The following is a 63,192-nucleotide window of genomic DNA, read 5'->3' as shown; positions in this document are numbered from 1 at the left end:
TTGTACATTAGCAAGGAGATGTTCCGCACTTAGATTACTTTGTATTTTTATTTGACTTTTCAGATTTGCACTTTACATTCACATGGGAGGATTGGCAGTCACTTTATGAAATATTAAAAGAAGCAGCCATAATCAGGGCTGGAATAATTTTAGTGATCTGCAAGTCCCTATTTCAACAGCTGGAAGAAACAAGAAGTCTTTATTTTGCAGCCTTGGGCTATTTTCTGGTAAGTTCTCATTTGTAGCCACTTCAGAGAGGCAACAGGTTACAACATTTACTAATCCTGTTAGCAGACCCTAGCACTTTCCAGCGTTGTGGTGCTCTTCTGAGTCCCACCGTCTGGACTTTTCATTTGAAGCAAGACGGTTCTTGTCACTGAAAGAGGCAGCTCCTGTGTCTAGTTGCACTGTTTGGAAAGCAGCCAGCGCAGCAGAGCCTTCAGGAGCTGTTGGAGACACACACACAGTGAAGTGAGGAGTGAGGCTGGAGCACACAGATGAACAGCTCTGGTTCTCCAAGGGTAGACCCTAACAGTTTGGAGGATTTGGACCCTTCAAAAGAATTTGGAATGTGGCAGTGATTTGTGCCTTAATGTTTGTTTCTAAAATTTTGGATCTATTTTCTTTCAGACTGGGTGCAGTCTAGTTGAAAACCTGTTGAAATAATATCTGGTTCCAAAACTGCCTGCTACAGCCCAACTCCAACATGTCCTGCTCGACTGCTGGCATCTTCTCCAGAGCCATGCCACCTGTGTTTGGCTTGGCAGGTAGCTCTCCTTCTTCCCCCTCTCACAGGCCCAAGCTTAGACCAGGAGACTGCAAACCCTGCCTGTTCCCTCATTCTTGTCCCAGAACTCACAGTTCTAAGGTCTTGAAGGACAGGCTATGCATCGCTTGTGCCACAAGGCATGGTGACCTCTCTAGGTGAGTACGCAGAACCTGGTGTTCTTACCAAATTCAGTTCACATGCGTCATCTTAGATCTGGATCAATGATCCAGACTGGTCCAGCAAGTACGTAGCCCTGGAGATTGGCTGAACGGTGACCTGGAAAGGCTGAGAATGATACACAGCGTGTCGGTGTAGTTTTTAAAGAATACATACATGCTGCACATTAAGTGCTAATGTATTAAAGTATGAACTAAAGGTAATGTTACACAGTCTGTGTTCAAGGCATTTCGGATACCAAAACCAGAGGTCCCAAATCCCTGGAAAACATCAGGTCAGGAGTGCTTTGCAATGGTGCTTTTTCTCCCGAACACCTACCTTTCCTCTCCCTGCTTGAGCTGCACTCTCCTCTGCAGGGGCTGCCAAGTAGTGTGTTGGTAGGAGAGCAGGCTGCCACCAAACAGTGCACATATACCTGCGAAGAAGAAAAAGCACCACTTGGTCCATACCAAATCCCGCTTTGCATCGTTTTGCCTTTTGTCTGCCTTTTGCAGAAGTCACAGCTGATTAGACTTAGGCTTGTCTGAACACTTGCGTGTTCAGGCACCTTCTAGCTGAACCTGCCTTGAATTTCACATTTGGTGTCAAAGAAGCCCTCAGGCAGTTTGGTAACTGAGAGGCTGAGGTAGGAGAAGTTAAAACCTCCCGAGCTGCAGTGAAGCTATGTATCAAAGCTAGACAGAAACTCAATCTAGTGCTAGATGCAGCTGCGCACTTAGGAAGCAGCACAAGCCAGAATTGCATCATGTTCATTTCTAGCAAGTTCGTGAGTTGAACTGCTTATGAAAGGCCAAGTCAAAAGAATAATGTGGTTACTTGAGCTGCCCAGGCAAGGGTACTGCCACGGCTCGTATCAGGCTCGTATGTGCTAGAGTCCACTCAATTGGGTGCACTAGGAGAAAAGCACCCTCAGGTGACTGTCCTGGGGTTTTCTTTGCTCTTCTTAGACCTGTTAGAGGAGGATAGAACCTCAAAAGTGTAAGATCAAACCCACACGCCTCTACTTCCCCGCCCATTGGGCTGGCATCTGAGGAGACGGTTGACTCACTGGGACTGATGGGAGGTAATTGAAGCTGAACTTCATGTGGATGTTATGGCATGTAAGTTGACTTTTCTGCTACAGACATTTTGGGCTGAAGTGCTATGACTTTTTATGATCCTATAAAAAGTCAGAAACACCATATAAAAATCATATTTACATACCAAACTCTTTTGTTTACCCCAGCCAGTGCAATCTCAAGTCACTGAAACTGTGTTGCAGAGCAGATTTGAGAAGAGAACTAAATTAAAGCTGCGCACAGGTCAAGGTACTTGGGTAGAATGCTGGCTAGGTCTTAAGTCTGTGAGGTGTTTAAATTGGCTATTTTTTGTATAGTGGTAAGAAGTTCAGAGGATAGTGTGCATGAGTGGGAGGTGAGCCTTTCACTTAACCTTACCTGTTCCAGTCGATGTGCCAGGGTCCTTACTGCCAGCCTTTTAAAATGAGAAGGATGTCTCACCCTGGGGCTAACAGCTACTGGACGGAACTCTGCAACATACTCACTGCCATTAATCTCACACCTATTTGAGAGAACAGAGCAACAGATCTAGAAGAAATTAGGGCTTTACTGATGAGCGCATTGGTCATTCAATAACTACTTGCCCATCCACAGTGATGTTCCATCTTGGGGTGCTGTTGAAGTCTAGAGACCTGGTTACCCAGCAGTTTTCCAGGTATAACTCAGTGTCGGGGCTCTCATCTTTCAGCTCCACCTCAAGAAACACAGGCTCCACAGGTCGCTTGAGTATTGCCATGTTGGGCTCATAGAATTCCATGAAAGATTCGTCTTGAGAAAATGTCAGGGGATTTTGCTGTTGTTTAATTTTATTGAAATGGAAATGTTTGGAAATTTTCTGGTTTTCTTAAGGGGAGACTTACCTTTGGACACTCTTGAAACTACATTCAGGGCTTGTCTTATCCTTCTGTGTACTGCAGAAAAGGAAATGTTAGTGAGGTTCTTTAGTAGGAAGCAGGGCATGTCTTAACAAGGGAACTTACAACAGAAAGACTCACAGAAGTTTAAAAATGGAGGAAAAGAATTGCCTACCTGCAATATTTGGTCTCGGTACCATCGTACCGGAGCCAAAGGGAGGTGATGTGGATGGATCACTAGTGAAGGCACCTAGCACTAGGGTCTCTTTTGCCCGATAGTAGCATAAGACTGTTAGTCTATAATAGAAGAAAGAGTAATTTTTGTGTTCACTCTCACTTTCCAGCAGCTGTGCCAAAGTGAGCAGTGTCAGTGAGCAGTAGCTCCTACCTGTAGTCTGGATCTCTTGTGATTGTCGGTATGCTCTGTCCTGGAAGAGTCTCTTTCTCATAAGAGATTTCATTTTCATAAATAATGTGATCACCTTCAAACTGTGCATAGGGGAAGCTCATTAAAAATTGAATCTTTTCAGGAACTGGTACAGGGGAACAAAAGAGAAAATGCAGGAGAGACAGAGACTTCCAGCAGATATATCTGCTCTGGCCATGGGCTTACCCTTACTGAAGTGCCACAGGTAGTGACATGGAACTTGAAGAAGGCATGTCCTTCATTATACTCTCTAGGCTTGCAAGAGCTATCCCTTAGTTTGGTTTTACTCATATCAATGGCAGGAACTGTCTTCATTTGGGCAGATATCATTATGGTACCATCTGGGTGGCATACTGAGAAAATCAGAGAGTTGGTTATAAATTCAAGGAAAGAATCACAGATCTTTTTATTGATTGATCAGTTGTGTAACTTACTTATAAATGCTGGAGAATTAAAACTGCAGCTAACGGAGAACATCTGTAAGGTCTCCATAGTTCTCACTTTCCTCAGGGCAACATCAAACCTTGCTTTAATTTTCTGAAAGGACACTTCCTGTGAAGGAGGTGATGGAAGAGGTCTCCTGTTAAGGCATGTGATCCACATGTACAAAGTTCTGCTCTTTAGCTTGTGCCACTTGAATACTAACAAGACACAAGAGTTGAGTCAGTCTGAAGACTCGAGCCTGATGCAACATGGGGGCAGAAGTTTTCTTGCACGAATTAATTGGTCACTGTCACAGAGATAAATTTTTGCTGATTATTGTAGAATAGTTCAGATGTTTATTACAGCATCAATTTTCCCCGGCCATGTCTTAACATTTCTACAAAATGTTCCTTTAAAAGAGCTTCTTTCATAAAAGCTATATTGAAATATTGTTTCTGGCTCAGTGCAGATGGGACATTTTGCTTCATCTTACTAAAAATACTGAGGAGTTTGTTTTTGAAGACTTGGTGCATATCTTTTAGTGACAATTTAGCACTGCAGGTTACATAATACATGGCATTACCAGAAGGGTCCATGTCCGATACCTCTTGTCCTACTTGCACTGGCTTAGAGCTGTTCCCTCTGGAGGTTTCCCAATACGTGTAATACTGCGGCACAACAAACTGTGACTGTAGGACTGCGGCTGTATGAGCAAACAGTCCCGTGTGCTTTAAAGAAGGAATTGCTATACAGTTGACATACCTCATAGACAACTCCCATAGCAAACAGAGGTATTTGCAAGATCAGGTGGGTAGAGTTGGTAGCTGCAAGATACCCACTGATAAGCGCAACGTGTCGGTTTAGGAGCTTGTCACCAAGATACAGGTTCCAATACTGGTGCAAGCCAAGAAGAGGGATGGCTAGATACAGGTTTTCTTCATCACAGTAACCAACTGCTTCTGGTAGTTCTGTAAGAAGAAGGTTGGGTTAAGAGTTAGCAATGAAGGAAGGTTTTAGCAATGATGTTTGGCCCAGGCAGGGATTTCCTTCGTGGGTAAATTTTGCACTTACACTGCAGTAGCCCTGTTACGTGCATACTGGCATCGTCTGCAGGGCTTTGGCTGTGTTGTGGATGTAACAGCTCACAATTAGTGGGACTGGGAATCCTCATGCTTTAGCGGTGGCCTGCCAGCTTGCTTCCAGGACTACTCCCTGTTTCAGTAAGGCAAGCTGAGCTATGTATGCAAATATATTTTTTTGGTCAGTCTTCTCTGGATTGAAGCCAGAGCTATTTCAAAGATAAAATAGGACAGTGAGGAGACACTGTCACCTTTGTGGCATCCAAAATCTAAGAAGTTTGAGAAAAATACCAACCAGACCTCCTGACTGGTTCAATAACCTGCTAAGTACAGCTTTTAGTGGATGATTGTCTCCTTACAGAAATGCTGTCTTTGGAGTTCACAGCAATTTATTTGAGTCAGTTGAGTTCTGCCCTGGATGCAGAGGCAGAATTGCATTTGAGGACAAACTGAAACTCACAGCAATGTCTGAAAGTTTTGCCAGCAGATGTATGTTCAAGTTATGAGGCATCTTGTTCACTGAGTTTGCAAGCCAACTTCTTTTACACACTAGTTTTTATTGCTCTCAGTGTCTCGAGGGCAGACTGTCTTGCCAGTATGCAGAAGAGCTGCCATCAGAAAAGCAGCAAGTTGGCTATGTTACCAATAATGAGCTATTGAAGGGTGGGGTTTTCCCAAAAGCTCTCATCCTCAGCCTAAAGCTGTTCTCACTGAATTCGATGAAAATCTGATCCATGCTGTTGATGCAAACCGGTTAATATCAGGGGAAAGCTTACCGATATCAGCAACCACACACTCCACCTCTGCAGAATGATAATAGAGTGTCATCTCCGGACCCACGCTTATAGTGTAGTTAACAAGGAGGGTATATTTTGTTTCATTTCTATTCACATACTGAAAGAGAGAGAATTGTAAAGCTGCAGTAGCAATGGCTTCCAGCACAGACAGGAATGTATATCCTGAGCAGCACTAAATAATTATTCCAACACCCTCTTCTCCCCTGCAAATAGCTCAGTCTCCAAAAACATCGCTTCAGTTGGCCTAAAACTGTTCAGAAATCTGGACTGGATTCAACAGCTTTTTCGGCCAAACATAAATGTGGAGAATGTAGTGCCTGTTCAGAAAATGGAGGCAGAAGTGAACACAGTGGTGTTTCCTCTGTAGCCCACTGGTGAAAGAGCTCGTAGAGGGAGATCTGGGTCCAAATCCTTATTCTTCTTTACCCAGAATGTGGGCTGGACCCAGGAGAGTGAGTAATTGGTAAGACAGAAGGTGTGAGGAGGTGCTGTGAGAGATCCCTCTCAGTATCCTCATTTACCTCACTAAAAGTGCCCCCAAAGTAAAACCTGCCGTTCAACCTGAAAGACATACTTCTAAAAATTTTTGGCTTGCTTTGATCCTTAATGCAATTTAACTGTGGTTTGACTGCAGCCTGAAAATTAGTCCTGATCCTGTGCCCTCACAATGTTGTTCCTTGTAACAGAAAGTAGTGTTGCAACTCCGCATGGTTTGGTTGAAACAGTGGTAGAGGACTTGCACTTACGCATCTTGCCGCTGAAGTGAGAGGTTGAATTCCCTCTGTGAGTTTATACTTTTAACAAATATTTAGATTAGAAATGGTCTGAAGCTTAACCAAATTACATTTAGAATAACCCAAATCTGCCTGTACGTGTTCGCATGGTGCATGGCCTGTGCCAGCGGTCAAATGGCTGTGCATAAACAGTAGGTTCAGGACTTACTGGATGTTGGTAACTGGTGTTTGCAGGATTGCAGTAATTGATTTATTTTTCCAAGGCACTTCTGTATCAAGGGATAGCATTTAATAGAGATTTGACAAACCTCTTCCTGCTGGGCGTGTGCTTGGACATTAGCCATGCTGACAGACACTAAATGAAGTCATATTCCATATCTCCTAATCACACTTGATGCAGCATGTCTCCCAGAGACCGAGGGAGAGCAAGGTGGGGCCATGCAAGCCTCTAGTCTTAATTCAGGTGAGCTCAGACTCATTGACACCTTTATGACTGAGCAACAGTTGTTGGTTAATAAAAGCCAGGCTATGTTCTGAAAAGGCACTGCCCTACCTCCTCCACTCAGCTGCTGGAGTGACCTGCTGTATCTTACCTCCTTTAGAACATATAGATCATCAAAAGAGACTTCCAGGATAAATTCTTTCATTCCATTAGAAAAGGGAGTTTCATAAATCTTAAACCCATGGTGCTGTGCTTCTCTCAGGGTAAATGGCACATTTCCTATTGCAATTGCCACCAGAGAGACATCGGGAAGAAAGTGTCCAAATGCAACATTAAATAGCCTTTCCTCTGGCAGGGTATCTGTAGGGAGAGAACATCAAATTACTGCTGATGTGGATAAGTAACGAAGACTGTTGGGGTGGCCTCTCATTCAAGTTCCAGGAAACTTAGCCAACAGCCATCTCTTTAATGGCTCTGATTAATGAGTGTTTGTGTTCTAGTCAGATCTGAAATACTCTGTGTACATGAGAATTGCTTCAAGCTGCAGGAGATTAACAACAAATACATACAACTTTATAGAAAGTGGGTTCAGTAACTTTCTAGAGGTGCACTAAGATGTGCAATGACTTTTCTATAAAGAAATCTAGAATCTAGTTCAGCCACATAAAATATGGAAAAACTATCATAATGTATGCTAAGAGGCTCCTTTTTCTTTCTACATCAGTTATCCAGGCAGATCCAATGACATTTAGTGTCGTAATGCATTGGAAAATACAATTAAAAAAATATTACTGCACCACTGGTTGGCACAATGATTTCAGTATGCTCCCAAGATAACAAATGAAGGCAATTTTGGGGAGAAAATGCCATCAGTGAACACTGTCCTCAGACAGTTCTCCGCAGTGTGATAATTGCACAACACAACATCTTTGTTCTAGGGTCCCAGTGCTCACTGGAAAAATCTGGATGTTAGTGTGAAAGAAATGTTCACGTTCTTATCAGCAACCGATAATTTTCACTTCATCCCATAATGACGGGTGATAAATGATACATCCATTAAGGCTAAAGGTTTGGGGTTTTTTATAATACCTTGAATCTTGACTTTGGCTAGCAAATTGGAAGTGGGAGTTGAGGCAGTTCTGGTGAATGTACGTGTGTGGCAGAGGTCAAATGGAGCAGTGTATAACATGTCAAAAGCAAGAGATCAGTAAAATTCCTTGAGAGGAATGACTTACTGTTGATAACAGTTGGTATCTGTGGCATGAAAGGTGTGGTGATGGATTTGACGACAGTGTACTTCGTGGTTTGCCAATCTGCATCTGTCCATGTGTGCTCCAAGAACAAGTCAATACTGTAAATGACTCCATATACACCACCAGATATGGAGCTCTAGGAGGTAAAATTTGTGATTAAGTCTTAATTCTCAATAGCTCAATAGAGGAATGACTGAATATAGTTAAAATCCTTACATTAGAAAGAGAAAACGGTATTATAGTACAGTTGGGGATGGATTTTGCTAGGGGAGCTTGTTTGTTTGTTTGTTTGGCCCATTTGTCTGGTCCGTGTTTGGCTTAGATACTGCTGAGATTCTCAACAAGGAGGTATCAGGGCTGGCGGGGGTGTGTGTCCTCATTAAGTTTAGTAAGTAACCATATTTGCATTTATTTTTTTGCAATCCCCGGACTACCAGCCACATTTCTCGTTCTGTCCCAATGCACTCCGAAAGTTTGTTTGTGCTTTCAACAGTTCTTCATACCAACTCTGTCTGGTGTTACATACACATAGTGATGTAAGTGTCCACTGATACACCAAACAGTGAACTTCTGAACAGGGTAAGTCAAAGTCACACCAATGTCATCTTTGCAAAGGTAACTGGTAAAGAGCCTTGTGAGAATATTGCCAACTGCTTTATACTGAACATTTCTTTGGACACTGCCTCTACACCTGTAAATTATAGATTGACATAGATTATACTATATCCAAAGCAGTTGGCTGCACCCAAACTACATGCTGGGAGCCTGTCCCACACTAACTCATGCTGTCTCTATGGAAATTGTCTAGGGAATTGCTCATTGACCCAGGTCAGAAGTGTGCCAGGACTAGTTTCATAATGTAACAACACAGATAATTGAATGCCAGTGCCCAGGAATCCCTTCACTCTTAATTTATTAGTATACTTCATAGATTATTAAGAAAAGACAGCCGCTTGCTTCTCTCATGCTTTGTAATCAGAGATGATACTTAGTTTCTGAGTAGGTGCTTTCAAAACACAGAGAAGGAGCACCTAGGTCTTCAAATATTTCTTGTAAGAATTTTAAGCAGCAATCAATCACTATTTGGAAAAATTATGCTTTAGAAACATCTTCCATGGTGCAGGCCCTCAAATGTGTTAGTATGTGACAGGTTTGTACTAACCTTCAGCTTGCCTCCTTCTGCTCCAATAGGGATAGTTATTTCGATGTGTGTCTTGTTGTGCTCCAGTAAGTAGTTCTTCTCCTCTGGGTTTACTACAACTCGGCCATTGACTCCCATTAAGATGTTTTTAGACAGAAAGGTGGATTCTTGAACCACTAAGGTGGGGATAATGCTTGGCACAGTCCATGTTAGCGTGGTATCAGTGAAACTGATGCCATCTGTTGAGTTAGATAGACAGTCCCAGAAGGCCGGGCAATTGGAGTTACCAGTGAGTCTTCACTATGCGATGGCTGACTTTCCCTGACTCCTTTTCACCAGGGTACCTTTACAGCTTTCACTAATGACACACGCTGTAAGATACTAGCCAACTGATGGCTATTCTGTCACAGAAACCCTGGTGCTTAATGTAGACTTGAATCACCACTTGCAGATGACTAATTAATTTATTCAGAAGAACCAACAGCCATGCTCCCAGTTACCTACTCTGTTCTCCTTCTGGTCCCAGGAGTTTTGCCTTAGTGGCAAAAGGAATGAGACACAGAGCCACCTGTTTGGGCATTCTCCTTGAAATAGTGGCTTCAAGATCATGACAACTTAAAACCTCCTGCTTCCTCATCAGTTGTTCAAATTAATACTGTTCTGTGAGAGACAGAAGGTGTAGCCACCAACGTTCTGCAAAAAGCCAGGCTCGTTCTGCCTTTCCAAAGACCAGGTGAGTCCCAAGGGTGCAGGGCTGCATCCCCCACGTGGAGTTACATGACAGCGGAGAGCCAAGGGCGAGGGGTTAGTCCAGGGGAGGCTCCCTGGCCCTTCTGCAGCAGTTTTACTTGTCTCCAGTTTCCTGCATCTAATGTGGGGGTTTGAGACGGCAGAGACAAGGTACAACACTGCACTGGGAACACAAGTAATGTAGCATCACAGCACGTTTGTCCCGGACTAAAGCCACAGACTCTTAGCTCATGCTGCTTGGAGGGTGGCTTGCAAACCTCGTCTCTTACAGAGTAGATTGCAGGGAAATGGGGAGACTGTGTTTCCTACTCGCTCCTTAGGCAGTTATTTTTGGTGAACAAGGGAGAAATCCTTACCAACAGGACAGGAGACAGTTGTGTCAATCAGCAAAAGCAGCCACCGCTGCCTGTACATGGAAGTGGAAGTGACCATGTTCATATTTACACCACTGACCTGTTGGGATGCAGGAAAAAAGGAGAACTGATGTCCTAGAGAGGCAGCGGGAACGGCGCAGTTTTGCGTCCAACTGAGAGCAACAACTCACCACGCTGAAGTCAGACTCGTTGCTGTGGTAGGGTGCACGCAGGTACACTCGGGACAGGGTATTATTGAAGCTGTAGCCTAGTTTTGCTGCATCGCTTACCGTTATTCTCTTTCTCCCTGATGGAGAAACAAACATCAGTTGCCATAGCTGGTATGCAACATTGTGAGTCTGCAAGAGAGAGATGAGCTGCATCAGATCTAGGTCTACAAAAGTCTCTTAAAAAACTATGATATTGTAGCATCTGTTTTCCTATTAGGAGATGGAGTAACTGGAGTGGCACTAGACACTGCTAGTCCACTCCAGGCAAGAAACACCCTTGATATATATAATGGTAAGGAATTCTATAGCTCTTTAAGGCATCTTTAGTGATAGTCTTATAGCAGCCCTAAGCAGAAACTTAGATTGGTGGCCTTGAACAATCCCCTTGGACAAAAGGCCTGTGCTGTTAATAAAACGATTGCCTTCATATCTGTCAATTGCTGGAGCAGTCCAGAGGCCAAATGACAGACTACCTTTTGTAATACATAGCCATACTGTGTCAAAGAATGTCTGTACTGGTCTAGAACAGAGTCTTCTGAAATGATTACCATATGGGAGGATAGTCAAAAGGAAAAATGGGCATAAGGAGCAAGTAAGACATGAGAAAAATAGGAAAAGCGTATATATTTCCCCCTAATACTTTCCAGCCTCAATTTTCAGCTCAGGAACTCCTGAGCTATCTGTAGCTTCTTTGTATTTTGTATGTCTTATTGGATTTCTCTTCGGTCAATTTTTCCAGACTCTCCTTGAGATCAAGCAAGCTTTTAGCAGCCACTTACATCTTTTGGCAAGGAGTTTGACAGATTCACTACCCATTGTGTGAAGAACCACCTACCTTTGTTTGTGTTGAACTCAGTTTCCACTAATGTAACAAGCATATGGCTCTATTCTCCCACCTAAATGTCTTTTTTGCAGTCTAGAGCTCTAAGAAAACTTGAGAGGTTTTTCAGTACTTCATGGCAATTTTGCCCTCTCCTTTTTTTTGACAGAGATGGAGCTATGCCCCGAGAATGACTCATGAGAATAGCAAGATGAGGCAGGCTAGGAGCTGTTAGGAAAGACTCCCCTTCATACCTCTGGCAGCGCTGACATCCACGCTACAGTGTAGTCATTTGAAACTGCAGGGACATCGGTCTTCACTGACACCTGGGGACAGATGAGATATTGTTCGAGAACAAACAAATCTTCAGCATTATTACAGGCATGGGGAGCAGAGAAGGGGCTTTCAGATTTCTTCCCCAGTAGCTGTTGGGATTTAGCAAGTTACATTCACTGGAGGTAGTTTCTTGACTGCGTTAACTTCTGTGGCCCTAAAATGAAAGTTAAAGCCATGGCATCTATGGTGGTGCATGTACAGTAGAGGGAATACTTTTTGTATAACGAGGTGAATCAAAAGTTCTGTTTCATATCTGGTAAGGTGTAAACTAGATCACACTCTGGAGACTTTCAGGGACATCTGGGTCTCTACACTGGAGGGAAGCAAGCTATTGGATTTAACGGAACTGGTTCCCTCTTCCCATGCAGGCTGAACACCTGAAAATGCAGGATCCCCAATACCTAAGGTAGATGCTGTGGTGTAATTCTTACCAGCATGTCCTGCAGAGTGAGGCAAGTTCTGGACAATGAGTTGGGGGTCAGTGTTTGCTCCAGACATCTGTACCATGGTTTAAGTGTGTTGGGACACCCAGATGTGACTGCACAGCTTTAACTCCTAGTAGGAGAAATATGCTTGCTTTGTCCTGCCTCTAGTAGGTGCATATAAAAGGCGGTAGAGTTTGTTTTGTTCAGTGCCTTTTTTCTTGTTTGGCAGAAATAGGTGCGGGTAGCAGGCTGAACAGCCAAATCGTACCACCCAGCAGGAGGCAGGATCTGTCTCACAATGATGTCCTGTGAGTTGTGTGACACAGCAGGGCTGCAGCTCTGCAAACTCTAGGTTTTATTATTTCAAATGTAAGGGTGACATCCTCACAGATGCTGCAGCACTTTATAACATAAAGGTACTCTTGTGACCTAAACAGGTTGGCATACCCGGCTGCTGATTTGCTTGCAGCCAGCGGCTTGACTTACATCATCTGTACGGTTAACTGAATTTTACCGCATGCAAAATACCTATGACATGTAAAAGTGTTACTAGTAAGCATCTACAGTGCTTACATCTACATGAATATCAGCAGGTCACTATTACACCTGGTACATAGTGTAAAATCAAATTCTGACAGGAGTTTGTGGAGGTTGTTGTGCCTGGCAGGGAGCTTGAACGTAGCTTTGCCTTCAGTGGGAAACTTTTACCTCCATGTAGTTTTCTTCACACACAATTTCTCTTGAAGCCCAGGAAGAGTAGGAGCAGTACATAGGGTAGGTGTAGGTCACAGCTGCCCTCATGCTTGAAAATGAGGAGACTTTGATGTTCACAGTCAGTGAAAACAACTCATCTGCCTGGGAAGAAAAACAGGCACTTCAACAGATGGTGTGGAAGGTCCCAGGGGCGGCTGCAGGAGACCGTCCAGCCCAGTGTCCTGTTTCCAAGAGTGGTTTAGAAGGATGAGAACAGGTTGAGAGCTGTAGTGACGGTTCCTCTGGTGTACCACCCTAAGCGGTTTGTGCTCAGGGGCTTTCTGAGCCAGAGACGTTGCCTCAGTACTTACAGCCTTTGCCTCAGGTCATATCTCAGCACTGTTCTTGCCACAGTATTAAGCAGCTAGTCAGGGGAAGATCTGGCCTTCCTCACCATGTGGTTCACATTCCTCCCCTTCATGACTGCTACGTGCCTCCTCATGGAGAGACAGTACCGGAGCTTTTAGTTTGATGTAGGTAGTTCAGATCTGTCTTACAAATGCTGTTTAGTGTCTGTCTATCTTGACTAGCTTCACTAAGAGCTCCTCTTGGTCCTTCAGCTCTCCAGGAGCAACACATGAAGCTGTGGACTGTGCTTCTATCTGACATGGATGTGTATTTTTCTACAGAGAAAGCCAAAACCTTTCCAGAGAAAATTCCAGTCTGGAAATCCCGGTTGTTGCACAGAACACTGTACACCCCCATTCTTGTTAGCATAACCTCTGCCCATAAAGTTTTACCTTATTTTTATTGAGGGCTTCCAGGATCAACCACACTAAACGTGGTCAAGCAATGAAGTTTCTACCTGATATGTTCTGTTTCTAGGTACATTGCACCTCAACTAACATTTAGAAAATAGAAGTCTGGCCTAAATTTTTACATATATTTTAGGAAGGGGTGAATCACCTTCTGAGATGCCTGTTTCTCTCCATTGACTATTGTGGAAGCGTAAACAACTAGTTTAGACTAGACATTATCTTTTAGATGGCTAAAGTTACGTGAGACAAATCTGGGTCTAATAGATGTGTGTGACCTACGCTCCTAGGCATGTGTTAACAGGCACATTACCACACAAATTAAGCCAGGAAATGATCTGCCAGAATCACACTGCAAATGTTGCTTTTTCAAGCAGATGCCTACTTCTTTCCAGAGAGGCTTTCAAGAAACTCTCTGGCAAATCAGCAGCTACAAGGATATGCTTGAGAACTGGCAGCTAGTCAGCAGCATTAGGCTAAGTGTCATTTCACGGAGAGAGGAAATCCCATGTCAGTCACTGAACAAACCTCGTACTGGAGAGCCATTGCCTATTCATTTCTACACACCATCAGCGCTAGCTCTTCGAGCTCGCTATTTCTCGAGTTCTCAAAACGTGCCATTGGAACGCCATATAATATCCAAATTTTGTCTTTTTGGAGGGCGTGTACCGTCTGAAGTTGTTTTCAGCCCGTCTCCGGGTCTTACCTCGTTGGTCACGTGGCAGCCAAGTGCCGACGCACGGAAGACGGGGTTGCCCCACGCATCTTCTGACAGGACGTAGCCACAGCGAGATGCTAGTTTCTCGTCCAGCAGAAGGGGGCCAGCATAAGGATCTGTAGAAAAAGGGAATGACGTGTGGGATGGAAAGCTCAGGGCGAGTCGCAGGTCAGTGGCGCGGCCTCCTCAGGCAGGTCTCCTCTGAACAGAGGTCCAGCTGGGCTGGGTGCTCTCCAACGACACGTGTGCTGCTAGGGAGCTGGTGAAGCTGTGCTGGTACATGTTAGAGTGCAGGAGACATTCTGGCATGTCTCAAGCCTACCCACAGTACATTTACTTTAGTGCCCATTTCTTTGTGTCCAGGAGCTTGTGCCATAGCCACCTTGAAGTAACTATTATGGAGAGTTTCTCTGAGGCATCACGTACGTTTCTACCTCCCTGATTTTACTCTCTAGAAAAGAGTTATGGGCAATTAAGCCTATCCATTTCTAAAAATCCTCGAGTCACGATAATCTGCTTCTCACTCTGATCAAAGGATGTAGCCGTGGACCTAGTTTGGATGGGCACTTCTACAAATTGGTCAGGTTTGCTGCTCATCTCTGCTTGGCAAGGTGCTGCGTGCTGTTGAACCGATGGGGGAGCCAAGTAATGGGCATGATGGGAGCTGGCTGCAATCATTTCTTGATGCTGGTAGAGCTAGTAACATTGTATTCTGTTAATTATCTGCTCCTCTGATTAAGGAGCTATTTTAGTCTTGGGTTAGACACAAAAATCTGTACAAATAGATAGGGTTTAACCAGCTGCCGTTGCAATTTCTAGATTTGTCTGTCATCTTTATATGTTGAACAGTACTAATAACTGCTGTTTCAGTAGATGTATTCTTGCAGCCAGGATAGACTAAGGAGATAAGCGTGAAGAATTTTGGAAGAAGAGGAAATAGCTTTTATGAGACCAACTGATAGAGCTGGAAGAAACAAACAACCTTTTTGTGCCTGAAGGCTGGTCTGTTTTTTCCAGTGATATCAGTTGCTCTCATAAATGCTATCACTTCTCCCCACACCCTTGTTGTACTTGACTTTTTCAGTTCTGCCTCCAAATCAATTGAAAAAACCCAAAACCCAGAAAAAAGCGGACTGATCTCAACAGAAAGAAATCTGGTTTGGGGTGAAATCACATACTTTGTTCAGTCTAATGTGAACATTTTCTGGTTTTCATTTTGGTTAAGTAGATTTTTGTTTTCCTCAGCAAAATGGAAACCCTTTGTTCAATCTGAAAGAGGGTATTTCACTGCCATTGTGGTGTTAAACAAAAAGGAAAGAAAAAAAAAAATCCTTTAATTGCTGCAGCACTCACTCAGCACTCATTGAGAGTGTGTTTTCTGGGTATTACCCAGCCTACAGTGCTGTCATCATTTCTGCTGTCTAGGACATATCCAAGCTGCAATGTCACCTTTGTTTTCCTTGCTAGACATTTGTAAGGCTTCAGACAAAAGAATGAAAGCCAAACGTCAGTCGTTCCTCCTCGGACCATCCTTCTTTCCCCAGCATGTTAGACATAAGATGCAAAGGGGACTGTGGCTGTACATACAAGCTTTACTCACCTGTAGGGATATTGGCCAAATTGAGGTGTGAGAGGCCAGGTCTAGGTGGCAAGGATGTTCTGTGAGTTCTTTGAGGCCAGTTACCAGTTATCACGTAGATGGCAGCAGCATCCAGATCACAGGCACTGTGATCATTTAGGTGTTTCCCCAAACTTCATGGTACTCAGGGCAGCCACTTGTGACTCACCATTGATTTCCAGCTGGAAGAACTTTCCCTGGAGCAAGAGTTTATTCAGTTTCATCCAAAAAATCCTGGAGCGGCAACTGCTCTCTGCAAAACCTGGTGGGAGCACATATAGAGAGTATGAGCCAGTGGGACTGCAGAGCAGAGAAGAGGCATATCTTGTGAGTAAAATAACCAAGTTCTCATCCTTGCCTCTCCCACTATCCTTTTATCATGTTTCACCAACCTGGGGGAGCCATCTGCCTCCCTTGTCCCAGACAGAACAGCAAGAAAAGCAGCCAGATCCTACAGTATAAACACATGAACAAATGATGGGGTGAACAGGGGAAAAAAAGATCAAGACAGAAAATAAACAAGACAGCAACTGAAGTCTCATTACCTGCACAGTGAGTAACCCACAGCCTCCATCTGTCCCCAGAGACCCATGCATAGGCAGCAAAGTCCTCCTCCCTTTGAAGTAAAGGTGACCCAGCTGTGGAGAGGGAACTTGGTCAGACCCAGGAGGAAAGGTATAGCTGACCTTTTACAACAGAGAGATTGTGCTGTCTTCTCCAAACCTCGCGTGTGGATCGGGAGAGGACAGTGGCTTCTTGTTGCAGAGGGAAGCCTGGGCTGAATCCTGCAGTGCCCTCCAACGTTATCTGAGCTCCTGGCAGTGGGAGGCAGCCTTCGTCTTGCTGGGAGGGCACAGCACCCTTCTGCCTGGTATTTACAAGGTCAGGTGCTGCTACTGAGCCTCATTTTAATGAGTGCAGCAGAGGGTGCTCAGTGCTTTCCATCAACCCCTGGGAAGTAATCTCATTCCGTACAAGCCAGTTGGGTAGCTTTGGCTTCAGGTCTTAAGAGCGCATGAAACATTTTCCAGCAGATATTTTAATTGGGTCTACACAGGAAATACATTTTTGTTTCTGTGGAATGTCCCAGTGACCCAGCCATGCCAGAGATAACAGCAGTTCTTTGGCAGCTACACGTTTTGCTTTTGTGGATCCAGTTAGGTCGCCCTTTGATTTGTTTGATTATCGGAGAGAGTTTTGGTGAAAACATCTTGTTTTCAGAAGGGCTCCGATATCTCTGGATCAGTCAGACCATGTGCAGGTCTGTAAATGGCCAAACATATGGCCCGGGAAAAGAAAGTCATTGCGCCTGGTGGGAGCTGTGGCCCTGGGACTGCAAGTGCCCCGGGAAGCAGAAAGGCCGAGAGGTTTGGTGAGCTAAAAATACAGCTTGTGTGGCATGGATGAGCTACGGTGGGGTGAGATGTACAGGGCATTTAGGTTGACATTTTAGCCATTGAAGCTCCAGGCTCAATCTCCTGTTGGTCCCCATTTGGGGGTATTACCCAACCATTCTTAACTTACTTTGGTTTACATGCATGAGCAGAGCTGTGCTGTAGCAATGAGATTGTTTTTACAGTATACTTCACACCACTTTGGGATAAACAAAAGCCAGTGGGCACGTCCACTCACAGGACACAGTGCAATCGGCGTAATTTCCTCCTCTGTCCCCGTTTCTCAGAGGACCCCTGCAGTAACAACAGAACCCACACCACCGCCCTGCCAGGCACGCTCACTTTATACAGCACGGACCCGGTGGCAGGCTTGTGTGAGTGCTCTGGAGCAGAGCCCTGGGGCTTTAGCAATCTCCTAATTAATGTCCTTTGGCCACAAGACCCTTTCTCACTCAGCGGGAGCCGAAGTCCAACTTCTGCAAAAAAACTTCTCATGAGCCCACGCAGGACTCACCGCATGATCCTGGCCTGCGTTAACTCTGCGTCCCCGGACTCCGAGTGACTCTTCATTGAATCCAGCTGGGGCTGGAATTCAGCTGGAAATGGCGGTACTCAGATACCACAGTGATGAGTGTGGTGTAGCAATGAGATCTTGAATTTTGAGTGAAAACTTCAGTATATTTGGATAGCAAACGGTTCCAATTTTGATAAGCCATTTCCAAGAGCCATGTAGCATCTCTCCGAGATACTGAGAGTCAAGGTCTGAGGGAGCCATGTTTGAGAGAGCGTGACTGCAATTTATTAATGAACAGCCAACCATCAGGATAGGTACACGACTGCAATTAGCTGCCTTCTTTGCACAAGCAGCGAGGAGATGAATTTCCGGACCTTTGGACAACTCAGAGCATCGCGATTACTCTGTTTCTGGCATTAATCGTGGTTCTAAATGTGGCAGAAACGACTTTGGATGTGACATAGCAGCTGTGGTCAGTGTGCGATAGCCAGCTCTTGGCCTTGCTGTCAACCAAGCAAAGCAAAGCAAGTCCAGGTCAAATGCTTTTGGCTTCCAAGGATCGCTTAAGTGCTGCAGAAAGCAATGTTAGCATTGGGCGGCTGGAAGCATCGGCTGCTTGTGGTCCCTAAAGTCCCTCTGGTACTCATTATAAAGGTAGGGAGGATAAGCTTGTGCATTCCAGGTTATGATATTTGTCTACTTGGTTTTCCTTGCTGTTTTGGCTGCATAAGAGCACCCATCTTAATGTTCTTGTAGAGTAATAAACAGCTGCTGTGTTTCGACGTTGAAGTGATGGCATTCTATGGTGGATAAGATGATTCATGGCTTGGGTTCTTTCAAGCTGAAAGGTACCGTATGAATGTAATGTTTTGGTTTCTCTTTTTTTCCTGCATGGGTCTGGATCTGGGTTTTGTATTATATAATGTTATTGAGAGTTTAAAACCGGCCACTTGGAGCAGCACGCATATAGCAGCTCTCCCAGTTGAGGCTTGCTTTTAGTGGTGGAAAAAGGCTCCAGCCCTTTGAGTCATGCTGTTTGTCTTTCTGTTGTTCTGCGGCACTGAAATCCCCAGGTTTCCTGAATGCTATGGAAAAAGACTTCTTCATTTTTCTGTCCCAAGTCTTATAATTAAAACTTTATTTTTCCAACTGGTTAAAATGCAAGGAAGTTTTTTTTTTTTTCTTTTTTTCCCCCACTAGGTCCTATGCGATGATCTTAAGTAAGCCTTATAGTTTGATACGTAGTCTGAGTGTGGGATACAGTAAAATGGCACACATTATTGGACAAAAAAATGATGAGTGAACAGTGGGAAAAGAATTGGGGTGAAGTCTGGTTTTAATGTACCAAAAGCAGAATCTTTGCTTATATAGAGTTGGGAGAAGCCAAGATAAGGGATCCCTGCCCTCCTTGCCCTCTTGCAGCTGCAGGACTGGCAGATCCGAAAGAGAGAGAAATATCGGTATGTCAGTATTTCTAAACCTAGAAATAGCTGCCCCAGAAGGTGACCTAAGATGTGACAACCAACTAGAGAGATCCACTAGGAAATCTTCAAGAAGGAGATGCTAGAGGAGATGCTTCTCCATGGGAAGAGCTGTGCCTTGGAGTGAGCTGAGAATTAGGTATCCAGGTTGTGTGTCCAGCGGGTAAGAAATGAGAATGATGCTAAGCTTTATGTCTGAGAAAAGTTGCCTCAGGATGCGTGTCTGTCAGACACAGAGAGGTGCAAGCAACCTCCACCTGCAGGGTAGCACTCCTGTTCTGGCAAGGGCTTGATCACCTTGGCATGGATGTGTGCCAGAGCTCTGCTCCCACATGCATGCACCAGGAGGTTGGGAGTGCATGCAAAGGGCTTTTAAATCCCCAGGGAAAAATAGCATCTAAGGATAGTTCTGGTTTAACCATACCACAAGATAACCTCACTGATGCAACTAAATGCTCTGTTCGTTTTCATATGCACACATTGTGTTTCAGAGGGCTGAGGCCTCGCTGTTGTGTGCAGGTGCTGCAGAGGAAAAGACACCCTGTAAGGAACGACAATAGAATAATCAGCTCAAAGAGGCAATTTCTTCCTATCCCCATGAGCTAGTAGTTGGCTTATGCCGTGGACTGTGAGGGTTTACGTTCCTTGTTTGTTATTGTAAAACTATTGTCGTTATTGTTATTATTATTGCCTGTATAATGTGTTTAGAAAGTGTTTTTGTGTTTATGCCATTTTTATCTTTAAAATATGCCACACTCAAATTCATATGAACTCCACAAAGCAACACTTGCTATCATTGCATGCCACTAAATCGTTAAAGTGGTGAAAAAAGTACAAATAAGCAGACCTGTATAATGATGGGCTTTTAATTTTTTTTTTTAACGTGCTATTGGTGTTAATTTCTGTGTGCCTGTAATGTTTGTGTTCACTGTAACTGAACAATAGAACTTTGTTTTTGTTCTTTGTGTAAATTAAAAACATCTGTTCTCTTTATACGAAAAGTTGTTTTTTAAAAGAAGCTGGTCTGATCTAACTAAATACCAATGCTGTGTCCACAATGAGTTACTATTAATATTTGGGAAAGGCAACCATCCAAAGCAAGTGTAATGTCAAATAACTGGCGGGAGTGCATATTTATTGCTCGAAGTGACAGATAAAAATGCAGAGGTTACAAAAACAAAATTCTTGCGGATGACTAATGATGCGTATATATGCCCCCAATGCCCCATCACCACATTTGCAATTGGCAGGGTGCTCTCCACCGCCTCCTGCTCCCCAGGATTAATCGGCAAGAGACTGGTAGCTTGGCACCCTCCCTGGAGGACCGACACTGCTCCCACCTTCCCTCCGGCAGACCCTGCATGGAGTGACCTTTGGGGCATGCTGGAATCTGATCCATCTATTTAATTTGTCTGACCTCCCCCACCTCGCTCTGGTATTTGACTGCATGGGTTTATTTTCCACTGAAGACACGTGACTTTTTTTCTGCACAGGTGGAGGACACGGAGCATCCGCTGCGCATTTCTCTAGTGCCTGTGGTGCCGGCATGATGGTGGTTTTCAGAGTTGTCTGTAAAGTCCTGGTATGAAGGAGTTGGCAGCCCGAGATGGGAGTCTGTCATCTTTCTCATGAGGAGCAGCCCTGCATTCAGCAGCAGTCTTGCTGACGTAGCTGGAGGTTACTTCAGAGAAAAAAAATATACTATAATTGCCATGAGCACTGGTGGCAGAACTGCGGTCTGAGAGGTTCAGCGCTCTCCTTGCCCGGGTGGCTATCTAGCTTTGTCACTTGAGCACCTCAGAGATGATGAAATTGTCCTCACAGGCATATGTCTTGGGAAGGAAATACATCTAATTAGAATTTCTTGATGAAGGGCCTGATTCAAGAAAACATCTCTACTGAGTGCAGCAATTAGGCCTTTGCTTAAATCTCATTTATTTCAGTAAGATTTAAACACAAGTCAACCCTTCCCAAGCCCTGGACAAGCAAAGCCCAGACCCGCTTCTTCCCTTCCTTCTACCTCTGGTGTCCTGTGCCAGGGGTGCCCAGCCTTTCACTGGCAAGAACCAAGAAAAAAAGCTTGGCTGTGTTAATGAATTAGATATTTTGTTGGTATGCTTATTGCGGCCAGTGCCACAACAGATATGGACCTATTATCAGGGTAGTTTCCCTACTCCCTCTTAAGATGCCCTGTCCTAATGTGTCCTTCTCCTTTTCTCCTGCAGGAGAGCCCTGTGCTCCTTCCTTTCCAGTACCCTTTTCCTCGACTACCCCTAATACCCGTATTATTAATCTCCATCTCTTTCCACAGCATCTCCACTCTCTCCCTGCTTCGTACCGCAGCGTTCCCCCGTTCCGCTCCCAACAGGTACCCGCGCCGGCGCTGGCTGCAGCCCGGGCGGGTGGGCGGCTGGCTGCCTCCCACCGAGGCCAGCTATCATCAGCCGGTTGGTGGTATTTCGTCTCCGTCTCAGACTCCAACGGCTGCCTCCAAGATCCAGCTGAGTGCAGAACTTGCTGAGTCACATTTTCACCACAAAAACGCTCCTGTGCTTCCCGAGAGTCGCACAGTTATAGGCACGGCTTGGCCGGAGAGGAGCAGACAGCTCTCACCCTGAAGCTCATCCAGGAATGCTGGCAAGAAGTCACTTTTTATTTCCTATCTCGGGTTACCGCAACACGGGTTAGGACTACAAAAGCTTGAAATCCCTGGCAAGCTAATGTTGTACATCTGTCTAAGATGACGGCCAGCGTGGACAACCGTGGGCTTCGGCCCATGACCAGTATGAAGCACTTTGTTCCTTGCTGAGCAGCTGTCATTAACAGTGATCTGTGAGGTTTCTTCCCAATTTCACTCGGTGGTTTGCATGGCTGCTCTCTTCTCTGGTGAGATCTCCACGCTTGCCTGTTTGGCTGCGGAGGTCACCTACCACTCGGCCTCACCGGTTAATCGTTCTCGTCGTTTCGCTGTCACAGGGGTGCGTGCTGTTTCCATCAGCCTGATGAGCTGCAGCCCCCTGCATCCCCTCAGGGGGTGTAAAATCTGTAAAATGGGAACAGCGCTTGCTCCCCAAGATGGTTACGAGGGATTAGCAGGGAAAGTTTGCAGGGTGGCTCGAGAGGAGCTGTAACCCACCGGGGTCGGTCTCCCTGTGAGCAGAGGTCTGTTTGGGAAGACGATCTGTGGAGTCACCGCCTCACGTCACTGGCAGCTTCTGCGCCCTTTCTACGGGCAGAAACTGGTGAATTAAATTGGTGCCGCACTAAAGGAAATGGGTCTTTGTCTGTGTTTCATGGGACCTGTCAGGCTTCCTTTCCTCCCAGTAGGACCTGGCCCTGGTGGTCCACGGCGAGGGGGAAAGCAAGGTTCAGCGTCCTCTTTTGTTCCCTTGAGAGTTTGGTTGCTGCCAGAAACAATTTTGATGCCGACTGTCCCCAGTTAACCAGGTCGATCTTACGCACGATACTGCTGTCACTTGCAGCCATGACTTTTTTTGGCGAAGGGGTCGGATACCAGCTGCCTCGGCTGGCCGTATTTCAAAGAGTAGCGTTAAGACCACTAGTTGCCCACGGCTTTGAGGGTCCTTTGGGCCCTCTTGGCTCTCCCGGCAGCGCAACCATGGTGCGGCTGGCAACCTTGAGCGGAGCGGCAGTGCCGCAGCAGCAGCGCGGCCCCTCCGCTGGCCGGGGTGGCCACCCACGCCGTGGGCTCCCACCCACGCCGTGGGCTCCCACTGCCTGTGAGCCCCTGCCCATGTCCCCCGGGCCGATCTCCAGAGCAGCCCCACGGAGGTGGGTGCAGGAAGGGTCTCACGCAGAGCTGGGCTCCCTGCGTGCAGCCGGCGAGGGGCAGAATCGGCATCTGAGCTGCCCACGGCTATGAGCCCCCCCAGCCCGGCTGGAAGAGGCAGCGTGGGCCCTGCTGGCATGGGAGCCTGTAGCAGACGCTGCTCTCCACCCCCCAAAATGCCTTTACACCTCCCCGGGCCGCCGCAGACAAAGCTGCAGGACTTCGCCCGTCACCCGCGGCTGTCCCCGGCCGTGCCGTGGGTGCTCTTCCCGCCCGTTCCCGTTAGGTGTCGCCCTCTCCCGCCGTACGGACACGCCGGGTTTCGGCCGTGGGCACCCCCCCACGCCCTGCTCTCAGCTGGGGGCGGGGGGGGGTGGGGGGCACCGGGGTCCCCCTTTTCCCTCCGGGGACTGCGTTTCTGGCTTCAAGCCACGTTGCCGGATTTTGCTCCGGGGTCTTCCCACGGGGAATTTCCTTGGCGGGGCGAAGAAGCGGAACGGTGTGGCCAAGCCCCCCCGCCACGCCACGTTTTCCCACCTCGCAGGCCACTGCCCCACGCTCCTCGGGGCTCTTGGGGGTTCGGGGCAGACAGCATCCCTGCCCGATTTGGCACGTATGTTTTGCAGGCAGCGCCAAACCACGGAGCGTCCGTACAACTTACTTGGCGGCTCCATCAGACCCACCTCCACGGAGTTTCGGGCTGAGCCCAGATTTCCTGGTGGCAGGAAAGCAAGCCAGTAACACGCAAGAAGGGCTTAGGGAAGGGCTGTTGCCTTGTCGCAGGTTCTATATGCTATCCCTGTTTGGGTCCTAGGATGTTCCCCCGTGTTACAGACGCATGAAGAAAACACGTGCAAAGAGGGATGCCTGATGGCAAGCTCTGCACAAAGGTGCCTGCCCCACTCCCCGAATCCTAACGTGAAATGATGGCAATGATATTCCTGAGCCTTTATGTGGGGAGAAAAAGGCCCTTTTGGCACTGGGATGGCTGCGAGGATTTAGCCTCTCTTTCCGCAGCTGTTTTCTGATCCTACGTCTACTCTAAGCAGTTTGGCCCCTGTGTAGCCCCTGTGACATCCCATGGAGCTATCTAAAATTATTCAAATTTTGCGCATCTTAACACGGGATACAAGTTTCTGCTGATCCAGTATTATCTGATGCTCAAAACGCAGCAGGTTGTGAAGGCAATAGGAATGCAGCACCCTGCGTGCTGCATCATTCACAGAGATCATCCATGGCTTGTTCCTCATCTGCAAATCACCTTGCATGGGGATTTTTGTGGCACTAGAAGTTTTATAGCGGATTGCATTATTCTATTCTTAATTCACATGCAGTGCTGAAGTGGCACCACTGGCGCTCCTGCAGCATACAAATGTAGGTAATCTTGTCCACATTTTGTAGAGAGGAGGACTTAAGCTTGAGACTAAGACATTATCCTAAGCTTCAGGTGCTGGGCATCTTTACAGAAGTCTTTTTTAAAGTTTTATTTTGATTTTTATTTATTTATTAATTCTGGGCATGGGCTCCTGTTGTTGGCAGTGCTGTTAGTTCAGCTGCCACACAAACAGAGTTTTGCCGCAGCTGCAGCTGCATCTATAATCTTTGGGATAAGTTGACTTATTTAAACGACGTGTAGCATCTGGTCTCTGTGGCTCAGGTGACTTACTGGACGTCACACAGCAGAGACTGGGTAAAAGCCCAGCTCTTCTGCCTCTGATCTCTGTGCTCAAATTTTTGCAACTGCTTCCTCCACCACAGAGCAACATTAATGTCCGCAGGGAAGAGAGGTAACACAGCTGTAGCTGATCCCGGGAGATGCGGAACGCAAGGTAGCTGAAAAGCTGGCTCGACTGCTGCGCTTGGAGGCAAGTGGTTAAGGAGCTGAATCCTGGCTGGTGGTCAGTGCTGAGTGGCATTCCTCAGCTGGCGGTACTGGAATGGATAGCGTTCAACACCCTCACCAGTGCCCCAGACGATGGGATGGCAGGCACCTCAGTGGATGATGCCAAGCTGAGGGGAGCATTGAGTGCTTTGGAGATTTGACTGCTATTCAGAGAGACATGACAAGCTGAAGAAATGGGCCTAGGGCAACCTTAGGAAGCTCAACAAAAAGGAATGCCGAGTCCTGCACCTGGGATGGAGTAACCCCATGCACCAGCACTGGCTGGGGACTGACTGTTAGGAAGCAGCTTTGCAGAAAAGAACCTGGGGTCCTGGTGGACACCAGATGGGACAGAAGTCCACAGGGTGCCCCTGGGGCAATGAGGCTACTGTGCACTAGGCTGTATCAGCCAAAGCGTAGCCAGCAGGTTGAGGGAAATGATTATTCCTTTCTGTTTGTTGCTTGCTGGAGTACTGTGTCCAGTTTTGGCCCCTTGGTACAGGAATGACGCGGACAAACTCAAATGAGTTCAGCCAAGGCCACCGAGCTGGTTGGGGGCTGGAGCACATGATGAGGTGGGAGGAGAGGCTGAGGTCTGGGTTTGCTCAGCCTGAGGAACAGGGGCGGAGGGCATATCTCACTGTTGTGTCCAGCTGCCTGAAGGAGGGTTGCAGAGAAGATAGAACCGGACTCTTCTCAGAAGTTCTTAGCAAAAGGACAGGAGCAATAGTCACAAGCTGCAGCGAGGGAAATCCTGACTGAATATAAGGAAAAAAAAAAAAATCACAATCAGTGGTTAACCACTGGCATAATTGCCCAGAGAGGCTATGCAATCTTCATCCCTGAAGATTTTCAAAACATGACTGAACAAAGCCCCGAGCAACCTGATCTAACTTTGAAGCTCTGAGCACAAGTTTTGACCAGATGACTTCCAGAGGTCTCTTCCAACCTAATTTATTCCATGTCTCTACAATAGCTGGATATCTTTGGTATAATTCCTGCTGTATTCCCCAGCGAACTGAACTGAATCCTTTGTCAGTATTGTTTTCACAGGCACACCTTTCATAATCACCACATATATCACAGAAGAGAAAAAAAAAAGTCCAACACCAAGAGGAAAAATTGAAGCAAAATAATGTGCAAGAGCTACACAAAAACTCCACTGTCTCAAAGCTGCTGGTTGCTGCTAGTGTTGGCATGAGAGGAAGCCTAAAGTGGATTAAGTGCAAGGACAAACAATCTGAGGCATTCTGCTAGCAGAGTCTCCTGTCATCCTCCCGCTTCCCAACATGACAGTGATCCAAGCTGTGCAGAGTCTTGGATGAGGCTCCAAGCGCTGAATCACTTTGACTCCCCTCCCTCCCCTGCAATGATCACACATAGAAAACAGACATGACTGAGAGAGACTCGGGCCAGTTTATAAAAGGAAAGTCACTTTTCAACACAACCCTCCATGAAAAAGGATTGTTTGATTTTGTCACTTAACAAACACCCTGATAGCCTGATGAGAAACACACTTGTCAAGCTGAGTTTCCTTCCTCAGGCTTGAGGAAGGTGGGTTTAGGAAACTTGTTGCTGCAAAAAAGGTGGTGGTTGCCTTGAGATGGGATCTGTCCCGCGATGTCCTTCGTCCCCCATGGTCCCCAGTCATATTTCAGTACCAAGGTGCTGCAAACAAATGACAAACATCTTCCCTGCTGCCAGAGAAGTGCATTGACAAGGTAATTTCTATATGGCATGACACCTTTTGTTTTAGAAGAATATTAAGCCTGCAAAGTGAAACTCTCACAATGATGTAATATTAACTCTCTTCTCTCATTAATATGAATGAGGATATGCCGAACTGGCATTGGCCCCTGTGTACATGGGAAATGGACCCTGGGCTACATCAATCTGGTAACACAGCACATGGTTAGTGAATGGGTGCTTGGGTGAAGAGTCTCTGGGCACATCTATATTGGTATTTTAAACTGTGCCAGGGCACAGGCACAGGTCACTTGCACAGTTCCGCCATGGGCAAATTTGTGCACTTCATATTTCCCAGGTAGAGTCTGAGAGTACAGGCAGGTAGGAGATCTGCAGGGAGAGCTAAGAGTGTTTAGTGGTGTGGGTACAACCAAAGGAAGATTAAGTTCACTAGTGTAAATGAATTTCCGTGCTTGGCTCCTAGCCCTACTTGTCCCTGTGCCTTAGACCTCATCCTCAGCCTTGACCACATCTTCCTTGATCTCTGCCTTCTCACCAGCTCGTTTCACCCCTGTGCGCTCCCATCCCGCAGTGTGTCCCTGCCCAATGCATCGATCCCACTTTCCCTCCGATCCCTAGCTTTGCCCCGTCCTGTCTCTTGGATGTGGTTTAGATCATCTCGACTTACAGGCTTTCCCTGTATTCTTCAGTCGTGATCTTGCTTCACCTCTTAACACAATCATTACTCCTGTGGTGTCTGACCTCGTTTTGCCTTCATTTTTACCGCTGATTCCAGACTGACCAAACTAGCAGGCAGATCCGTGTTGTTACAGTAAAGCTGTTTTCCTCAGGCTGCAAATCAGAAACGCTTCAGTATGTCCTTAAGTCTATCCCCCTTGGTGTGCTTAAGCACGTTCTCCTGTTGCCCCGAGCAAGGAGGATGCCTGCTGCTGAGCGAGGCGGGATTGCCTAGTGAGTTGATTTAGGCTCCTGAGCAATGTGGAACAGTTCAGAGCCTGGCCAAGACTGATGTTAAATCACAGATGAAAACAGCAATCTGTCAGCAGTGTTTTTCCTGTTGTTGTTGTGGCCCAGACAGTTGTGCTGCTGAAAGGCCAGAAGTGACATATATGAAGAAAAGAGACCAATAAGTAGAGGTCAAGGGGAATATTCAGTATACTGTAATCTAAGTAGTAAAACACAGGAAAAAAAAAAAGGGGGGGCAGGCTTTACTAGGATGAGCCTCGTCTATGCTCAGGGCTAACTCACCCTAGAAATTGGTGATGTGGCACAACCTGGGGAAAACGGGTTTGGAAGCAGCCGTACCTAAAGCTGGAATTAACACTAGCTCAGTCAAGGTTGCCCTTACTTGCACTTAGTATAATGCCGAATCCAAGATCTGCATCAAAACTGTTTCAGCTCTGTGGCCAGACTTTGAGACCTTGATAATCATTGTTTCCCTCTTCGCACCTCTGGAGCTGGCCTTTTGTTGTTGAGGTTGTTTTTCCTTGCTCTTGCAAGATTTGCGTGCTGACCCCCCCCCCCCCCCCCTCCTCCCCCGCCTTCCCCCAGCATAAACCAAACTTTCAAAGCAATTTTTTTAGATGTTTGAGAATATTCTCGCTTCTGGAGTGAGCCCACATGAAGCTGCAGCAGCTCAGTTCCCTTGGCAGGGGAGAAATCACTGCAATTACTGGCCATGGCCACCCTTACCTCTGGGATTTGGGCAGGCTCGGGCAACGACAAGTAGTTAGCAGCTCCATGGTTAGCAAGCAGTTGCGAGCAGTAATTACAACCATTTCTCACTCCTCTCACCTAGAGGAACCAAACTGCTACTGCCTCCTGCCTTTCAAAGCCTTTGACCTTTGCTTGGGCATCTCCATTTTGAAGTTCTGCTCGTTACACACATGCCACGTAATCCCACTTTAACAAGCCAAGCCCATTGACTCCAGAAGGACTGCTGGTGTGCTTCAACTTATGTGTGTTTACATGCAGTGCTTGACCGAGGCTCACCTTGAGTTACCACCACAGAGATTAATGGGAAATCTGTTCAGAGGGTGAAAAAAATAACGAAGCATATGTCTAGCAGGATTTGATTCCAGGCTTAAATTATATAAACACTCCTATAATAAGCATCTTTGGCAAGATCCACGACCCAGCTGTGCCACCTTTCTTGCAGTACTTCTATTCCTGGATCCATTCTGCCGAGCTGTAGGGCATTTCTTGACGCGCCTAAGCCAGCACCTCCTCAGGTCACCCTCCTGCAGCAGTCAACAGAGAGAGGTCAGGTCCTCCAGCCACCACGTCCGATCTTAGCTCAGCTCTGCTCTGGCAGTGGAGACGAAGACTGTCTTTCTTCTGGGACTGTACTGGGGATTTACGGCGACTGGGCTCCAAAACCAGCCATGGTTAAGTCCCCACAAGCTGGGGGCAGAAGGGGATCCCCTCAGGTCCTAATTCTAAGAACCACCTACCAGGTTATCGCTAAAGCCCTTGCACCCAAGACTCGCCCTGACCTTGAGCTGGTTGTTCAAGGTTACTGAACTGGTCCTACTCCTGGTGCAGCTCGTTGCGTGGGTCCTGAACCAGAGCCACGGGCTCGAGCGGGGCTGCGGGTGACTGCAGCCGTCTGTCCTCTGTGCCCAGAGCTGTGAGATCAGAGTCTGAGCATCCACATTCTCCACGCGGATGGTTTTGCACTACACGTACGAACCAGATTATTTTCAGGGAAGACTCATGTATCACGCAGCGAGTTAAAAAGGCAGAAATCTTGCCCTTCAGGAATTAATTTCTAGCTGTGGAAAATAACAGATAGCATGTATCCACAACAAAAAAGTAGAAAATAACCTCAAGAGTTAAATCTGATGAATACAAAATACTGCATGAACTATAACTCGAGATATCCACTACGGTCGCTGAAATGTCTCTCACGCAGCATTTTAAAAGACTAACATTTTTTAAAGTAATCTTTTCCCAGCTATTCTGTATTAATAACTGTTTACATAATAAGTTACTGTAAAAGATATATACATAACATACTTCTTTGAAGATATGCACTGGATAACTTGGAATAAATCCTACCTCATTTAATACAGATTTTCTGAGACGTGTAGAAAAATGAGAGTTCTGAAAAACCTGGAAAGGATTCAAATCTGATGAAAAACAAAAATATTGTATATGATTAAATTTTCCAACCAGCTTTAATAAATACACCAATATTTAAAACAGAGCAAAACAGAATAGTGAGGTTTGTCAACAGTTTTCAAAGTTCTAATCATTTTTCAGAGCGTGAATACTGCAAATTTATATCCAATTATCATTGTTGCTTTTTCTTCTAAAAATGGCTGTGAAGTAATTGAAAAGGTAAAACAGTATTGGAACATGCTGTTAAAAGGTACTAGAACACCTAAATCCTCTTAGCTGCAAACAAAATAAAATGGAGATCGCTATAATGATTAAGTGATTTAAAAACTAAACACAACAAGAAAAAGATTTTTTTTTTTATAGCAGGGAAGTGAAAAAGCTAAGATTAACATTTTCTATATGAGATTGAGGTTGTTAATAAGATCAATAATATTTTTGCCTTTTAAGTCCATATCATATGTAAAGTATTCTAAAATCCCCATTTTTTAAAATACTGATTTTTTTGGCAGTTCAACATTTGAACATATTTTCTCCACGTAGAATTCAGCCCTTCATTCGGTGAATGCAAGTTTTCAAGACACAGTACCTGAGGTTCTGGAAATATTTCATTGTCTATTTCAGAGCACTCTTTCTAGACTGTCACTCATACTTTTTAAATTTAAACAGAGTTGAAATGGGGAAATTAAAGCAAAATAGAAAAGAAACTGAAACTTGAGCCTGTTCAGCTGCAGCACAGACTGTCTGCTAAAGGAGATCTGAACACTAATCTCATTGTTGATTTACATCAGATTCCTTTAACTTTTGTCTGAGTCTTTACTGAAGCTGTTCAAATCAGTTTGTAAATGTAGATTGAAGGAGCAATTTATACCATTATCTTGACAGGCAGCTCAATCAGGATAATTCATTGAAAATATCTACTTAAAACTCATCATAGAGGCAGAGCATTTAATGCTTTCCTTTTTCAAATAAGTAAGGATCATTTACGAAGGAAATGGGAAATTGAAACACTTCTTTTTTTATTTCAGATTTTGTTTTCTAGAAAACAGATGTACCTAAGGTCTTACTAGCTCTCTTTGCATTGATGTGATAATGCATGATGCTTTCCAAGTCACGAATGAGCCTTTTTAAGGAACCTATAGAAACTGCTTGCAAATTGTAAAGTTCAAATTTTTAATAAATAAATGTTTACCACGTTATAATAAGAAAAAAAGTGTCCAGAGTAACAGAGATTTATTATGACTTTGAAACACAGGTCCCAATTCAGCAAATCAATTTAACATGCAGCTAGTAGATGAACAATTCCCTTAAATTAGATGTATAACAAACGACATCGCTGCCATGAAGTTCAGACATCTAAACCAGGAATCTTTCCAGCGATTAATAAGTAAGGGGCTCATTTTCAGAGACCTGCTTTCCCACATGCTTCAGATTTAGGTCCTGGATAGGAGCTCAGGTTATCTGAACCGGCTCTTACCTATTAACTTTGGGGATAGAGTTTTCCTGATGATTTTACTGCTCAGGAGGCCTTGTTTGCAATTCTCAGCCAGGTAGATCTTCTCATCACCTTGGAACATCAAGAAGGGCTAGCAGGCTTGCAACCTCTGGTAGCATGGCAGGGTCCCTAAACCGTGCAAAGTGGACCTTTTTTTGCAGGGATGCAGCTTTTGCCAGACCGTGAAGGCTGCTCTCTAGTCAAAATCTGAGGGGCTGGCAGTGAAATGCAGGAAGGATTTTTATGAAAGATGCTAGTGAAGAACAGAAGGCTGCTAAAAGGGACTTCTGTGTACTGGTATGAAAGGAAAATCCTGATTGTCTGGAAAACCTTGACTGACTAAGAGGACATAATTCTTCTTTATAGAAAGTGCCCAAATGTTGTGCAGACAAGAGTCCTATGAAGGAGTTAATGTGTTGTTATTTCACCAATGAAACTAAGGCACAGAAAATTTTTTTCCCTAGTATCACAGAGGCAGCCAGTGGTAGAAAGACTCCTGATCTCTGGTTCTGTACTGCTACCAGTGGGACATGTTCTCATTGCTTCTTCTTTTCTTGTGGAGTTATTAACATATGTATATCTCGTAATAAATAAATGCTTATGATATTTTAAAATATAATAGGGAAGAAAATGGGAGCAGAGCGTGTTAGTTTGAAACTGTCATTTCAGTAAAAACATCCTGATCTTTTTCGTTTGCCTGTAAAAACAGTAGAAGCGTTAATGAAAAAGTGAAGACACAACAAAAATAATAGTTTTTAGTATTTATGAGAGTGGACTTTTTCATAAATGCATAGACTACTGGACAGACAGAAGCAGGGAGTTTTGGGGGGGCAAGAGGCTCTCCTCGTGTCTGGTGGGACACCTGGCTCCAGCAGGTTTGCCTGGGGGTGCCCAAAATGCCTTTACTCTGGAAGCTTAAGCTATTTTTGGAGGAATTTTTAAGCAGATAAGGGCTGTTTAAACCTTTTCAATTTAAAGGGCTGCTATTCAGCACAGAATGAAAATGATGAGTTTTCCAAGCAGCAAGATACAATGACAGAAATTACACAGCAGCACTGGAGAATAAATACACGCGTTTCAGGCTGATAAGCATCGGGGTACGAACCGAGTATGAAGATAATTTATATTTGTTTTTCTTTGGCTATTATAAACTTTGATGATTTTCATCCTAATTTAATAGCACAATAAATCATTTTTATGAACGTCATGCTCTTTAATTGCTTCCTTGTTAAAATGTGAGCTAATTGTCCTTGGTCTTGGAATAAAACTTGGGGGAGAATAAAATACTGTTCTGAATAACCCGAGTCTCTTAAGTTCAACGAAGTTGCAGCAAAGTGCAAATGTCAGAACAGCCTGCTGTTGTGTTCCTCGCTGGAAATGATAAAATCCAAAAGCACTGCTGCGTGTTAGTCGTTGCTGTTGGGTAAAGGGCTGTGGCTGAAGGAATTCTAGCGCTAAGACTTAGCCTCTGACCACCTCTACCTTTTGTGACTGTAGCAATGACTAACGCCGAAGCCCGCTTATCTAGGCAGGCCTGTACACCCGCGTTGACCGTGGTAGTGCTACTCTCTCACAAATGTAGCGCTTTCTGTAGAGAAAGAGCTTTGCTGCTCAAAAAGCTCGTATGCCTGCTCCTTGGGAATGACACCAAAGAATACCTTATAAATGAAGTATGCTTCCCATTAGGGATTACAGCATCATTTGATCAAAGTCCACTGGAAATAGCTCTTGGCAGCACAGACGTTCTCTGTAACTCTTCACTTGCTTGAGTCTGATTGGCAAAGTTGGGAAAAGCAAAGCTGACTTGAGGGCTAGAGGAGAGAAGGACACAACAGGGGTTTTATTGTTGTTTTTGTTTTCTTTCTCCTTGTTTTAAGGAATGGCTGTGTGAAATTGGTGTTTTGGATGCAAAGAAAACGTTGGCAATGGGCTTATTCATCTATGGAGTTGATCGTGCCCTACATGCTGGCTCAACTTGTAAAAAGTAATGCAATACAGGCATCGCTTAAAATTAAACAATTTTTTGGCAACTTTGGTGAAATATACTGTCATCGGCTCTAGAGCACCGACACACTTGATAGAGTTAAAGAATGTTTGGAAGACTTCAAGCTCTCTCTGGTTTGAGTTTAATGAAATCTGGGCAATCAAAATGTCTACCTGGCAGCTCACAAGAGACACTTCATGTTCATTATTTTGTAGTTAAACTATCTATCTGCCCCGATGTGCAAGGCTACAAATTTGTATACATTTTTATATAGTCTATTTCCATTGTAAATTACCCATAAATTAGATACAGACATTTAGGCACCTCAGAGGGGTTTTTCAATCTCTATTTTCGTATTAGGGATAGATGTTACTGAGTTTTGTACATTGGTTCCTCTCTTGAGAAGATCAGCGCTTGCAGCTGGGAGACAAATGCATCACTCCACTGCCTCTTCTTCCCATTCTATGAGCTATAAATCATAACATTTAAAAAGATGAAATACTGGTGCAGTGCCATTATTTATGGCTTTTGTTTGAAGACTGCAGAGCATCTGACAAATGTAAATTGATCCTGACAAAACCTCAATGAGTTATTATGCAGCTAAACATGTCCTCCATAGAGATGGCAAAACTTAAGTGATATGATTTATAAAAACCTCCATACCCCATAGTACTCCCTCCCCAAATACATTGTAAGCTTAGTCCTAGTTAAATAGGTTTGAGTCAGTTTTCATGTTGCACATAAATCTACAATGCCTTTAAGACCAAAGGCAGAGATAGATGAAGAAGAGAGCAGATCCCTCTTTTCTGCCATATTGTGCCTGCTACTTCGGTGTTTGCACTTCAGTGGACTTTGTCTTGATCTCAGGTGGTGGTACCTAGTTAGTTTGGACACAGAGATGCATGTGCATTCGTTTTCCCCCATCAATGGAGAAGATGAAGTCCTGCTTCTAGCTTCCTCCCCTTACCTGAAAATTGTCCCATTGTTAGTGTACGGGCCATTCCATTTTTTTTAAAAAAAGCTGTAAAAATATGGATCCTATAGGGCACCATAGAGAACAGAGGATAGGGGTGCTTTCCTGCTGAAGCAGGTCCTAGAAGAATTTCTCTGAGAGGTCTTCAGGCCTCTCTCACCCCTTTTCTCTCCAGACACACATGTTCCAGTTCATTTTACTTTTATTTCCTTTTTGTGAGTGTAATGTGCAGATTACGCAGCTGTCTTTTTGGTTATTAAACGGGTTTTTATAGTTTAAATATATCTCATGTCTGTGTATATAATGGTCCCAACATGTTTATGACAGGTTATGTCATTGGTTCCCTTGTTAGGGAAACTAACAAAGCTTCTCCATTAGCTTAAGAGGCCTGGGAATTTTGTGCATCCTGTTCTTGTTGCTGTATGTCAGTGCTGGGCAGATTGCCATTATACCTCTGTGCATAATTCACTGGTTAAGAACATGCGACTATGTCTCCCTCTAATGTGTGGCTCCAACAACAACCTGCTCATTCCCCAAAGCCAACGAAGGCAGTCTTGCCAATTCTTGTGATTTTATTGTGAGTCCCTTGACATTTGGTGTGTGCCTTAAAAAACACAGCTCCTGGAGTTGAGATGAATGCATAAGAACCTCAGCTTTCATTTGAAAAACAACATAAAATAACATATTCTGAGCCTTCCTGTTGTGAAAATGTTTGGAAGTGGACCCCAGTGGTTAAAACCCTAGACAGTAAATGCAATCAAGCCCAAGTGTGTTACTAAAATCATATCTCGTGGTGTGATTTTTATTTAAAGACAAATTCATGAGTATGGGAACCTGTCTGTAACTTTTGGATGGCTCAAGCTGGCGATGTAAGAGATGCTGTTCCTGTTCAAGTGCTGGGCTTTTGTACTTTTGATGCTAAAATTCCCATGCTTGATTCCCGGTGACAAATATAGTGCTGATCTGTGCGCTGCTCGGGATTTGTCTCATCCGCAGCCAGCAGCCTCGGGGCCAGCCTGTGGAACTGAAATCCAGGTATGTTGCACTTAGTCAAGGACAACTCTGCTTTAGCTCCTTCACTTGGAAGAAAGATCAGACCTGTGCAGGTGCTAAGCAAATTCCTCCCTGGTTACATCTGCATGATTCAGAGAGACCTCAGCTTCTTTGGTCTCAGCTCCAGAAGCCACGCAGCCATGTTAACACAGCCACGCTCTCTGGTTAATATATCCTGCTTTTCAGTGTGGTAGGTAGTTTGGGCACTCTGTTCTATACAGCTTCCAGACGGGAGCTGGGTTGCATCTGGCCAGCTTGGAATTTGGGGTAGAGTGCGTTGGCCTGTCTGCACCACTGTAAGTAGTCTTATCTTAACAGTGCTTGGGGAATTGCTTCTTCACAGCAACCTGCCAAAAAGACTCCCTTTGCAACTGAAGCTGAGGGCTGTGCTTTCTAGCATGTTGTGCCCGCAAATATTTGACGACTGCCGTGTTCATCCATGTGCAAAAATGGAGTGTCCCAGGCTGGATTTGCAAGTTACATGTTGGGCTTTTAAATATCTGCCCATGCATGTGTCTATAAGCACCCTCTTACCTGGACTGGACTTTAAGGTGACGGTCCCTTCCTCAGAAATTGGCACTTGTAGCAACTTCAGCACTGGCTTGCTGATACTTACTGCTCGAGTTCTCGATATTCTTCATCTTGCTGCTTTTTTCCATCCTTTTCCTCCTTGGGCTGAGCCAACACCTGTGGTCCCATATGGGCAAATTTGGCAGGTCCAGGGGATGGATAACAAGCTCTGGAATATATTTTTCCAACTGTGTCATCTGGCTTATAGGAGAACTCTGGCTTAGCTGTACTGCCAGTACTGGAATGACTCTGGAGCCGTCTCCTAGTCAAATGGTTGTAGAGCTGGCTGGCTTGCTTTGTTTTCCTGGACAGTGTATTGTCTTTTTTTTTTTTTTTTTTTTTTTTAATATACATATATATTCTTATTCCCTTTTTACTGTGAGAAATGTGGTCCATATGAAACATCTGACATTAAAAGCCTTGTTTAAAATTCCTTCTGCAGTCTGTGTGCTAGGTCTATTAAGATAAAGGGAAGTCTTTTTCCAGTGTCTGTATATGTTCTTGTTGTAGCTGGGAAAGGAATTCTAGGAACTACCTGTGTCTGCTTGCAAACATCCAAATCTGAGCTCTAAGAATGAGAGTAGATTTCCTTGCTCGCAAAACCACAGCTGGGGTTAATGACTGTAATGGAGATGAAGCAGCACATTTTCTTGCGAACAGTAATAACTCCTGTGCACATTGTCCACATTTTGCAACCACATTTTCAAACCACTGCATGTTTTTCAGAGGACAGCTGCTTGAGGGAAGCCTCTCTTGCTACCAAATGCTGGCACTTTGTTGTAAAGGTCTGCACTCGATTTAAAGAGTAGAAATACAACAGGACTGGTGGCCCAGCACTAGAAAAATCAACAACCAAATAAATCAGCTAGCTGTTATTGATCTTAGTTTCCCCCCAAATGGTATGAGGCTTCAGCATTCCTCGGGCTGAAGGGAACGAGAAGTTCATTTTTGAGTGCTTGCCATAGTGCATATGTCAGTATTTGCCACTGACTTTCCCTCATCGCAGCCATCTGCAACCCTCTTGGACAAAATCATGCGCAGCACTGTGTATAACGTTCCTGAAAGAAAAGGGAACATGTAATAACTATTTTAAAATAAACACCAAAGGGACAAGTACTGTGTTCTTTGGCTTAATTCATACATACATGGATGAAATCATTTTTCTAAACAGGCCTGCCAATGTCCTGCTTCAGAGTCTGAGCCTCGGAGGAGGCCTGCGATCACTGAATGAAGTGTCGGCCATCCCTCCCTCCTCCCACCGCGCTCCCGGCTCTGCGGCAGCCCGGCGAGCTGCAAACCGCAGCCGCCGCAGCACCGTGGCCGGGGCTAGGAGGCACGAACTATCTGCTCAGGATAAAAATATACCACGGGCAATAAACGCGAGAAGGCGCCCGGGTGCTCTGCAGCAGCCGGTTCAGCTGCCCTCACGCTGGCTGCAGACTTCGCCTCCGTCAACGTGGAGCGAGCGCACGAGCTAATAGCACGCTCCGGCGCGTGGGAAACGCTCCGTCCTTGGCTCCACGGCTCCCAGAACTTGTGGGGGTCAGCCTGGGGACACGCGGGTCCTCCCGTGGGTCCCGTGCCAGCCGGGAACAAGTGTTCTGGGTGAACTGCTGCCGGCTGCACCCCCGGGGGGGCTGTGCCGCAGGAAGGTGTAGCCCACCCTTGTCTAACCCCTGCCCGTGTGCTTCGGGTCCTGCCACAGGCGGCATTAACCAAGGGTGTAGGTATAATATCTGTTGCGTGCCTATTGGATATGCGTGCCCTCTCTCGCCCTTCCTTTCTTCCTTTCTTCCCTCCCATTGGCACCCAAAGAGGCGTCCCCAAAGGCACCCGCACAGCACAGTGGCAGTGGCACGGAGAAGGGGTGCGAGTTCGGCACGGAGCGTGGACCGTCCTGAAAATCACACTAGTGTGCCTGGGTCTCAGCCTGCAGGAGAAGGGGCTGTTAGGCTGAACGAACGTAAGAAGATGCTGGGATCCCTGTGGGTTATTCATGGCCACCCAAGTTCCGGCGGTGTGAAGTCCAGAATAACGTCTAGCTCACATGTATTTCAAATGTGGGGTTTTTTTTGGTTTTTTTTTTTTTTTTTTTTTTTTTTTTTAAAGCTGATGGGCTTTAAAAAGGAAGAATTGGCATTTGTGAGTGTGATTGCGCACAGTCACAGGAGTCCGGACACGATGACCTCTGCAATGTCCCAGCCAGGCCTGTGTTCCTGCGCTACCAACATGCGGGGATGGAAGACCAGGGACTTGGCAAGGGCATTTACCACCTCTTGGCAACCGCTGTCCAGTTTAATTTTTAATTACCTCCGAGGCCAATCTCAAGATATTACCAGTGCCCTCAGAGGGAGTTGCGTCAGCCTGTATTCAGAAATCACAGTGAAAACTCAAACTTTGTTTTGGCATTCATTCTGAGGAACATTTTAAAACTTTAGTATAATTGAGATGAGACCCTGTAACTGACTTGTGGTTGTTTTTTTTTTATTTCCAAATCATTATTTGATTTCTCTGAAATGGTGACCATCTTGCCAAACAGAACATGGTACATACACTCTTTATTTACTGCTTATAGGAAAATCTGCAAAACCTTCTCCCATGCAGGGGACACATGTAGGAGTCCATAATTCCCACTTACCAATAATTGAAAGAAGTGGGCTTCATCTTGTCTGTCTGCTCAAGTCCGACTTTCCTCTATTAGCATCGTTGCTTTAGCACTGAACCAGAATAACTCATGCCAATGAGTGTTGTGCCAGCCCAAGGATCAGACAAACCATCCTGCACTAGTAGACAGCACAGAGTTAGAATATAAATGCTTCAAAGACTTGCAGACATCTCAGTGCGAAGATACTAATCCAATGAGCAACATCCTGCACAGATGTCTGCTCTGTAATTGCTTGCGTGCATGTTAACACTAGCAGGTGATGATCTGACCGCTGGGCTGAGCGTGCTCGTATGTGGGTGTGTGTGGGTGGGTGTGAAAGAGGATGATTTTCTTGATGCTGACATTTTGATGTACAGTAGCGTTTGATGAAACGCATCGTTTCCCCTAAAGAGGGACCCGATCAATCACAACGGGTTGAGCTCTATCTACCTAGTGTTAGCCATGTTAGTCGGTGGCTAGGGAGGAAATTGTTACTCCCCAGCCCGAGTGAAATGAGTCATGAAAGAAGCCAAGATGCTGGCTAGAGATCCTGTGTGAGTTTGATACAATGTTCACTATGTCTTGGAAGAGCTATTTTAAGAAGAATTTGGCCGGAATCCTTGACTTTTGATTATTCTTTTTTCCTTCTCCTTGCATTTTACTGTTTCCCTGTAGCATGTTCTAAACGTTGTGTCTTGATTTATATCCGTAAATAAATCTCCTTATTTATGAAGATGTAATGTCCCTGGGGTCCAGGAGGCCCCAGCCATTCCATGTAACTGAAAGAGACGTTACCTAAGTGGACCATGAATCAGAAGTGGGGCAGACAGGGAGAACTATTTTTACCAACCCGCTTGACTTGCGAGGAGGTCTGCCCAAAAGGCAAGTGGGGGCAGCTGATTGGGGGGACTGGGAAGGTGCTAGGAATTGTACCCTGGAGAATCATTTCTGAGCATTACAAGGTGCTTGGGCTGTGCTGAATTACGGAGCAGGGGAAGCAAGCAGGAGAGACAGTGGGAAAGCTCTTTGTGTGCTTTCTAAGCGATAGCCAGGGCATTCTTGACAGAGGAAGAAAGGTAGGAAGTGGTGGTAGCTGCTAAAATGAATAAGTTACTTTTTGTTGCTCACTTGCCAGCAGCAACCTGATAGAAAATGTGTAGCAGCTTAAGTTAGGTTGGTCACGGTGGAATTACAATGCCGCTTTTCTCTGAAAAGCGTCTCCTCGTAGTCTTCACTTGAATTCCTCCATTGCCCCTCTGATGCTGTGAAATAAAGCCTAGTGTTAATGATGCCTCTTCTGGCTAGTGTCCACAGAGACGTTACCTTTTCAGTCCATATGTCTGGGTGGGAAGCTTATAGGAGTTTTCTGCTTCTCTCAGGAGAAAAAGTCATCCCACCTTTTTCTCGGCAGGTTCTAGTTGGAGAGGTGTGGTGCAATCTGCAGCAACTTCAGGTTGTGAGGAGGGCAAGTATCTGTCACCTGAACTTTCTCTTTATTGATGACCTTTTTTGGTAGGGTAGAAACCTTGTCCTAGTATGAGTATAATTTTCATTCCCTTCACTGGGAGATTTCACAGACTAGGGATCAAAAGTATTTTCTTGCTTATTTGTTTTTTTTAAATTGTGCTTTATTTTTCAGGAATTTGCTTTACTCATTTATCTTGGTAATAATACTCTGCTAGCCATTGTCAGTGAACTGAAGATGAAGAATGGCTTTAAGTACTTCTGCAGATAGTTTTCAGAGTGTGTTGTTGTTGGTATGGTCCTGAACTATGGTTAGAAAAGTAACTTGTCTTGGAAATGCCGTCTTCTCACTCAAAATATCTGCTCTGGTTTGTTTTTGAGTCTAAGTTATTACTGTCAGTGATTACTGAAGAGAATGTGTTTATTTTAGTGAACTAACAAATGTTCTATGAGGATGTTCTGTTTGAAAACATTTTCATTGACTTTTTCCTTAAAAGGCTCTAATTTCATGGGAGGATTGGGTCTTCCATATGAGAAATGCAAAGACTGGAGTAGAACCAGGAAATACTACAGGTGAAAAATATTAGAAAGTGCCATTTCAGGCCACCCTCATGTCCTCATTTTCTGATATGGGCCTGACCTCTGTGTCCTGCTGTAACCATAGTGTTCCCACCTTACACTGTTTCCCATTGCCACAGGAGGCCATCACAGTGTGTTGGGATATGCAATCCAACCAATTATTATCATGAAACAAGCAGCATAACATTTCAAAATTAAAATACTTGTTTATCAGGTTTTTTTCCCCCGAAAGGCAACACTTTTGCAAAAAGGGGGAAAAACCACTGGCGTAGGTAGGAGGCTGACTGAATTCCTCGACATGTCACTTCAACACACTTATCAGCTTAGTAATGATGACAGTGTCTTATTACTAGTAGTGAGGTAAGTGGCAGAAAGCAGCCAATATGGTTATCAACTCCCTTGAGGAGTTTGGAGAGTGACAAAGAAGAAAAATCATCTTTTGTCTTGCACATAGACCAAATATGATATGTAATCACAGAAAAAAAAGCACACAACAAGCCAGTCTTTGTCAGCTGCCTAATTATAGCTACAGCCAACTAAATAGCCAGCAACATGCAGTCCTCATTAAATCTGCTGTGCATAGAAATTATTGTTAGGGTCCAGAGAAGCTGGGATAGTGAGGGGCTGGACAAAAGTCATGCAGGGGAAAAACGATTTGAGAAGAGGAACCACTCTGTGGTCCCCCATCTTTGGAGACCGAGGAACTGAAACAGTAATATTGGCAGGATCTGTCTTTTTTTTTTTTTTTTTTTTTTAGCAATTCTGTTAGTGAGTCACCCAGGGATGCTAAGGACAATTATTCAGCCACTCTCCATGATACTTTTGAAGTGCTTTCCTGCTGAAAACTTTCCTTCCCACCTTTTTATGATCATGTTTTCCCTTCCTTTGGCCTCTTTTGTATTGTTTTGTTCACTGGTAAGAGATGGGGCTGCCACTCTTGTCAAGACACGTGAATAAATAAATAAAACTTCCAGGCGTTTAATACAAAAGAATGCTGGTTGCATGTGGGCAGCTGTGATCAGAGTAACAACACTGAAAACAGCAGGTGAACTCATGATAAAACTTGCTAAAATGGCTGGGAGGTGTCCAGGTGGCAATATTAGTAGGAAGACTCTGAGATTCTTTGAAAACACCTTGAAATCCAAGGTACAGAACATTTTTATAGCTCTTTTTGAAACATATGAACAGTACATTTGCTTTTCCTTCTTTCCACGTGTCGGTTATCTCTTAGGATTCTCCTGTGGAGAAAATCCCTTCCTGAACTCTTGCTATAATCATCTGTCTTCTGCTTCCGTTCTGATCATGTGCAAACCAGATCCTCAAGCTGTATTAATGGTTTGATACAGTAGTAATAGCTGAATGATATGGGAATAGATCAGATCAGCATTTTTCTCCTGAAACAGTTCTCTAGGGAATCATGAGTTTAAAAAGTAATGAAAACTTCTGCAGAAAAAAGCACTCCGTGTTTTCCTTGGGCTTGGGGATGTTTAAAAGCAACCTGAAAAATCCCCTGAATTTTTTTGACAAAAACCAAATGACAGTTTGTAGGCAGATGCCGCCAGGATGGAGAGCTCTTGCTGTGTAGCCGGGAGCAGGCAGCATGGGGAGGCTGCTCTCACGTGGAGAAGGAAAAGGAGCTCCTCTCTGCTCCTGCCCTCCTCACCTCCACCTCCCTCCCAGCTCCGCCGGGTCAACAGTGAGGAGTCAAGGGGACGGCTCCGTCCGCTCTCACCTTTCCTTTTTCATTAGGAGCCTGACAACCATTGCTTCTAGATTGAAATGCTTTCAGCTTTAAATCTGGGGATTCTAACGCCCTGAATACGTAGAGGGGTAGTGTATACAAGCCCGTCACTCACAGCTAGAGGGTATAGACAGGAGCCTTTGGGTCTAGAAAGGCATAGATGCACAAAATGCAAGACATATTACTGATGATCTGCTTCTATTTATTCTCAAAGACCAATGTGAAGGAGTTTAAGGGCTGAATTCATTCCTAGCTGTGCACTGAAGTCGACAGAGTGAGACCAGGACTGTGTTTGGCAGTATTTCCATATCCTGCAATTCAGCATGGAATATGTAATCATCTGACAGAGGGTTCAGCATGTTTAGTTGTATAACTGCTAGAACAGATAAAGGATCAGCCAGGCAAACAGTGAAATATGAAAACGGTTCTCGTAAAAACATCCCAGCCTTGGGGCATGCATCTGCCAAGACTACTCCGTGGTGACATGAATGGACATAGCATTTAACTACTCTCCAAGAGGAGAGAGGATTACAAGGAGGTGGGGAAAGCAGAAGAAGCCAGAGCAACCCTGCCAACAATAGCAGGTTGCAATACTTAATCTCAGTGCTTGTGCCAATGCGCTTCGAAGCTGCTGTTGTTTTTATGAGCAAAAATGCAGAAAAGACTAATCTGTGTATTTATGTCTGTCTGGAAATGTTATAAGTGCCGTGTGGTCATTCTGATTCCAGAACCAATGGGGTCGGTATTCCCAGGATGGGGAGACTTGGACAGGGTGCCAGAACTCAACGGCTACACGTGGGACCGAAAGCAGAGAGTGAGTAAATGGAGGGATTCAGTAAAGTGGGAGGCAAACCAGGATCTCTACCCACATTTCCAAATAATAGGATTTTCTGGGGCTGTTTCAGCTCAATGCTACAAATTGTATGCCCTTGAGAAGTTCTAGAGCATCATCTTCTGTCCTTTCATAACAAGCTTCCCTATTATGCAATTAATCTGCTCGTTTGTTTTCTGGTATGACTGTAACTGATAGTGTTATTTTGAGGGAGTTTATGCTAGTTAGGTAAGCTAGAGCAAGCATCCTGTGTGCGATAAGCTTTAATGAGCACACAGAACAAGTTCAATAAAGGGGCAGTGGTAGCATGAGCTTCCTTCCGTGCCAGTATTTTCCTGTGTTTGTCCGTATAGTATTATTTAGCATAAGGGATTGTGGCTTATTACCTACTCTTCTTTCTGTTCTCAACAGAGCATTTCTTGCAAAAGTATAATGGGCTTTTAACAGTGGCTACTGTGGTTTGGTCTTTGGTCCTATGTCATTCTTTTGGCAGTGACAGCAGAAGTCATAAATAAAGTGCTGATTTTTTGTGGGCACTAGGATCTGTATACAGATCACAGGCACACCTCATAGGTTATCAGTCAGTATGGGTATAGAGCAGGCTTAATATGACAGATACCTGCGTCCTGTTCCTGTTTCTTACCTACTGCTGTTACCGCGGGCTGGTGGGGAAGTGGGTGCTTTGGTGTCAGGTTATGTCGCTGGCGACGGAGCAAGAGGGAAGCAGGTTTTCCGCTGGCTGTTTGAAAGAGCCGCGGAAGAAGTGGATTTGGATTCATCGGGACATGCATTCCCTGAGGAGGGTGGAGGAATAAGACAGTTGATTTGCTGCTACTTCGTAGTACTCTTTGGTTACACAAAACCATAATACACTGATCTGTCTTTCCTATCTGATCCTGCCATGGTAGTCTCCATGCTGTCTAAGGGTTTGCTTGATAATGTGTCTCTGGTGGTTTGTAGTTCTGCTTTAATCCAGCTAAAGCTTAGCTCTGTTTGACTGGTAAAAGACAGTGACACGTAGGAGTAAGGCTTCTTTGGCTTTCTTTGTTGGGTAGGACAGATATTTGGCAGCTGAGTTTCCCAGGGACCTAGGGATTAAAGTGAACCTTGAGTTTCTTTCTTACTTAAAAGTCTCTGTCACTCCAAACTTGACATTTTTCTTCTATATAAGCTATAAACTACTGCAGGGAAGAAACATTTTCCAGATGACAGTGCTCCATAGTGTTGTAGGATGTCGGTTATCTGTGATGAGAGTTGCACATCTCTACCATACTCATGGGATCTCTTTTGACAATGAAATGTTATTTCTGAGAGAAATGAAATGTGTGTGGACAGGTAAGAAGGTGAAAATTAGCATGATCCTTGTGGAATGCAGATTTATCTGAGCTTCAGGAAAGATTTCTTGATGAACTGGACTAAACCTGGGCTAACCTGAGCCTTAAATAGTTTGCTTCCATTAGAGGTATCAGTAAAAGCCCTGATCTTTTAATGGCTCTATATCTGTTAATGTTCGTATAATTTTTTAAGGAATGGGAAGACCATTTCCATCATAATAGTGTCATATTTTGATGTTCACTCAAGTTTGTGACCTTCCAGATCGAAATCTGACTATTTAACGTGATGGCCTTACACAGCAAAACCGAGATTTTGGAAGCGTCCTGTGCTAATGGGAGTTTCAGATGAGGTGGAAGACTGAAGCACTTCCTTTGGAAAAGGAGTAAAAAACAAGAAAAATTAATGTTCTGCAATGTAGGTGCTTCAAATACAGATTCCCACATGTTGTGCTGTAATTTGTCTTGATAATTCTGTGGAAGAATTTTTTCCTCTTGTTAGCTGGGATCAGATCTCTCAAAGATACAGGACAGAGAGAAGGAGAAACTGCCCCTCAGATTATAAAAACCCAGATCATGCAACAAATAAATAAACTTTGTGCTTGTGTAGTCAGGTGCTGATACTGTGTACCTAAAGCTGTAATATCATATGAAGTTTATCAGAAGGGTTGGAATGCTCACACTGGAGTCCTCACCAAATTTCTCCTGGGCAAATTACTATCCACCTTCCTAAATCCTCTTGGCAGTTTCTACCGGAGAAAGAAAAAGGATTTGCCACAAGCTGAGGCCCTGGACTGCACTTAGGTCTGGGCTCATCCCCTGTCTCTGTGCATGGTCCCTGTCTGAGAAAGGCAGCGTTGACATGCTCTGCAAGTCGGTTGTCCACCGGGCTGATAACTTGGGATGAGGGATCAGGGAATTAATTATGGAGAGGCTCAAAGACTCTGGTGAGGTGGGCCTTAGCAGATGAAAGTCTTCCTCATCCCCTGTTCTGGACACCTGCGTGCTGCTACCGTAAGGGCTCCAACCCTCACTTGCTTTTTTCCTTAGAGGCAGTTGCATTTCACCAGTATTATGGATGGGTGAAATGACTCTTGCAAGCATGTAGCACAAATGAGCTGTATGAGTGCCACAGTACACGGAAGAAATGTGAGTCATAAATCATCATTAACATCTGCTGGAAAACGTATCTGTGCCCCAGCGGTTGTAGGTTACTGTCAGAGCACTTGACACAATACCCACGACCGGTGTTTGGTACATTTGGGACACAAGTCCATAAAGATTGAGACTGCTAATAGCTGCTTTAACAGGCGTGTCAGTTTTGGCTTAATGAATTTGTTAATATCAAGCAACTTTCTTCCTCCAAACAATGGTGTTGGTAATTCACAAGCTGTTATTCTTGGAGCCCCACTTTAACAAAAGCCAGCCTCTCTGTCTGAATGTTGCTGCTTTCATATTTTATTGCAGAAATTACACAAAAATATTTGGCTTGTCTAATGAGGGCTTGACGATATAGTATATATTGCTGAAAATGTGTCATCGCATTATTCCTACAAAAATAAACCTTTGCGTTTTTTTTCCTTGTCCATTGGCATTTTGCTAGTTCAAACTGGGGAATACGGGATGTCTATGTAACTTGTCTAATAATACAAAACAAATGATATGGGTGTAATGCTGGTATTATCAGGCTACACAGATCGTTCCTTTGCACTTACGCTTGTTTTCCTCCCTCTTTAGATCTATGTATTTAGACTGCTGTTGGCATCTGTAGTTTCAGAGGCTTTAGGAACACAGGGTTTGACCTGCCCAAATGTCCTTATTAATCCGTGTTCTTACATGTGCTAGATCATGCAATTTGTTTTGCAGGAGGCCTTCGGGGCCAGGAAAGCTTATTGTGGTTATCTAATCTGACCTATTTCATTACGGAGGTCACTGAATAGCCCCCACAGGATTTCCTGCAGCTGGGAGAGAGAGTACTTGAAGAAAGTTTTCCATCATGATCAGAGATGGCTGAAGGCTTTTTGGCAGTGTAGGCAAAATTTCTTTTCAGGGCAGCAGCAGACTGGGTTGTGACAGGAGAAGGGCTGGAAGGGGTCAGGGGATTTCAGGAGATGGGGGTGAGGATGCTGGGACTGGTCAGGAGGACTCCAGTAGGCAAGTATGAGATCAGCAAGCTTTTGAAGACCACAAGTGTCAAACAGGCTTAGGAAATAATGGAGGATAATCATGGAGGAGTGCAGAAAAGGTACAGAGGTGATTAAGGGTTTTTTTGGCAGGTGTATGATTTAGGAGGATGTCACAGGGCCAGGTGGTTTGAGGTAGAAGCTTTTCAGGTAGGAGACGGAGAGGAAAGGTCATGGTTTCCAGAGAAGGCTTGGAAGTGGTGAGACTTTTGGGAGGGTCCCAGTGGGGGACAAGAGGGATTTGAGAGACATGAAAAGTTCGAGGGGACTGTCATTTGAGACAGGGATCCCTCTGCTTCCCCCTTACCGCATCCAACTCCGGACTTCCCTTACTCCCCCCTTTGGAGGGGTGTGAGCCTCACAGCCCCAGCTGTGCTTCACACAGCAGCCGACCTCCCTGCGGGGGAAACGTGCCCCTGTTTGTGCAGGTCCTAGTTGTCTTACTGCACCTCAGGGGACTGAAGCCAATGGATGGGGAGGGGGCTGCAGGCAGGCACGGGGCTGGAGGGGAGACCTGCGGCGCAGTCCGTTCTGCTTCTGCTGCTGGGAGCTCGGGATGGGGCAGGAGCTGCTTCCCACTCCAGCTGTGGCCCACCACCAGTCCCAATCCTTCTCCTGGGGCAGGATCAGGGCATTACCCTGGCAGCCAGCTGAGCTGGGCTGTTGCTCAGAGGGACCCCTGCTCTTTTCTGGCACTGCGCGAGAAGGCGGCTTGTGGATCCCCCCTTCTCACTGCTTGGGGATCAGCCCTCCTCACCAGCTGCTGTGATTTGGCTCTGATCTTAAATAAAAGCCACACAAGTGGTGGAGAGTCTACCAAGGCTCTTGGTAAGTCATTTCGAGTGTTGTGAAAAACGTACATCGCTTAACTAGTTTGAATGTATTTACCGTCAGAAGCATGGGAGGAAAAGAAATGGAGCAGAAGAAAAGTGCAAATTTTGGCAAGGCTGGCCGACTGCTGGAAAAATAGAGGGCAAAGAGGGCTTTTCTCTATACACAAGGTTAGAAACACAAGGCAGAAGAAAAGAGAAAAAGCTGACATGAATTGGATTAGGAAGCTAATGAAGGATTGAAGCAATATATTATATTGCTACTGTGGAAGAAAACGAATACCTTCCTCCCAGAGATGAGAGATGAGGAAAGAAGTGGATATTTGTTCAGTGTAGAGTGCAAAAGCTGATGGTTGTCTTGTTGGAAAACAGGATCATTGGCTCTGTGAGGGGGAAAGTGTGGAAGAATTAAGACTTTCAAACCTGGACTGAAGATTTATAAACTGTCCTTGTAAAAAGAAAGGAGAATTTTGCTTTGATAAACAGAATTTGTCAAATATCATATCTTTTGTGTCCAGTTTGGCATCCCCCTCCAACACTGGCCCAGACCTGATTTTTCAGAGGAAGTCAGTGTGTTTTGTGTAACACACACACAGCGAATAGCTCAGTCTTGTGGAGGGGAGTCGGGCCACACATGGACACCTAAGCCAAATTTTGTTTTCTGACAAACTGTAATACAGTCATTGGCTGTGTACTCTCTCCTTTTTTACTAGCCATGCTGCTTGACCTATGAGTGGAAGCAAAGTTAGTGCATTGAGGGTTTTCTGAAGGACTGTTTATTTCATGACACAGAGCAAGCCCCACAGAATAAGGGGGCAAGAAGAGACCATAAAGCTAGATAATACTATTGCTGTTGGATGCTGGATTGAGCAAGTCAGAGCAAAGGGGTACAAGCTAAGAAGTACAGGAGAATAAAATAGGATGCCCATGTGTCTGCTTACCTAGTTTATTACTAGCAGAGAAATACAGAGATATTTTCTAAATGGAAATGAAAATCAAAATGGCTTTTTTTGGAGAACTGATCCAGGTCCTGGGAGAATATTTGCACAGCTCCATCTCTCAGGAATACTGCTGCTGTTGGCAGTGTGTTTCCTTCCGTGACTGAAGAAAAGGGCATTATGGAGAAATCAGGTCGTCCCAGGTGAGGAGTGGAGGTCCAGCCAGATGTTCCTGGTGTACTGTGAGGCCAGTACACATCTGGATGCACTAGGTGGCAGGGTCTGCCCATGACAGTGAAACACGCTGTGGGGATGGTGTTTGCATGGGACAGAGCAGCAGGTGGAGAACATATTTCCTCAGAGAAGCCAAAAAGGAGTCCAAAAGATCTCTATCTAGCGATGGTATGCAATTCATTATCAAATGCAAAACAGCCTGCTCCGACATAGTTCACTGATGAGTGAAAGACTTACATTTAGTTGATTGAAAAGGAAAAAGGGGAGTTTTGTTATCAAAATGTCTATGATGAGCCTTGTCTTCAGGTAGAAAGAGAACACCATGGGAAACAGCTTAGCCACGTCTTCCTCTGCCCTGTTGATATTCAATAAATTTTAAACTGAATTGCTTGTTAAGTCTTGGGCAGACAGTGATTCATGTTTGCTTTCGTATCCTGCGCTTGCCCTGACAAACACAGGATTTGACTCTTGCTTGGAAACTATGCTCAAGAGCAGCAAACTGCAGGTGCGTGCAAAGGGAGGGCCTGCTGGCCAGTGGGAACAGGACCTGAGGTCTTCTCCACTGAAAGCCTGACCTTTTTTGAAAAGCCTTGGTCCAGGGGAGAGCTTTTTGTGGAGAGAAGGTTGTTAGAGATGCTGGTGGCAGCTATGAGACATATGAGCAAAAGGAGAAATCATATCCTCGCTTCTGCAGAGGGGGATATTGAGGTGATGTGATTTGGCTGGAACTACATGGAAAGTTAATAAAAGGGCCAAGACTGGTGCCAAATGAGCTCCCTGGAGCCCTGAGCTTCGACGGTCCAAACCATGTCTGCTGTGAAAGCAGGTGTAAGCTGCTTTCTGAGGTATGGGCTAAAGACGTTGACATTGGCTGACAAAGAAGATCAAACCTGGGAAAAGCAATAAACCAGACCACAGTGTTTGAATGTGCTCACCATGAAAGTGTACTTTGGTGAGGAGGCAGCTCCTGTTTTTCTCCGCCATAAACCACTGTGGTTTTCAGCCTCCTCTCTGCAGATTGCAACAGGTCACACATTAGGTATACGTTTTCTAGATGAGATCCATGCCTCTGTTGGGAAAATTTTAGGGATCTCCAAGTCACAAAAGCTTGAAAACGACCAGTGTGGTTGTAGACTTCTCCCTTTGTACTTCAGAGGCATAAGTATAAAAGACAGATTCCCTGAAGGGAATCTTCACCCTCTGTCCCCGTGAGGGACTCTGAAAGGTCTCTTTTTTTTTGTAAATTGAACAGACTAACAGCATAAATCCAACCTAGCATTTTTAATTTCAGGCAATGACTAAATTTAGGTCATGACTTCATGTGGACTTCAGTTGTTTTGGCTCCTCTCTGACAAGTAAATAGTTAAAATAAAAACATTGACAGGTGGCGGACAAGACTGTCCCTTTATGTAATTTTTTCTGAATAATCCATCTATGAAGAGGCAATGTTGCTTTTTCCCACTGCTAAATTTGCAGAGTATGCTTTCTGTTTCATGTAGGTTGCAGTACAAATTGGCTCATTCTTTCCCATAGCAGCCTCTGGTCTATTGGTCTTGTTGCACATAATTAATTTTGTCTGTCATCATCTGATCCCTCTTCCCACATCACTTGCTGCTTATACCACTGAAATTACAGCCATTGTTTAATTTCTTCTGATCTACAAAATATTGAGAGAAAGTATCATTTTCCCCTCAAGATCTGACCTGACCAAAACCTATGTTTGACTTGGTATACTTGGACTGACAAATAAAACCACAGGTAAGAAAAATAAACCTGTGGATACTTTGCCAGGTAAGCAGAGGAGGAAAGTAAAGCTGCCCTGTTCCCTGCTTTCCTCTTCTTGTAACTGAAGAGGAGACTTTCAGAGGGCTGTAATTCAGTAGAAGCACCTTATGGCATATAGTCAAAGGGGGCAATGTTCATTGCCCTGCCTACATTTGAGGACCATAGAAAGGGACTATCAAAGAGAGGGACCTCAGCTTCCCGAGATGATGTGGAGCCAGCTGCGGTGTTTGCTTTTGGTGGGGAATGGAGTGGGCGCTGCATTCCTGATTGTCCTCAGATTGTGCAGGGAGAGCTCAGGGCTGCTGCTTCCTCCTGAAGTCTGACTCCCCACACGGCAGCTCCAGCATACGCCAAGGCCCTGACGGGCTGTACACAGGGATCATGCAGGTCCCTCAGGTCGTGCCCTGAGTGCTGAGTGCTTCCAGTACAGTGAGCTTTTATTGCTTGGAGTCCATAAAAATGCCTTCATAGAAATTGGCATAAAATTTGGGCAACCTTCCAAAGTAAGGGCAAAGCAAATCCTCCTCAGCTGAAGAGCTGCATTAACTTGTGCATTGTGCATTAACTCTACACCTCTGGCTTTTTCACTGCTTCGCTAGCTTCTCCTTTCATTGGCAATTATCCGCTCTTTCCTCTCCACTTACCCCCGTAAGTCATGACTCCTTTTCATGTATTGGCTGATTCCACTTCCCCCACCGCCTCTTGCCCATATTCTTTCATCCCATCTTTCCTCTGGTGCCTTACCAAGATCCTTTGCCAGTTAGAGTGCTCTCTGCATTACAACGCCCAACACTCATCTTGCTTCCTTCCAGCAGACGAGCCTGGAAGAGGCCAAGGCAAGATCTGGAATGGCAATCCATGTGCACCAGCAAAACACACAAAACTAACACTAAAACAGTAAACAGTTCTGCCACCAAACTCTGGCCCCAGAAATGAAAGTGTGTTAATAATCATGGGAGACAGAGTTGTTTTGGCGGTGTAGGGGAATGAGATCTAGTCAGAGCTTTCCAGGCGCTTGCAACATACAGCCTTACTTCCAAGGGCTCTGTGAAAAGAAGACACTGAGGAAGGAACATGGACAGCCTAGGGTGGTGCGTATCTGTCTACAGGGGGACAAGTGTGATTTTCTAGCCCATGTTTACAATTGCCTATCTATCAAGTTTAAGGAGCAGTCTGTTGCCCCAAGAGTGGCCTGAGCTGGTATCCAAATACAGCAGGTGGACTTTCCTCTTGTCGATGCTTATTTGTTTCCAACGATGGTTCCACCAGACACCAGTCAGTCTTGACCAGGCTGAGTTCACTCAGCAAGTACCTCAACTCAATCACTTGTTTTTGGTTTGTCTGAAAAAAAAAAAAAAAAAAAAAGAGAGAGAAAAAGAAATCCCAGGAAAAGTGAATATTTCTGAGAATGATGGTTGTTTGCTATTTCGCTTCAATTTTATATGAACTATTTGGGTTGGCTACAGCGGAGCTGCCAGGTGGCTAAACATGCCGAGTGAGTGTGGTCAGTGCTTGGGACACGCACTGTGCTCAAGGCATCCAAAAAATTACTCCTGACCTTCATTTAGTCTGCCAATCACTGCAGGCTGCCCTTACATCACATTTTTTCACTAGCCAGTAACAGATTCATAGAAGTTAGGGATGGAAAAGACCCGTTAGGTCATGCAGTCCATTTCCCCCCCTCCCTCCCCTCCGCTCCCTGAAGGTCAGCCCAGGGCTGTTCCCTACAGTGTATTTTCTAGTGCTTTGTCCAGTCTCACTTGAAATGACTCAAGTGGTGGGGCTGCCAGCAGTTCCCTCTGGGAGCCTATTCCACAGTCTAATGGGCTTCATTGTTAATTTTTTCCTGATTTCCAGCCTAAAATATCCCTTTGCTAGTTTTGTCCCATTACCCACTTGCACCACCCTCAACAGTTCCTCTCCTTCCTCCTCGCTAGCAGCACTAGCGCTCCACACTGCTAAAGCACCAGTGAGCTGAGAATTCAAAAGCGTTTTGCAAAAAGTACACACATTGCTTCCTTTATAGCCATTGCAAAAAGAAGTTAAGGAGCTGGGAGAGAAAGTGAGTGATGACTAGAACCAGACACAAAACTCACATCTCCTAACTCCTTTCATGGCCTTTGTGGATAAAAGCCTGTTCTCACCTCTCCAGTCAAATTTATACATAGGGAGTTGAAAACGAGCAGAGAAGAGAAGGGCAGATCTGAGGTTTTGATACTGATCACGGTAATCCCTTGACACTTCAGTTTATTGAAGTGGTGACTGGGAAGAAGGCTCAGAGTCTTTTTCTACTCCATCTTCTCCCAAGATTTCCTATTGACGTTTGGACTTAGCAGTATCCGTGGCATTTGTTTTGAATAGGTTGAGGCAGGTTGCCAGTATATTCTGACTAGATAACATCCCAAACCAAATTTCTGGATGTAAACAGATACCATAGTAGACTGACTCCAGCTCTAAGCTTCGCAGCTGGGCCTTGTCTCTAATGATACATTGAACCAAAATCCCAGCTCCAAACAGGCACAGTATCAGATAGGGATTTTGAGCCTTGAACCTCTGTCTGGAGAAAGAAGAGATGCTTTCTCAAATACCCTTCATCAAGTGTTTTCAAAATTACTCTGACCTTTCAGACCAGGTCTTATATTGCCTGGGAGACCTTTGGAAAGGTGCTTACTGTATCAAGTTGAACAGTAGATCTGTGATAAAGTGGTGCTAGCTTTATCATAGCTCTTGTATTAATGCTCTTTGAAGAAATCTGACGTGGCGTGAGCCCAACCTGCAAGGTCCCTTGAGGACTGGGCCCTCAGAAACTAGAGATGGAAGAGACCTACAAGATTAGCTCATCCTGTTCTTTCCCCCGCCAATACAAGTCTGTTCCCCACGGTACATTTTCCAGTGCTGTGTCCAGACTGATCTTATTTTTAAATGATTCATATGATAGGGTTTCCTCCAGTTCCATTGGTGACTGGATGGCTGCCAGAACATTTTTTTTTTTTTCCCCTTACTTTGACTTTGTGTCTTTGGATTCATCCACAATTTTGAGGTCTGCAATTTGTACTGAGCATTAACTGGCAGTAGAGTGAGTAAGAGCAGAGAAAACTTTAAGGACTTTATCCTGGTTTCTTGAGGCAAACAAATCCCTGACAGAAGCCAAGAAGAGTGTTGTTTCAGAGAGACTGGGCTATCAGTGAAAGTTGCTTGTGTAGGACAGATGTGGGTTGGTTTGAAAATACCTAGCCAAGCCTTTGCGCTGACATCAGTGGTAACGCTGAAGTTTCTATCCGAGCTGTTGAACTCTCATGGCTGGTGACTGGGATTGCTTTCTTCTCTGAATTTACACTGGCAGTTTGAATTTCAGGGCAGTATTCTGGGCTTGTAGCCAGACAGTGTTGGCCAAGGAGCGTGGAAGTAGTGGGGTTGACCAGGTGCATTGCTGCAAGCATAGCTTCTTGCCTTGCCATCCAATATCCCAAACACTTCAGTTACTTATTGCCGCACACTGTTCACCCTCCTGTGTCACTTGTCACTGTCCTGCGCACTGTTTGGAGTCCTTGGGTACCAATGTCTGTGTCCTCAGGATCTCATCATTCATGAAGAATAAATTTCCACCTGGAAAAACAGTTGGGATAAGCAGTGCGACCAGATTTTCTGAGGCCATCACCGCTCATCTATGGGCAGCTGTTTCCTCAAAAGGACAAAGGCTCAGCAAGCATTGCTCACTGCAGCCCAGGAAAGAGCTGAAACTAGTAGCAGGGCCCCCACTATGAAAGGGCCAAGATTCTACCCCTCGTACTTTGTCCTCCTTTCAGAAACCTTTTCTCTGCTCCGGCTCCAAAACTTTTTCTTTTCCCTTTCGGGGATGTTTCATTGTGTGGGTAAGATGTGGGCTCTGCCTTCAGGGAGTGCTGCATGTATGGCTGCAGCTATGGATAGCTAATGCTTAAAGCCAATGCTGCCAACAAGAGCCTGGTCTTGAACATCAATCATTTCTGCAGCGTAAGCTGCAGGCTGATGGATCCCCTGCAATAGACACTTATTGGAAAATATGAGAGATTTGGAAATAGTGTAGACAAGACCAGAGAAGGGGGGTAAGAAAGAAGAGGACATAGCTCAGAGCCACCTCTTCAGGGAGTGCAGTGGTCCCAGAGTCCCCTGGAGCTTGCCTGCCCTAATCCATCACAGGAGCCATGACCTTCATCTGCAGGATGGAGTTACCTTCAGAGGTAGGGCTCGGTCCTCCACCTCTCCGCACTGGACTCTGATAATCTTGGCCCCAGACCTACTTCCTCCTGGCCAGTTAGAGACTTAATTTAAATCACCAGACTTCACATGTCACTGAAGGACAAACTTCTCTGGTATGATTAACCTTAGAAAAAGGATCTGGGTTTCCACCAGCATTATTATTTACTTTTTACCTAAAGGAGTGGCAAAACCGAATTTCTTGTCCTTTCTGCTAGCCAACTGCAATAGTCTTATCTAATGAGATCCAACAGCACTTTATCTTCCTGCATGTTCTCTCAGAGATATCTATATGTGGTTCTCATTCTTTTTTTCCTGTGGGTTTTTCTTGGAGCCTAGAACAATCACTCTTAGACCGGCACTGACTTTTGTCCTGTAGGAACAAAAAGTGGGATCCAGACTGGTTTAGAGGGATGATGGTTGAGTGACTTCTAACAGGTGACAGTTGTGTGCGCTGCACTATGCTACATGAGACCTGTGTGCTTTTTTTTTTTTTTTCCACTTGCACAGCTCAAATGTGTGACCTTAAGATAAGGAGTTGCTGTCCTAGAAAATTCTTGCCACTCTTCAGTTAAAAAGGCTTTTGTTACCTAGAGGAAAGATCATGAGGCAACCTGTATTGTTTAGCAGGAGTAAGACTATAATTCTAAACACTTTGGTCTGGAAATATACTGTGCTGTCACCAGCAAATCTGCAGAATAAAAGTGTTATTCAGCAACTGAAATGAAAGACTGACCACAGAGTAAATAACTTGAATTCTGACACAAATTAGTCAAAGCAAGATAATTAGAAATCAAATTTGGAAATTGGCCTGGAGGAATTTAGTCCAGTTCTTTCCATAGTGCAGGTGACTCTAGATACTTTCAACCTGTAGAATATTTCGTAACAACCTGACCCAGTGAATGCATTTGATATCAGTGCCTCCAAGGGTAGCCTCTGATTGGCACCAAGTTGCGTGGTCATCCACATGGTGTGGATGCAACTTCAGACCTTCTTCCTGCTTCCCAGGAAACCCACTGCTCCATCAATAGTAGTAAGATATCACAGCTGAGATCTGCACACTTAGATTATTTAGCTTGTCCATGTGTAGCAAACAAATCACATTTACTGTTTTTTAGGTTAAACTAAAGTCCAAATGCCAATCACCACTGTAGACAGACAGGAGATAAAAAGGTGATCCAGTTTCATAGCTACAGAATACAAACTAGAGATAACCTTTATTTTTTTTAAACCATCCCACACAGCTCAAATTTAATAAGCTTCAGGGTAAAGTGAAAGAATAATTTATTTTATCTGGCATGTAACTGATTAAAGTGAATGTGGTTTTGGTCTGTTTATTTATAGCACCACCAGTATTGTAGATATGGTAGGTTGAAAATTTTCCATCAAAATTGTTTTTGGATGAAAGTTTTATTTTCGACAGAGCAATTTATTTTGGTGAAAAACTGATCACTCTTGGGAAAAAGTTTCCCCTGAAAAATAGCATTTTGGCTGAAAATGGAATTTTTTTCATTTTTCATTTTTTGATGAAAAGTCAGAATTTTCCATGGTGAGAAAGGAAAATTCCAAGTAGCTTCAGCATGAGGTATTTTATAGATAGGCGAGAAATAATCCTGCCTCAAAGGGAGTATAATATAAACTGACAAAAATCTAAGAAATTTGGATCAGTAATTTTGAAGTTACAAAAGTTTAAATTCAGCAGCTTTTCATGTGCTTATTAGAAGCTCGCCAGTGATGTGTTTTTAATGCCTCAATTTGGGATTGCCCATCTGAGAACATCTCATTCCAATTGCAAAGTCCTTTTCCATAGTGTTTAAAGTCAGTAGAGACCATGAGATCATCTGGTCTGGCCTCTTTAGGTATAACTCAGTTAACCCCTTTCTGAACCCAGAAGTCATGATTGGCCGAATCACAGATAGCAGTGAAGTGCCTCAGCTTTACTTTCAGGCAGCTCACCTTTTTCATGTGTTGTTTCTTCTGTTGTTCGATCTATCTAGGCATTAAATTTAATTAAATATTTAATTGAAAATTTGTTTTCTTTTGGATGTTGGCAATAGTTATCCTTGGGTATTCTGGTAGATTAAAGGTCACTTTTGAAATCCATTACTTTATTCTCATATGGTGGTGGTACACTATCATCAAATTACCAAAACTTTAATGATCGTTAATACTTTATTGATGGTATATGCACTATATAGTCCTTCAGTCTCTGCCTGTGCTTGTTGGGCATGGGAGGAGTGGGGAAAAGGGTAGTGCAATGTTTTTTAAAAATGTCAGAATTTTGTTCAGTGTAGTGGCTTTGGCCCCACCAAAGATCTTAGAAAACATAGCCTTAACAGGTTTTTCAGGGCTGCAGCAGCATTTTTTTGCCACACCTTGATGCTGGGACCTCAGCCTGTCCCATTCTGTCTTAAAATCCATCTCAGAACTGCTGCTTTCCAGGAGACTCTTCCTGTTTTGTAGGAACAGCACATTTTTTTTTCACCTTAGACATATGAATTTATAAAAAGCTTTTCTTTGAATAGACCCAGATTACCTAGCAGTTCAGTTCACTCCTGTTGTCCTCCCCCCATTTTTGTCTGCCATTCCAACTACCTTTATATCATCCAGAAAAATTATCAGCAGTAATTTTACATTTCCTTTCAAATACTTGAGGATAGTATAGTGTAAGTCTCAGGTTTATAGCCATCATTTTGTGACTCTCCTAGAAACAGGTTTATTTAGTGACATTACTTATAAATACTTTGAGGTATATCAGTTAGCTAATTCTCAATATATTTTGTATGCAGTTTCTTAGTACTATAGACTGCTGATTTTTTTATATCAGAAAGTTGTGTGGTACCAAGTCAAACACCCTATAAAATTTTATTACATCTACACAGTTACATTTATCCAAAAAAAACTTCTTAGAGAATGAACTCAAGTTTGTTTAAGCAACACTATTTTCCATAAAGCATTTCATGTTGTCTGGTATTCATTATATTATTCTCCTTTATTTTGTTATCAGTTAAATTCCATATGTGCTTTTTTATTCTTTTGTTTGAGGTCGATGTCAGGATAATCAGTATTGTAACTCTGGTAGGTACAGTTTGCCCCTCTCAAATGTTTGCACAAGGTGATCATTCATCTGGTGTTTTCAGACTTCTTTGGTATTCTGGGATTTAGTAAAAATAAGCAACAAGTGAGCAGTGATTTCTTTAGGCAGGTCCTTTAGGACTCCTGGGTTCAAGGAGCCATCAAGGCTGATGGCTTTAAAATGTGCATCCTTAGCAGATATTATCTAATTCCCTCTTTTGGACCCTTTTTTCCCCTCTTTGAAATAAAAAAATTGTCTAATCATACCTAGGTGATTAAAACACATCATGGTTAAACAGAAAACAGATACTTTAATTTTTCTTTGTTTTCATTATTGCTGTTAAGTATTTTGCCTTTGTCACTGAGAAATCTGCCTTCATTTTCTTTAATCTCAATATATTTAAACTTCTTCTGACTAGTTTTGCCAACCATGACTTTTTCCTTTAGGATCTTTTGCCCTTTTTACACACCTTCTACTCCTTACCACTGCTAATCTGTACGGTTTTGTTCGTGTTCGGTATCTTTTCCCATTTCTTGAATAACGCTTCTGAAATTCCAAGCATTCAGTATATCACTGAACCAAGGCAAGCTTTCAGGCAATGTTGTCTTTTTTGTTGATCACATGCTGTCTGGTCATCTAACAAGTTCTTGAAGAACTCTCCACTGTCTTTCATATTTTTTGCCTACAATTTTCCTATTAGCAAATTTCTCTTATATTTTAACAATGTCAGAATATAACTGTTTGGAAATACCCAAGTAATTTTGTTATTTGGACCATACTGTGTTTGCCTATATGAAATACATAGAAACTGGTCATGACCTGCAGTTCCTGATCAAGTGTTTTACTGTTCAGAATTCAGTTCACCTTTATCCATCGTGAAGAGTTACCACACACAAATACCACACACAAATACCTCGTGGATTTGTTTCCCTTTAACCGGCAGCTGCTTCGTCATTCCCTTTTTTCCTTTGATGTTTCTGGTGACTCACAGCCTTCCGCCCTCTCTCCTCAAAAACTTCCTTTGGACCTTGCTCATTTCATTGACCCATCAATGTTCAGGATCCTGCATTTCTGACATATCAAAACTGAGTCATGAGCTATCAGAGATCCGAGTTAACTTATTTATGTGATTTATCTTATAATATTATCCAGCAATACTTCCATTATAAAATTACTTTCTTCTGGTGTGGTCAATAGGGACTGCAGCTCCATGGATTGAAAATTCCCATTTAAGGCAATGTGCTCAGTCAACTAGGGAAAGCTAAATTTAAGAGGTCTCTGTTAAGCCTGTTGGGTCCTTCTGATTAACAAAGTACAGAAATCTTTATATTCTACCAGCTGAAGCAGTGAGATTTATGTATTCACCAACAAATGTTTCATAGGTTTAAAAAATAAAGTAAGCAAAAACTTCCTATAATTAATTACTGAAGTGCTGAGACTGAGTAGCTGGTGCTTAGAAGGTAAGACATTCCAGAGTTCGAATTGTTGTTGCAAATTAACCCTTTTGCCTGCACATATGTGTTTGCTTTTCTAGTTTCTCTTTACCTGCAAACTTTACTCGCAGCTTAACTGTAACATATTAAAGGTGCATGATGTGTAACATAACCAAGGGAGAGATGAACTGACAAACAAAACAATTTAAATGCTCACAGGTTAATGATATCTGGGGTTCATAGATTTTGGGGCTGAAAGGGGCCACTGTCCCCGTTTTTCTGACCTAATGTGTGACAAGGGCCACCTAATTCCAGGCAGCAGTTTTGCAGTGCAAGGAACTGCAATTATTTTACACTTAGACAAGTGAATGATGCTGTGGTTGCTAACTTGCTGTTGAACTACTAGAGCATGTCACTTAAACATCTAATCTGCGTTTAAAGGCTCCAAACGATGATGAATTTACCACTTCCCTGCCTGATATGTTCCAGTGATTAATTACTCTCTCACTGCAAGGAATTTGTGTCCTATTTTCAGTCTACATTTCTCTACTTTGTACTTTCAGCCAATTGATCTGGTAGGGCCTTTCTCTGATACGTTTAAGGGGTTGCTCATACCACGGCTCTCCACTTCAGAAGCTTTACAAACTGGTCCCTGTTTCTCTGAGGGCCTAAACTGATTGAACGCTTTACATTTCTTGTTAGAAGATGTGTTTTTCAGAACGTTTCCAACTTTGGTCTGTTTTAAAATGCGAATTCCAGAGCTGGACACATTGCGTTCTTACCAGACCATGTGTGGAGGCAATACTGCTATGTTTAACCCAAAGCATTACTATTTTTAGCATGGAATTGAAGTGATTTTTTTTCTCCTGCTTTTTGCCGCCATATCACGAACCCTGTAGTAGATCCCTGTGATCTACAGTCCACCTCTGTGGTGTCAATCTTTCTCCTGTGCGTACCCTTGCAGTTAAAAACTGGTCTTTTTTTGTGGCAGAATTCACTTCATTACAGCAAAGGTAAATAAAGCCTGTCAGCACTCTAGCAAGGTGCTTACCTTGGAGCTGAGCTGGGTGGGTAAATATACACTGTCTTTAAAATACTGTGAATGGCCAACTGGATCTCATCCACACAAGTGCGTCAGAAAGAAATCCTAACAGTCTATTGTTTCACTTGTGCCTGTGTCTTTAATGATTGCCCGATACAAAGAAGAAAAAGCAATTATCAAAGGCAGCTTTCAGGAGTAACTTTACATATGGGATGCAATTACAGCGTGAAAGAACATTGGCTTAATAGTGACAGACAGTGACTAAGAGATCTGATTACCAGGGAACTAGCTGCCAAAATCACATCCAGGAAAAAAGTGTGGGGGGGAAAAACAGCTTTCAGACTGGGCTGCATATTTGTCAATCCACAGTTAGCGATATTGGCAAACTGCTGTGCACGCCGGTTCGTCCTCGGATGGACTTGTGCGGCCCTCCGTGTCCCTCAGACACTCGTGGGTTGGCTTGCACACCCCTGGTCGGACCCCGGGGCACGGGGGCAGCGGGAGGCACGTCCCAGCGCTGGGACCTGGGTGTCCGCCTCTTACCCAGCTTTGGGGCTGTTGAAATGCGGTGCTGCACGCTTGCTCATCCTGCTCTCAGGCCAGCGCTGCGTCTGCTGGCGTGGCAGGGAACGGCTTTGGTGCTGGCAGTTTTCTCAGCCGTCCCCTGTGCCGCCTGCCTCCGTTCCCCTTCCAGCCGGGTCCACTCTACACCTGCGTCGTTCCTAACTGAGGTGCTACAGGGCATCATGTTTGAGCCTGGGGACTTAAATACCCGATGCAGTTTAAAGCACTTGCAAAAACTGTGCCCGCTCTCGCCTGGCTGCTGGCGGTGTCTGCAGCTTGCCCCTGATATTCTGGCCCTTGGTATTTAAACCATCGGCTATTTTTCTGTGAAGACATAACTCTGACAAACAGTGTAGTTTGTCCCCTTTTTCATTTTGACGTGGCCTGTCCTAGTACTACTTGCCATCACGGATTGAAACGTTTAAAGCTTTTTCCCCTGCGGGTTTTTTCAGTCTGGCTTTGCTGTGAGCCCTGAGGGTCCAGGGTGTCGCAGCAAACCAACTGGAGTCACCACCGCACCCCCGGACTCTCCCGCTTGCTCTCCATTCCTGACATCACTTCAGAGGGACTCTGTTTTCAGCACAACTTGCAGCGTGCCCCCAGGCTACCTCTTGGACTTCACATTTCTCCCCCCCCTTGCCTCACGTTCTGTTTTGCCCTCCCCACTCTGCTTTCCTCCTGATTCTGCTCAGTGGCTCCCAGACCTGCTGCAACCAACTCTCCCTTCGGAGAGTTTCTGTGCTCTGCACCTCAGGGAGCCTTACCGCTGCCCTCATTTACGCCCCTTTTGCCCTTAACCTCAGGCGTTACCATTCAATTTGGTGATAGCAGCAGTGGGATGGTGGCCTGGGAGGCAGTCAGGAGGCTTTCAGGGGGCTGAGCCCATCTGGCTCACGGTGAACCCCTTCTGTGAAACTGCCAGCGTGGTCCCTGGCATGTGCCAACATCTGTCCTAGGCACAGTTTGTCGGAGGGAGCCAAAGCCCTCATTTATTTTACTGGTATAGAGATAGCCCTGGTCTCAGCGCAGCCCTGCATCTGCTCTAGGCTTGTGCCTTACCAGTTGGGAACCGCTGGCTTTGCTAGTGCTCTCGCTTGTGTCTGCCTTGGCTGACAAATCCCTCATGCAGAGTTGTGGCATCTTTACGCCCTGTTTTAATACTGCTACTTGTCAGTGGATACATGAGTCAGTACATCGTCAGCTGCATCCTGCCGCTCTCATCTGGGGCCCAGTCTCGAGGCTCTGATCTGCAATCTATGCCGAAAAAGACAGCGCTCCTCATTGTTTCCTTTTTCGTGTGCCTGCCCCTGGACCGCGAGAGGTTTCAGATGTTTCGTTTCGCTACGTGCCTTTTTTGCTTTCCCGTGCGTTGCCCAGGTTGGGTCCGAGTGAAGGAGCAGGTCAGGTTCAAACTCACCGGGGAGGCTGAGGGAGGTGTGCGCCGGGGCAGGCACTGCTGCACCTCCTCATCGCTTCACAACCAACGGCGCCCGCGTCCCACCTGGATCCTGCATCCCTCATCCCAGACCAACGGCTGCGTGACCCTGGGATGAGCCAGCGCAAGGGCTGCTCTGGGAGAAACACAACCCTACCGTCACCCCGCAAAAGCACTAGACCTCAGAACCGGCAAAATTGGATGGGCATCCACTTAGTGTTTTTCTTTTTTGTGTATCTACATCTAAGAACAACTCAAGGGAAAAGGGTTTGGTTGGAGGATTTTTTTTTTTTATTTTTATTTGTGCGTGGAGATTGAAGAGCAAGTGTGGAAAATCAAATGCAAACGTTTTGTTTCTGAGATCTTTTGTGTAACTTGAAAAGATAACCAGCCACAAAAGTGCCAGCAGGACTGGGTAGGTAGGTCAGTCTTTTTAGAAACATGACTCCTCATTTTTTATTCACCACAAAATTTCTATGCCACAGTTTGCAGTATGAAGAAGTATTGGAAGGTAATTTGGGTAATTTAGCCTCTAGTAAGCACTTGTGCTACTTCATGTTCCATCACCATTTTTCTTTTGAGTATCTCACGTCACTTGGAAATACAGTAATATTGTCATTTCATGATGTATGCTGTATTTTGGATGGTGTTGCAGTTTTTTTGTAACTGTCTTCTTTTACAACCAGCAGATTAGATCCGGAAAACACACTTTATGTTCTGATAACAGAGGAGGAGTGAAATCGTGGTCCAAATGAAGTCAGTGGCAAAACTCCCATTGACTTCAGTGGGGATAGGATTTCACCCCATCTTGCGTTGCCTTGCCTAAAAAAGGAAAAGAGACCTGATCCAAAGCCTATTGCAGTCAATGGAGAGATTCCCAGCAATTTTAATGGGCCTGTATTTGGTCCAGCATGAGGTTATTCAGTCACCTCCAAATTTTACAGGAATATAGTACTTGTGTTCTCTTCTC

General features: G+C 44.6%; 1 protein-coding gene across 1 annotated transcript; it reads right to left on the bottom strand.

The window, feature by feature from the left end:
* Positions 1–3,242: 3,242 nt before the first annotated feature.
* Positions 3,243–36,004, bottom strand: LOC126046702 (uncharacterized). The gene is made up of 15 exons (XM_049819439.1): positions 35,922–36,004; positions 15,895–16,019; positions 14,283–14,410; positions 12,777–12,923; positions 11,562–11,633; positions 10,449–10,616; positions 10,261–10,357; positions 9,176–9,393; positions 7,996–8,149; positions 6,912–7,120; positions 5,564–5,681; positions 4,471–4,676; positions 3,720–3,837; positions 3,472–3,638; positions 3,243–3,347 (listed from the first exon to the last, which is right to left on the bottom strand). The coding sequence occupies exons 1-15, from the start codon at positions 36,002–36,004 to the stop codon at positions 3,243–3,245; spliced, it is 2,115 nt and encodes a 704-aa protein (XP_049675396.1).
* Positions 36,005–63,192: the final 27,188 nt, after the last annotated feature.

Source organism: Accipiter gentilis, chromosome 16 (assembly GCF_929443795.1).
Source record: "Accipiter gentilis chromosome 16, bAccGen1.1, whole genome shotgun sequence".
NCBI classification, from domain to species: Eukaryota; Metazoa; Chordata; class Aves; order Accipitriformes; family Accipitridae; genus Astur; species Astur gentilis.
The sequence above is the reverse complement of the archived record's forward strand: the minus strand, read 5'-3'. Positions and strand labels throughout refer to the sequence as shown.

Excerpts from the sequence above, each read along its gene's own strand:
- LOC126046702 (XM_049819439.1), bottom strand. The coding sequence starts at position 36,004 with ATGGGACCACAGGTGTTGGCTCAGCCCAAGGAGGAAAAGGATGGAAAA. Across the intron at positions 5,682-6,911 it reads ATCTATATGTTCTAAAGGAG|TATGTGAATAGAAATGAAAC; the intron begins GTAAGATACAGC and ends TCTCTCTTTCAG. Across the intron at positions 4,677-5,563 it reads GTGTGTGGTTGCTGATATCG|AACTACCAGAAGCAGTTGGT; the intron begins GTAAGCTTTCCC and ends TTCTTCTTACAG.